This window comes from Coenobita brevimanus, chromosome 23 (genome assembly GCF_032717465.1).
Source record: "Coenobita brevimanus isolate Jiangsu-jjx chromosome 23, ASM3271746v2, whole genome shotgun sequence".
NCBI lineage: Eukaryota > Metazoa > Arthropoda > Malacostraca > Decapoda > Coenobitidae > Coenobita > Coenobita brevimanus.
The window spans coordinates 419,991-492,079 of NC_136976.1; the positions used below are offsets into that span (position 1 = coordinate 419,991).

Consider the following 72,089-nt stretch of genomic DNA (forward strand, 5'->3'; position numbering starts at 1 on the left):
CTGGGCCTTGCTTAAGGAGGCTGGGATGAAGGGATGTACTTTTTTGTTGACGCTGTGCTGAGTGGCGCTGTGAGTGTGGGTGTGGGTGTGGGTACAGATGAGGAGGCTAGGAGTGGGTGTGGGTGTAAGCGGGTGGGTGGGGGGATATGTTTTGGTGTGGGTGGCTGTGACTGGATGTGGTTAGTGTGGGTGTTGTTTTGGGGGATGGGGTTGGATGTGGGTGGTGCCGTTAGTGTGGGTGTGGGTACAGATGAGGCGGCTAGGTGTGAGTGGGGATAGATGCGTGGGTGTTTGTGGGAATGATGTGGGTGAAGACGTGAGTGTAGAAATAGAAGTGAAGGTGTGTCTGTAATTGTTAACGTGGATGTAATTTTAGATACAGGTTGTTGTTATCGTAAATATAACTGTGATGACGAATGTAGATGTTGAAGCCAGTGAAAGGGAATTAGAGGAAGTTAGGGATGTGATGTAGTGTGGTTGCCATTGTAAGTTTAGGCTCGAAAGGTTAACTGGGGGATGTAGTGTGGGTTTGGCATTGTTATCAGTGTACTAGTGAACTGCAGTTGTAGTTGGAGATGTGTTGCAAGTCTGGGTAGTACCTATAAACATATTTTCTTAAGGTATAAATGATAAATCAGTAGAGATGTAATCCATTTTCGCTGGTTACTGATAATGGCTGTTTACACTTTTGTTTTTCCAATTTCCGGATTCCGCCTATCCCATTTGTAAATAATACGGCTGATAATTATGATAAAGAAAATGGTGTAGTGATGACGATAAGGATGATGATGATGATGATAATGATGAAGATGATGATGATGATTGGGTTAAAGTGTGGAGCTGAGATGAAGAGCTAATTATGGATGCTGCATTATGTGCACTGGTTTTGAAAGAGATATATTTTGTGGTGGCTCATTTGACTAGCGATGTCGTTAGGTAGATGAATATTCAGTCTGTGTGTGTGTGTGTGTGTGTGTGTGTGTGTGTGTGTGTGTGTGTGTGTGTGTGTGTGTGTGTGTGCTCGGGAGCTTGTGCTTAACCTCTTCAACCCAATGACATATTTATTTCAATGCCTCAACTTCTAAATGATTTTAATCATTTTAAGGATTTTTTTTTTTTTGTGCTGGGGGAGAGGAAGTATGCATAATTCATCCAAAAATGTCTCTTGTAAGATGAATAAAATCATCTGGAGGTAGCAAAATATACCAACAGGATACGTCACCTGATGAAAGGATTAATTCACTCTGCTGATCATTCTAAAACACGGGAGAGGGGAGGGTACAGGCCTAGTTACTGTACCTAAGGCTTACAGGTATTTACGTTTTATATCTCACTAAGTTATGCCCGTGAAGGAGAGTCAGAATTCCAGGGGCTTGGATGATGAGTGAGTGTGCCTCAGTTAATTTGGCCATGCTGCGGATTAGTTTTCAGTGTATCTGGTTTGGTTTTGTATTCTAGACCCTGCCTCCCCCCATCCTTGGATGGAAAAAACAAAAAAAAACAAGATGACGACGACGATGATCATGATCATGATGATGTTCCCTGCCTCAGACGGGATCCGAAAATGAGTTCAGTGGAGCAGCGGACAGCTTCTCTACCCAGTCGGCTAGTTTATCGAGGCGTGACTGTTAACGACAACCCAGCGAAATACAGGACTAAAGACTATTTAAAAAAATGTGTTCCCCTGCGCTTATATGGAGTGACAGAGACCAGACCGACTGAATTACTATCCCACAAAGCCAAAGCGATAATAAAATGGAATGAATAGAGCTTATTAATACTGCATACACCGATTCCTAATTATACAGATCGGATGGGCAGGGAGGGAGCTGTTTGTACCGCTGCAAAATTAAACCTTTATCATTTATCCCTTTCTCTCTTTTGTCCTGCCTCACGTTCCTACCACAGCTCACATCCTACCCTGTCTCACATCCCGGCCACAGCTCAGCCTACCACAACTCTCACTTCCTATCTCATATCCCAGCCATACTCCTCTCTCTACTAAAGTTATCCCTTTCTTCCTCTGTCTTACTTTACGTTCCTGCCACAGCTTTTTCCTACCACAGCTCTCACATACTGCCCCATCTCAAATCCCTGCCACAGTCTTTCCTTTCTTCTCCTCCTTTAAAGTCTGCCATTGCCTTAACTCTTTCCCTCTTTCACATGCTGCTACCACAGCTCTCCATTTTTTGTCCTACCACACTTCCCTACCACAGCTATCCTTTCTGTCCTACATCACATCTCTATCACAGCTCACTTTCTCTTCTGTCTCACATTCCTACCACAGCTTCCCTGTACCACAGCTGTCCACTTGGGTCTTACCATACACCTCGTTCCTACCACAACGATCTTTTGTCCCCCGTATCCTCTCTTTACCACAGCTCTCCCTCTTTCCCGAATTCTGTATCAGTAAGGTACCACAGTTTGTACTGTCCACTCCCCCATCTCTCTCTCTCTCTCTCTCTCTCTCTCTCTCTCTCTCTCTCTCTCTCACACACACACACACACACACACACACACACACACACACACACCTGTCCCCCACCACCCATACTCACACCCCGTAATGACGTCCCTGTCCACTTTTGCCGCTTTTATCATGATTTATCTCGGAACATAATTAGCATAATCGTCTCGTCCAGTATGCTAATGAGCTATAATAGCCCCTCTCTGCTAATGACACTATATTGCACCACCGGCATTTACCCCTCTCATGGTCGGATCAGCTCTAGTAATCTATCCCACCAGACGATTTTATTCAGCCGAGTTTTAATCCTGTCTCTATCAAACTCTTCACTCCGATGACGAAAATCCTCCATCTTGTTCTTGTTCTCTTCTGGCAATATTTTTTTTAGTTTAGGATGGACGTCTCGAGGAAGAAATTAAAGTTAGAATTTGTCTTGCAGGATGGACAAAGAAAAATAGCATCGAATCTTCCCATGCCTCTAGTTCCTCCTGCAAAAAGAAATCCTACTTACGACAGGATAGTAATCGTAAGTCTGTTTGTGAATCCGTGCCTTTGTTTCCCATGGCTCCCTAACACCTCTTCCTAAGCGATTTATTTTGTTTACTACCCTTACTATCCATTTTACTTTGCTTATTACTCTTTTACTATCCTCTTCTGTGTCATTTAAATCATTCAAATACCACCCTACTCCGAATAAATAATGAGCAAAAAGATATTAACCAGCCGTATCCAAAAATGAATCGCTAAGGAAGAGGTGCTAGGGAGCTCCCTTTATCGATAAGAGGAACTCATGACACACAACACTTCCTCATAGACAATGCAGTTTTCTCTCTCTCTCTCTCTCTCTCTCTCTCTCTCTCTCTCAAATACACCCCGTGGCTCTGAAGCAAGGTGATGGAGGGGGGAGTCATCGGTTCTGCATTACGGCGCTTGGGTCCCTCGTAAACAAGGTCTTAATGGCTTTGGAGAGAGTCGGGTGTCATTCATTTCCCCTCAGTTACCCCTTCAACTTTACCTCATTTTCTGTAGGTCGTTGCCCCCCCCCCTCTCTCTCTCTCTCTCTCTCTCTCTCTCTCTCTCATTTCCGTAATGCTCTTTGCAAAATAATACCTAAGAGACAATTACACTTCTCTTGTGGTTTTCAACAGCTGAGAGAGAGAGAGAGAGAGAGAAGGAGAGAGAGAGAGAGGGAGAGATAATAAACCTTCCTTTTTAGCTCTCTGACTTCATTCCCTACCAGCAAATTAACACGAAAGCCCAAAGTCGCATTTAACATATATATAAAAATGAGTAAATATAAATCTATGTACACAAGGATATACACGTGTTTACATCTGAATTTATTATGCTTATTACGCTATTTATTCCCGTGTTTTATGTGTGCTATTAATTTGAGTGAGGTGTGTTAAATACTAGGGACTTGCGCTTCTGGCGAAACTGGCTTAAGCTCTACCCTGTGGCTTTCTAGTCTTGTCTAAATTCAGTGGTTGGTGTGGCAGTCTGGCGATGCGTGTGTCCCAGGGGCGGTATTCTGATGCGGGTAGGAAGCTCACTAACACCCCTTCCTCAGCGGTTTATTTCTGATTCTGCTTCTTTATTGTTTCATATGTGTTAGTCATGCCATGTGTCGACATTAAAAACTATAAGAAGCAAATAAGAGGATGTTGATGAGTAGCCTGGAAAGTAAATCGCTATGGAAGATGTGTTAGGGAGTCTCCTTACCCGACGAGATTACGGCCTTTAGTTACATTTTCTAGTATGTGCATCAACAACATACAAAAAGATACTGAGGTGTAATGTGTAAAATAAGTCGCTCAGTAGGATGTTTTACGAAATCCCCAAATCCACTTATACCTATAATTTTTTGCTTACCCTTTAACTCTGAAGGAAGAGCGTCGATGATGATGATGATAGCAGGGGCGTGGCAACCTATATACATAGCTCCACCCTCTCGCCCCCTTGCCCACAGCCATATCATCCACCAACCCACCTACCCCCACCCACCCACACTCGCAGCCCCGCTCTTTCGCCCATGCAACCACTCACATGTCCAGTCATATCACACACACACACACACACACACACACACACACACACACACACACACACACACACACACACACACAAAACCTTCTCCCGCCATCCATCCTCACCCCCCCAAATATCCATCTGTCCATCCACCATCTCACCTCTCCCATCAACCACACATATTTCCCCACCCTTTTTCCTCATCCCCACTCACCCACTTTACCACCCCTACCCATCCACCCACCCACAACTCGACCTTCTCAAATACCCACCATCACCACCGACAATAACCTCCCCCATACCCACCCACTCTCACCTACTCTTCCACCCATCCATAACCACACCCCACCAACCCAACCTTCTCACCTCCACCTACCCACAGCCACAGCCCTACCCTCTCTACCTTTCACCCACCCATCCACGCCCACGCACCCACCTGCTCAGCCCATTTCCCACCCACTCACTTTACTACCCTGCCTGAAAAAGTGCTCTGACGCCTAAGACTGCATTTAATCTTCCTTTTATTGATGTGGCGGGACAGGCAACACAAACCTTTTCAATATACTGTACAGGGGGGGGTCCAGAGACAGCCTCCACTTCCACTCCGCCTGTCTAGGTTCTCGTGTGTTGCTGGGACGGCTGTCAGCGTTATCAATGTTTACCCTGCATCATTTATCGATCCGTTACTCTCACTGCCACATCAGCACAATAAAGCGTCCCTGCAACACACAATATACCGCCAAGTGAGCATCTAGTCGAGCGCTATTCATAGACACCCTGTACATAGCGCTGGGGTGGTTCAGGAAATTTATCGCTCCACCTCGTGTTAATTTTACGAGGCTTTCAACACGGTCGTTATTGAGAATAGATTACCTACCTGGAATCCATTCGGGTTTATACACACGACTTGTCCGCTCATAACCCATTCCTTCTCCAGTCCCCTGACGTCTATTATGCTTTTTTCTTGCCATCTTAAAACGATTCTTTTCACCTTGAGAGAGACTTTTTGAACTCGAGGGCTTAGATATAGCCTTCAGTAACCCTTTCAGTACTAGATAACTCTCCAAGCTGAATATATATATAAAACCCGTTCAGTGCGACGACACCTTAACTCATCTTCCACCCGGCAAGTATTTTTGGAAAGGCCACTGGTAACGAAGGGGCTTTATAAAAGTGCATTAACCCATTCAGGTGTAATGTTAATCTTGATCATTCTATTCTAGTTCATTCCAGAAATTTTTATTCATCTTGTAGAAATTAAATTATAGTCCTCAAAGATCAAATTGAACTCGAATAACCCATCCAGGAGTGGTGTCATTTAATCGTACTTTGAATAAAATTAGACACTACAAAAGGCCTTCCCTAAATTGCATAAAATCATCTGGAGGGAAAAAGAATAAAAGAAGGTACTGAAGTTTAAGAAGCTATAGGTGGAATCCAGAACACATGCTCCCCTGTATGAATAAGGGTCCATAAGACGGTGTAGGTTCCAAGGTTCTACAGGGCTTTACAAAGCTCTCCAGGGGAGAGACTCCGGGCCCCACCTGGCCAAATATCAGCAGTACATGAGCCTCACCTCCCTTCCTGCCCTCATAAAAACGCCCCAGCCGACGTTCTTGGGCCGGGATGGTTCGTTAGGCCATTCCTCAAAAATCCTACCATGATGAAAAATCCTAAACTTGTCTTGGAGAAAAACGTGAACCGTGACGTTCTCTCTCTCTCTCTCTCTCTCTCTCTCTCTCTCTCTCACACACACACACACACACACACACACACACACACACATATACACACACACACACATTTAATCCATGGGTAGACACATGAGGCCGCACGAGCTACCCTTTCAGATCTCTCTTCATGCGTATAATTTACTGGGTTCATCTGCATATCTTCATCTTTTTGCTTGTTATTTCTGCATCATCCATCACTAAACATAATGCTTGGGCGGATTCGTTTTTATACCTCACGAAAAGGAAGGATTACAAACGAATATGTCGAATAATACTGAGTTTATGTCAAAGGAGAATCATATCACGACCCTCTCAGTAATGTAAGATCCAGGGGACTGCGTGCAATAAAGGTGAATAAACATGAGCTTCAAATGCGTGGCGTGCAGAGGATGCTGTGATTCTGCCCATCCCATTTATAACAATGATGATGATGATGATGATGCTGTAAAAGACGACGATTATGCTGACGACGATGACGATGGTGATAATAATGATGATATATTACAACAAGACACACACAGGCGCTTCGATGACTGCTGATTTCGCTTTTATAATTCACGGGAACTGTCTGGAAACATTTCATATCTGGCATTTTATAAGTACAGCAGTTTTAACATCGACATTTAACTCACACCCTAAAGAGGAAGCACATAAAAACGAGAAAGATTCAGATATAAGACACAGGAGGGTCTGAGTTATTTGAGGGGGTGAGATGCCGGAAATTTCGTCAGAGAGGCTTGAGGCAATCACACCCCCACCCTCCCACCTCACCCAACCCACACACCTTCACCACACACACACACACACACACACACACACACACACACACACACACACACACACACACACACACAAATCTACATCACATCATACACTTCCAAAACACCCACATCATCGCCATCCTCACCTCCACCCCCACCCGCCCTCACCATCTATCCCCACGCCATCGCACGCCCACAAACACCCATTCCTCCCATACATCCACACCCATTTACTCCCACCAATACCCACACCAAGACCTCCCCCACTATCACACACTCCCACCCGCATACACACTCCCCTCAAACCCCTATCCAACTCACTCCCTCTCCACACCTCCCCCACCCTCATACACCAACAGCAGTAAATGTCGGCCGCCACCCACATTGTGTGTGTGTGTGTGTGTGTGTGTGTGTGTGTGTCTAATAAAGTAGTTACAAGGAAGAGGAGTTTTTGTCCTGAGATATACAATGGCGATATAGAAAATAAATCTACGCTGTACAGCTGTTTATTGTAGGTTATATGATGTTAATTTGAGAGGGTAGTGTTCTTTTGTTCCCTGTGTGTGTGTGTGTGTGTGTGTGTGTGTGTGTGTGTGTGTGTGTGTTTGTTTGTTCTCCAGGCCACACGTTCCCAGTCTAACCACTGCCCCTCCTCTCTTTCCCCTCCTCTCCTGCCCCCTCCTTCCTATCCCTCTTTCCCTCCTTCACTCATACCTCCTCCTCCCCTCCCAACCAATTCCCCCTTGGCTTTCCCCTCCCCCCTTCAACCACATATCTCCCATCCCTCCCCCCCTCCTTCCCTTCACTCCCTCCCTCCTCCCCTTTCCCCCTCCCTTCTCTCCTTTCTTTTCTCCTCTTCCTTCCTCCCTCCTCACCCCCCACAAACCTCCCACAACACCGAGATTGCAGGTTTCAGTACCATTGACAGAGGGTGAGTCAGGAGCGAGAGATGAAGTGAGAGATAATAGATGATCTTGCCTTAACATAAGAACATAAGAAGAGAGGATAACTGCAGTAGGCCGGTTGGCCCATGCTAGGCAGCTCCTAGAAGAGTAACTGAACTACTAGAATGAGATAAGGATAGCAAAGAAGAAGGCTCTCCCCCGCCCTCCAAACCCTCCAGCCGAAGCCGGCAGGAAAAAGTCAGAAAGAACACCACGCCGTATAGAAAAACTGGCGTGGACATTTTACAGGAAAGTGTGAAAGGAGAATAGAGACTATCATAGTGTAACCTGAAAAGAAAATTTTTTTTTGAATTAGTATTGGTTATAAGATTTTCTTTATTCTATATCCACCCCTTATTTGTCATATGCTTATCTAGCCTATGCTTGAAACTCTCAATGGAAGAGGCAGCAACTACTTTACTAGGTAGCTTATTCCATTCGTCTACTACTCTATTACCAAACCAATTTCTACCTATTTCCTTTCTGAAACGGAATTTTTCTAGTTTGAAACCATTATTTCTAGTTCTATCCTGTATGCTCACTTTAAGTACCTTGCTAATATCTCCCTTATTTATACCATTCATCCACTTAAAAACCTCAATTAAGTCTCCCCTTACTCTACGCCTCTCTAGCGAATGCAGATTTAGTCTTTTCAGTCTGTCTTCATATGACAGGTTCCGGACGTCATGTATCATTTTAGTCATTCTTCTCTGTACATTTTCTAACGAATTAATATCCATTCTATAGTAAGGACACCAAAATTGTACTGCGTAGTCTAAATGTGGCCTTACTAATGCTAGATAAAGTTTCAGTATTACTTTAGATGATCTATTGCTCACGCTTCTCGAAATAAATCCTAGGACCCTATTTGCTTTATTTCTCGCATTAATGCACTGTTGCCTAGGTTTAAGGTCGTTACTAATCATAACTCCTAGATCTCTCTCGCATTCCGATTTGCTAATTTCTTTGTTATCTAAGCTGTATTTAGTATCTCCAATGGTCTTGCCCACGTTAAGTACTTTACATTTTTCAACGTTAAATTCCATTTGCCAAGTTTTAGACCATTTGGACAATGTATCGAGGTCTTTTGTAAGTAATGGCAATCGTCAGTCGAGTTAATGATACGCCCTATTTTTGTATCGTCGGCAAATTTGCTGATTCTGCTATTGACTCCTAAGTCTAGATCATTTATATATATGATAAATAATAAGGGACCGAGTACTGAACCCTGTGGTACACCGCTAGTTACTAATCCCCAGTCCGACTTAGTTCCATTTATTAATACTCTCTGCTTTCGTCCTTTCAGCCAGGATTCTATCCATTTTAAGATATCGCCGTCTATACCGTGTGCTCGAACCTTTCTAACTAACCTTTCGTGTGGGACTCTATCAAAAGCTTTACTAAAGTCCAGATAAATAACATCGTAAGCTTTATCGCTATCTACTGCCTCATAGACCTCCGAGTAGAATGACAACAAATTTGTGAGGCAGGATCGTCCTTGCCTGAATCCGTGCTGACTTTCGTTTATAAGATTAAATCTTTCTAAGTGTTCTCTAATCTTATTTGCCAAAATTGACTCTAACATTTTTCCTACTATTGACGTTAGACTTATCGGACGATAATTCGACGCAGCTGATTTATCACCCTTTTTAAAGATGGGCACTACGTTTGCGGTTTTCCACGCCTCTGGAACTTCTCCTGAACTTAAAGAGTCATTAAATAACGTTAAAAGTGGCTGACATAATTCTTCTTTGGTTTCTTTTATAATTTTTGCATATATATCGTCCGGACCTGGCATCAATATTAGCCTCAAAAATAGATCTGTACACACACGCACGCACTGGCACACACACACACACACACACACACACACACACACACACACACACACACACACATTTGCAGATCTTAAACACATATAATTTAGTACGCTACACCACAACAACCCTTTATCTCACACACGGACACAAAACTAACTCTCTCTCTCTCTCTCTCTCTCTCTCTCTCTCTCAAAATGTCTGTCCAAGCCACCAATCCCACTTACTCCTGCCCACCCGTGAACTCACACTGGATGACACATGACTCCAATATCCCAGCCTGGTACCGTATGTCAATCTCATTTTCTCCTTTTTAACACTATTTCAATAAATGTGATCAGTTTAACATGGCTTGACCGACGATGGTGTTAAATTATGTGTGTTCTGTGCCGTGATATTAGCTTATCGGTGCCCTTTAAGCACGCCGGGGCTGGCTTTTCCATAGTTCATAAATGCCAAAATGGGACATCCCGGGGTACCGTACCTACCGTATGAGCTTTCCGACTGAGCTGAGAGGTGGAGGACGGTACACTAAGCAGGCTGGGCTTCCTTTAATTCGTACACCTTTGCCAAACCCCAGACGATTTTCTTGCTGCTAAGAAATCTCCCCCTAATCGAAGAGTGGATCATTTCTTACACTACCCAGCCTGACTTACTTCAGATAAATATAATGTAGCTTTAGCGGTACTGGTTTTAGATTATAGGTAGCGCGATTCCAAACAGCAGGTATCGTTTACAATTCTCAGTTACTTTAATGCATCCCAGCATTACCCACCCTGACCTATTGATTTAATGCAACTTGAGCAATGCTAATGCTAAAAATATATTTGAGTGATAGCATGACTTTGAACAGAAGGACTCGTTTAGAATTTCAGCTTTTGTGCAAACCTACTTTGGTCTCTTCAGTACGATGATACCTTTTGCGTTACAGTATAAGTTAACACCAGGCTTTTTTTTTTTTTAAATATCATTTTATTTTAGTGTAGTGGTGAGGGGAATAACTAAAACTGTATCTAACACCTGCAGCTTGAGACCCTCTGAAAACAAGTCTCGTGGCAAGAAGAGAAAAATGTAATAAAACGTCCTTGTACTGAATGTGTTATTTTTGTTGTTACTGTTAATCTATTTATCTATACCCAGACGCCATAATCCCGAATGGAGTGGCCACAAAAAATCGCCTCCATGTCTCCATGTCCCCTGCCATTTCGATGTCCTCCCCCCAGCTTACACCCTCCCCTCTCTCTCGTATATATATACCTCTTCACACTATCCCTCCATCTGTTATTACACAGACTAATAATTTCTTGTTTTATACAATCTAACTACCTTCAAATTAACGTAATGCAGCTTAAGCAATACCTTAGCTAAAAATACACGTGTGTGGTGGGGTGTTATAGGAGTGGCGAAAAGTGGAGTTTCCTCACCGCCGATGGAGGGCGTGCGTAACCTCAAAACAAGTGAGCGGCACCAGACTGATGGGTGAGTCATTGTTTACACTGCTGCGGAGGTATTTGTGAAATTTCTTGAGGCTGTGAATGTAATATTGCTTGTTTATAATTTTACTTAAACGCACACCAATGTCACATAAATCACAGTTAAACTTGAGATAATATTAATTTGAAAAATAGCCAACAAAAATATTCAGAGGTATTTGTGAAATTTCTTTACCTTATGAGTGTAATGGTTGATGGAAACAATGAAGATATGCGAGTAAGAGGCAAGGGAATGATGAAGAACAAAGAAAATGAGTGAATAAGAGTGAACGGTATGCAAGAGAATTCAAGTAGAGAGCACTAACAGAGCGCATACCTCCTCCAAAGCCTATACCACACAATTCAGATTACCATCAACATTTAATCAACTCCTCCTTTGTCCCATGACCCACATATTAACAAGTTCATTGAAATCCACCAATAAAATTTAAAGATATCTTGTGGACAAACAAAAAGACAAACAAGGGTCAATACGCAACCTCCTCCCAACTTCGCTGGCGGAGATAATGATGAAAAAATAAGAAAATTTGTGAATTAAAGTGGATAAGAGGCAAGCGAAGGATGAAAAACTAAGCATATGAACGAACAAGAGTGACAGGAATGACGGGGAACAAAGAATAAGCGTTTAATACTCGGCTGTTTGGATGATGAAGACAAGCAGCACATAGGGAGATTAAAAAAACATCTGTGGCCTGTCTGATAAAGGACAAATGATGTTCAATAAACTTTAGGGTCGAGGCATACACACACACACACACACACACACTCGCTGGTGCAGTGGTAACGTTCCCGCTTGCCAACTGGTGGACGGGAGTTCGCGCCTCGCTCAGGTTGCGAAAAGTTTCACTGACGAAGTGGGGGGTTACTGTCCCCCTCGAGCAAAGGGACGGGTGTGTGCGTGTGTGAAGGTCACAGCCTTGCCCTTAGATCGGACTATATATGAGCTCTCAGCTCCCTTCCGGGAGGGTAAAAGCTGACGATCACGACCATCAAGTGATCCTGACCGACCCGGTGAATTACACACACACACTCTCTCTCTCTCTCTCTCTCTGACCTCCAAGCACGGCGATTTCCTGCGTGAATCATGGCCGCATCAATCATCATCTGTGCGCATATGAGATTCATCCCTGGTATTTCTTTACCCCACTGACCTTCCACTGTTATTGTCGGACTCTCCCAGCGGCCAGCCTATGAAAGCCTTTGCCTTTTATGTCACTCATATTAAGCAGAAGTGTTATTCGTTTTAACTTGCATCCGCCAGCTCCGTGCTTCACCACAAATGCAGTGTAAGCTGTTGCTACTGATGTACTGTAATACTAGATCTGTCATGTGAACTTCGTGCTTAGAGCCTCCAGATATATAAAATATATAAAGAATGTGTACATGTCACAAAAAGTACAGCTAAAAACACAAGTATTGTATCTCGTTGACCGAGAACAATAACCAGAAAATTCTTTAGGTTTTAGGTACTCTGAAGCAAGGTTTCACACTGTTCAGCTGAGCCAGATAGATGATCATTGGTGTTCCTTATAGTTACAGAGCAACAGTATTATACATCTTTTTGCTTGATATATGCTTACAATAAAAAGATGGTCTTAAAGAAGTCGAGGTAGGGAACATGTATATTTTTGGTGAAAAAAAAGTGGGGGGGGGGAAGTGGTGTGGGCGAGGGAAGGGTAGTAGGTGTGAGTAGGGGTGTGAGGAGGAAAAATAAAAGGGCTGGAGAAATGCCAGTGAGGGTGATAAAGAGGTGAGGGAGGAATTAGGAAGGAATGGAAAAATAAGAAAGTAGGCAAAAGGCTTTGACAAATGAGAAAATAGGAGACACAATAGAGGGTCGTGGGAAAGTGAAGGCCTGATGCATAGAAATACAGTAATGGAAGTCTTTTGGAAGAAGAAACAAGAAAGGGTGAGAGGCAGGTGATGGAGAGATGGGACAGAGGTAAAGGGGAAGAGGAAAAGAGAAATGATTTAAGAATAGTAGCAGCACAGAAGTAGTGGAGAGATTAGGGAAGAAAGAAGCTATGAAGGAGAGAAGTGACGAAAGGTTTTGGGAAAAGGGAAGGAGTGATGGAGATGAACTGAAAAACTGCGTTAGCTTTTTTTTTTTTTTTTAATCTTTTTTTCTTTTTTTTGCTCCTGTCCATCGTGTTCAAGCTGCAACCCCGTCTACCATCACGCATCCACGCCCCAGCTGACATGTTGAGAGTTGAGGTGCACGAACAAACTAACGTCAAAGCTCCTCTCGTAACTTGGAGAGAAAATTGCCGATTCTTTCCATGTCGCTATCATCCTACAAAAATTAACCTTGAGTTACCAGAGGGAATTGATCTTTGTTTGTGAATCCCAGGTCAGACACAGGATAAATCATAAGAGTGAAAGAAATAGCCATATAAGTTTCCATAGGTAGATTTGAGATAATGGACCTCAACATCCATTATAGCTTTTTATTTTCACCCTCTTCCGGTGACCCTGTCCCCAGTCTTTGACCTGGAGCCCTAGCAGTGGTGTGTGTGTGTGTGTGTGAGAGAGAGAGAGAGAGAGACAAATTTACGTGAATAAGGCAAGGTTAACAGCGAAGAAATCTAAGGGTTAATGGACCGTGCCCCCACTTTTTTTTTCTTTCATTGGAACCACACCACTGCGCCCTACACCTTTGCCTAGTGGGCCTAATAGGAAATCTGTCCCTGCTTAGATAGTAAAGTCACCTAGCTTACACGAATAGGGAGGTGAGAAGAAGTCTGAGGGTAGAAGGAGGCGTGGATGGTAAAAAGGAACCGTGAGATGTGAATTAGTAAACAAGCGAACTGTAGTGGAGGTTGAGGAAGAAAACTTATGACATGAAAAATTGTGTAGTATAAATGAAGTATATATATATATATGTATATATATATATATAGATAGATAGATAGATATATTATTTTTTTTTCCCAGCAGTTCCTCCTCGCCTTTGCTCTCAAGCTTCACACAGTCCTCCCTCCTCCCTTTAAGAAGGTTTTTAAAATATGCACCTACCGTACTTACATTCACCACGAGCAATGCACAGGTAAAGCTCAAAGGGGTTATACCTGCCCCTTTGTCCCTCCTGCCGGTTACAAAGTGCTCTCTTTATCTGGTTTCTCTCTCTCTCTCTCTCTCTCTCTCTACCTTTTCATTTTCATTTTCATACTCCCCACTCACTCCAGTCAATCCCTGTCAGTTTTTCTTGCTCTCATTTGCATCTCCTACCCTTTTCGTTTTTCTCCGTCTTGCATTTTTTTTCACCTGCGTCATAAAGCGCTAGGAATATGAGAGCGTCGCGTGCTTACTTTCTTGTCATTGTTCTTGGAGTTCGACTGAGAAAGATTTATGCTTTCGCCACGCCTATGCTGTTCAACCTATGGCTTCAACCTTCACTTTCTCACCCTATTCCCGCTCTGTCAGTCTGTCTGTCTGTCTCACACACACACACACCGACCCTATTGATGCCGACTATGACAACGACGAGTCTTTCAACATCGACTCTGCCAGTTCCATAACTATCCACGCCGACTATCAGCATCAACTCTGCTACTTAATGCCTTAGCCATTTTCCGGAATGGTGCTAATTCATTATTATTCCTTCCTGTTTCGTAACCAGGACTAAATGAATGTCTTGCAGCCACAGTTTAGTGTTCAAGTTGTAGAAGTGGCCCAGTTCTGTTAGGTGAAAACAGACTACAATGATTTAGAACAACCATGAATTTAAGTTCACTGAGTCTTCTATCGGCTGCGGCAAGGCAAGGTGTTATAATGTGATAATTATATCAAGGAAGGATACTCGTTGTTTTGGGAGGTATGAGTACATAATACTGGCAGAGATCTGTCAGCGAACTTTTGCTTATGGTTGCAACCTCGGTGCAAAAATCGAAAGAAAAAAAAAAAAAAAAAGGTAGAATAGAGGCTCAAGGAAGAAAGGTGGTACGAGGAATAAGGAGCAAAGGATATAGTAATGGGAAAAAGCCAGATGATAACAGTATTTGCTATAGCACCAACTTGTTCCACCCTACTTGCTTGACAAATAACGCTGTACTTCATTTCCATCTCATTAGAGATGATAATCGTGTGTTCAGGTATCGTGTGGGAATTTTTCACCCCCTAAGAATGCCGATTTGTATGACAAATTAAAGTCAATATAAAATATCCGAAAAACCCAGCAATAACAAATTAAAAAAACGTTTGAAGGAATTATGTGACTAGATGAATCCGGATTGCATGTTGGCCGCCGCGAACACAAAGTATCATGCGAACACCGGCCTCGCCTCGCAAACGTCACTCGGATGTTTACATTCGAAAGATGGGGATGCAGATACCGGTTGATGTGAGCTGATGCAGTTTACTGATAGCTCTTTAGACCCGTATGAGAGCCAGGTGTATGTGTGCTATAGCCAGGAATAGGGCTTCATCATGTGCATCAGGTGAGAAAGACGAAATGGCAGAAAAACGAGTGTTTTCAGGGCGATCAACAACTCGAGGCGTCTGCTAAGGATTAAAGTGAACGTAACAAGTCACTTATTTAGACCGAAATAAAGAAGGAGATAATTGGTACATTGTGTGTGTGTTGTGCATTAGAAAATCACGTACTGTTGTGACAGAACGGAGTCTCATTGTTTACTAGAGCTTAGTGTTACTAGGATGCATATTGAACCTGAAGGTTTGAATTGGAAAATTTGGACAAATCTCGATGGATAAATTTAGAATCAGCTCGTTCAGATATTCAAGACTGTTAAAAATATGAATCAGAGTTCATGGTCATGTTCAAGAAATTAGATTATTTACCATATATGAAATTGCAATGTGTTTATTTTGCATTAGCTTAGTATTTTGAAAAATATAATAATGAATATGAACCATTTTTTTTTTTTTCCTTAAACCAAGCTTTAGCTCCCAAGTTCATGGGGAAAAAGCTATCTCGATCAATTGGCAGACACCTTAATGCTGGAAGGGGTGTCATAGCATTATGGTAGTCATTGTCTTGTGGGCTTGAAAAACATCAATGACTTGTACACACAGCATCAGGTATATTTCCTGTTTTCTAACAATGTGCATTAATCTTAAGGAGACATTGGACCATCTTAGTTTGCAGTTTTCCAATTTTGGTATGGTAGCACTTCATGAGATCCTGTAAGTATTTTCTGACTGCATTTCCAAGTTTCAGTGTGTTTATTCTTGTAAAAGTGATGAAAACTGTTTTAAAAAGCAGTGTTTGTGCATAGATGGTCGTCACCTAGTGGTACACGAGGACAGATGGCCACCGTCTTAGAGTGCCATATTTTTTATGATATTCTCCTTATCAGTGCCTATTTATTCAAACTCAAACAATATTTTTTTTTTGTAAGGATGGAAGTTTAGAGGATGAATGCTGGAAAAGGTACACCAGGTAAGAAAGGTTGCTAGTTCACTGAAAATACTGTACGGTAGGTTAGTGTTACAGAATTGGGATGTGAGTGTGGAAGTAAAGATGTCACTGCATGAAAATACAGTAGTGTGATCCCTGCTCTTAACATAAGGAAGCAAATCTTGGACATGGTTGCATGTGTCTGCCATGGTCACCAAATGGTGGTTTTCCACAGTGCTCGATCTCTGGCAGCCTCCAGTATTCAGGCTTTTATCCCTGAGGTCATGCTGTATGACATTGTCCCAGGTCTTTTTTGATCTGCCTTTCACAACCATACCCCTGACATTTATGGAATGGAAATGTGAAATAAATCTTAGCCAGGTTTTATACAGCAGTGGTTCCCAACCTTTTCATGACCATGGCACAGTGACACTGAAAGTATTCATGGTACATATTGCTTCCCCAAACTGAAATATTTACTCATAAGCAGTGTTTATGCTGGTAAGTTAGATATTTCTGCAATTAAAAATGTCACCAAGAGTACAGGTATAACATGTTATACGACCCCGCTTTATGCCATACCGTTCCTTAGCAATGTAGAAAACACCCATCTCCACCTAAAAATGGCTATTCCCCGGTTATCCGATGGTCTTTATTTTTTTTAAAACTGATTTTGATGATATTTTAGACTTATGGTTTGTATTTATGTTGATTTATAAACTGTTTTTAGACTTAGATCAATGTATTTTAGTCATAGTTGGGGGGAACACTGTCATTTGTTGGTAGTTTACCAAGTTTGACTTTTTCCAGACTTATTTTTGATGATTTCCAGATTTTATTCTTGGCTTTAGATGAGTTATAAATTGCATTTAGGCTTAGTTTGGCTTGTTTTAAAGCTATTTTGGGGTTTGGGTAGCCAGAAATTTGTTAATGGACTCATTGAGTGGGTTTTGGACTTGGTTGGAGGGGGGAATTCCAAGGCTCCCAAACACATCCGTATACTTTCTGTGTTATAACGTCTCCATTTAATGATACCGGTACCCCAGCTCGATGATGAGCTTTCCCAAACGCATCTCCTTGTTATAGCGGGGACAACCTGTATTTCAATCTTATTTTTATTTATTTGTTTATTTCTTTATATACAGTAATTGTTTTAGAAAAAAAGCTGCTTTAATATCTTATTACAGTAAAATTTTATTAGCCAGAGAGTTGGTTTACCTAGAAGTTTCCATATTTGATTACTGTAATTCATCATCATTATCATCATTGTCATCATTATTTTCAGTTATATGTCCATTTTCCAGGTATAGGTTGGTGAACCAACTGGAATCAGGTGTAAAGCTTTGTGATGTGGTGATCAGAATGTGTGTATCAGTTTAAATGGGTAGCTGCTAGTAGTCACTAACAGACCACTTTCTTAGGCAGTTTTGCAATTCACATATCCATATTCCATGACAAAAAAAATCTTAAACAAAAACCATAGCCACCACATTCAATACCAGATGTAATTTTCCATGTCTATTGCCAGAAGCTTTAATGTAATTTTAAAATCAGTTAATTACACACAGACCCTTTCCATACATGAGTTTGAGAAATCATTTGTTTCTTTTGTAGCTGTGCAAAGTACAGTAAAACCTCATTAAAATAGACTAAATGGGGCCCAACCAATCCAATAAAAGTAACATCCGGACTTCCCCCTGCTAACCCGGATCTTTTCCAATATACCATACCAGACAATAGTCTGGATCACACCAACGGTGTTTAAACTGTTTTCACTATCATTGCAGTACTGTACTGTATTATACATTCACTACAATAATCAAATGGTATAATATATATACTGTATACAATAATACTGTACAGTACACTGATAAACATTACTTTTATTTACCTTATTGTGGTGAACATAGCTGAAGTGGTCAGGTAGTCCAGACTTCTTCTGGCTTTATCGGACTTTTTCCGATATATAAGAATTTAGTCCAGTAGCTCCTCGATTCTGATAAAAGCTAATTCTGGTCTATTGAAGTCCATTATACCAAGGTTTTACTGCATATCTTAAAAACAGTAAAATCACTGAAGTGAATTTTTAAGATATTAGATATCTGAAGCCTTTGGTCACATGTCCAAAGTAAGGAGCTTTGCTCTGCAGCTCACCATTTAGGAACCACTGTAATTACAGTGCCTGTACTGTACTATATATCAAAGTCTTCACAAACCTAACAGTGAAAGCACATCACTTGGTCCTAGCCTTGGCATTCTTTGGTAGTAATTAGCATTCATTGGTTTTAATCTTGGTAAAACTCCGGTCTCTTTATTTGTAGGTTCACTGTTCCTTCACCCCTTCAGTCTCCCTGTCCCCATACATATTGTGGAAGTCTAATAAATTTAAGTACAGTAATTGGACCACCTTTGTTCATGAAAGTGTACACAAACTGTATGCTTATGGTAAGAGCCCAACCTGTAAATTACACTCCTGATGATTTTCATGTTCAGTATGTGGAATACACTGGCATTTGACAGTTGGCAAAGAAACTGAACTTAGTTAATGTATGTGAATTTCATTTTGAAAGGATGCACAACCTGAGCCCTCATTATTTTTATTTAAATTATTCATGTTGCAGTGACTTTTGTGATATGTTTGCTATACTGATTTAAACTAAGTACTGTACAGTATTGTACATAAACAAAACCTGAAGAAAAAATTGGTGAAATAACCACAGTTCAGTATATTCTTGGTAATATATAGCACTGTATTTTTATTTCAGGGCCCAAGAATGATAGACCACTGGTGCCACACATGGAGGGTTTAGTGAGACGATTGCATATGGACTTCCAGTTGTGGTCTTCTTTAAGTAGAGTCATATCACATGACTGTGAAATGTACAGATATCTTTATAAAGGTAAACTTTTGTTCAGGAAGAGGTGTATGCTTCTGTTCATTCAGACATAAATATCCATATTTTTTTCACTAAAAGCAATGATGATAATTATATGTATGCTTTCTTGTATTCTAAAGTTAATGACAGAATATTGTTAAAATATAATGTAGAATTAGCCAGTTAAAAGAAGTACCTTAGCATGCTGTCAGTTTGTTAATTTACAGGGATTTCACACAATGGCAGTAAGAAAGAAGAAGTACTTTACTCCACACCCTAGATAACACATCATAACTGTCATGGAGGGCAGGCATAACAGCCCGGTAAGTGGATGATAATTTGCTCTGCATACTCTTCTTCTTTGGAGTGCAGATGTTAACTAAGTAGTCTCTTGCTTGACACCCTGCAGTCCTCCCATGTACCTACAGATGGTATAGTCACCATCTTATTACCACCCTGACAGTAATACCAACCATCTACACTGTTGGTCATTAGCTTAAAAGATTTTTTGTAGCATTTTAGCCCATGGTAGTTTAGTACAGTACTTTATGCTGTATAGCATTTTTTTTTTTTTTTTGGTTTGGAAAAGATTATGAAATTCTTTCTCTTCACATTTTTTCCTTTCAATTTTGACATGTAGTGATTGCACAGATGTCACATCCAGCTAGTGAGGATTCCACAGATTGTATATGCATATCATCTAGTATCAAGTCCATCTCGAGGCCCTGGTATTTTTAAGATACAACTGTATCTGTATCTGTCAGTCTGTATGAGGTCAGCTGCAGGACCAAACCATCTCCCTGGATGGAAAGAAATGTACGAGGGGTACTTTATTGAAGAGTGGTACGATGGAATTTGTGTGGCTGATAATTATGATGGTATTAGTGTGATGTTTGGCTGTGATATGTTGGTGGATCTTATGGAAGATTATTGAAGGCTAATTAAGTTCGGATTTTCAAACTTTTCCCTGTCACAGTTTAGATAAGTTTTGCATATTTGCTGCTACATTGTTAGACTTGCAGCATAAAAATTTGCTGTTGCATTGTTAGACTTGCAGCATAAAAGTAATTTCAACTACTGCACTGTACTTGGTTTTAATTTGCTTTAAAACAAATTTGTCATATCATTAGTGCTGTAAGATAAAATTTGAGTTAACTATTGTGTAGTAACACCCTCATTTACGGGGATGGTATTGAATGCTCATTTAGGTAACTACATTGCAGTCATTGTTTAAAACATTAATGTTATATAATACTATGTTTTTATTTCACTTAAAATGATTATTTGCCATGATTTCATTTTGCTTGAATGCTTACCTGTTTCACATAGTACTGTAACCGGAGTCCTGTCTTTTGTATGTACTGAATTTAAAAAGTTTATCTCTTACCATATCATTAAGGACAGAGAAGAATAATATCGTCCACATACAGCATTCCCTGCACGTGGTTAAAAGTGTGGATATAGGAAAGTAAAAATCACCCTCCTTGAGTTGATATGGTAGCGGTGACTACAGTGCTCAAAGCCATGGTCACACAGGACATTTTCGAGCAATTCTTGCCTCCAGAATTGCTGTTTTCTTTGATAAGGTTTTTATATATAATTTAGAGATAGTTATTTAGGAGGGATTCTCAGTTGATCTTATTTGTCTGAACATGAAAGATTTCCAGCAATACATGGGGTCAAATGCATGCTGATATATGCCCTTTAACTTGAAGTTGTTTATGATATCCATGCATTCAGTACAAAAGACAGTTGAAAATTAAGCAAGGTGCATTGATGATACTTGTATGAATGTTGTATAATCTTTTCAGAATTAAGCAAGATGCATTGGTGATACTTGTATGAATGTTGTATAATCTTTTCAAGTCCCTAATTATTTGCACTGTCACACTCATGTAGAAGGAGCACCCAGATGCGGCCAGTCCAACGGCCACTGTGATAGCCTATTTGGAGAGCCTACAGCAAGAATACAATCAGCTCTCTGCTCGTCTTATGGCTCAGACACACCACAAAGGTCAGTCAATGATAGCATTTTAAAATTAGTCATTTGAGGTAATTTCTGTTGCAGAGGTGGGTAATTATTCACCCCTGAAGTCTGAAAATAGTATACACCATATACATCAGTTATTTACATTCACACTAGCAGTGAAAAAACACCAACATACAGTACTCACTTCATGCACAGGGCAATACAACACCTTGATCAAAACACTATTTTACAAACTCTCCATCCTGACATACACCCATTAGAGGTGTTCGTTAAAGAGATATGATCAAGTTCATATAGCTTGTCTTAGAGCAGAACATCACCCAGCCCTCCTCAGCTACCAGCCTAGATTTAGGTTGCATGGATTCACAGATGATGGGCACAGCTTTTAGAGTACACCCACACAACATAACACCCATAATGAAGTATTGCACAGCACATCACACAAAGATGCAGACAAGATGTCAGTGGTGTAGTAAGCCTATGGGACAACCCCAGAGAGACAGTTGCTTATGTGCATTCAACAGGCCTGCTTGATTAGATGGACCGGGATTAAGCAACAGCAGCAACTCTTCATGTGTTACAAACCTGCTGAGTATTTCTACAGCAGAGTGGTGGATATCATACAGAACAGAAAAGGCTGGGTAGATTGTGTCTCCCTGGATTTGAAGAAGGCATTTGATAGAATGCTGCACAAAGAATTTTGGACACCTGGCACCTCATTATCTAACTTCTATTTTTTAGTTTAATCATATTTGACACATTCAGAGATACTCTATGGAGCTTCTCATAAATTATATGGTAGGTTGATTGTTGACAGAGTTAAGGAGAGAACAGAGAGATTGGTTGGACAGGATCAAGGGGGCAGGAGGGGGGGGTACACCAGATACTCCCTCTTAGACAGAAAAATATACAGAGAGAGATGAAAGAAGGTTTATACTCCCTTTGTGGATTTGGAGAAAGCATATTATTGTATAGACAGATGAGAAATGTGGAAGGTGCTGACAGTATATGGAGTAGACGGAAAATGTTTAAATGCTTTAAAGGTTATGTATGAGGGTGCAAGGACAGCAGTAGTTCTGCGTTATTGATTTACTGAAACAGGGATATATAATTTCTCATTGGTTCTAAATTTTATTTGAGTGGAGAGTGTTATAAAAATTGGTGATCACATCTCAGATGACATATCATGAGTTTTCTATGATGATGATGGAAGTAGAGTCCTTACTGTTTCTGATGCATCTATTAGATTTTTTTTTTTTTTTTTAATGATGTATTTTTTTTTTGATGTTGTTTGAATCTTATCTAAATTCTGATTCTGTTCTTATAATCTTGAAATTGTAGAATCAAATACTGTATATGCGTCAGCATCATATATATACTGTATTACAATTGGCCTGTACAGCACAGTTCTTTGTTGTACGGTACGGTACCATAATACCTGTTTACTTAATAGTTTTGTTCAGCAGGGTCAATGAAAATCTTATCAGGGTAGCAGTTTTGCTGCTGACTGGCCTAATTAAAAAAAAAAAAAATGAAAAATTTAATATTTGTTAAGTCAAGTCAGTGCCTATACTGTTATTCCAGGTGCTGCATATCAACCTCTCAGCAGCCCGGCAGAATGCACTGTTGAAGTTTTAAGCAAAAGGGTAAAATTTCTGACCCAGCAGTTGAAGGTTATGACACAAGACAAGGCATCATTAGAGAAAGCTTTGCAGGAACAACGAATTGAACACAATAAGCAGGTAGAGCGACTCAAACAGGAAGCGCAAGAATGGAAAGAGGATGTGGGTGCCCTTAAAGATATTCTCAAGAGACTGAATGAGCAGTTGAACAGGTAAGAGAGTGCATTATTGTTTTATTTACTGTATATTCCATTCCTGAGGGAGTAAGAGGAAAAATATTTATAGTACTCATCATTTATCATCTTCCTGTCCCATTTGTCCACCAAAAGATGAGGTGAGGTAAGCTCCAGGCATAACGTACAGAACTGGAAGAACTGTGAACAGCATTATCATACAGTAATTTGGATACTAGTTTTTATTTTCAGTTTAATCATGCACACATTTAGTCATGCTTTCCAGAATACACCAAAGAAACTGGCTGCACTGCCTCAAAATACACTGGCTAGGAGCGGTTTGTTTCATTTGCAACATACTCCATACTCTTGGCTCCATTTCTGTGTGGTGACATCTGGCTTCTGTCCTTGCTTGCTTCAAGCGAATGCTGTGTTAAGCATAACTCAGTCACCCATTATCTGAGCTATGGTGTACCTTTGCAGATTTCACTCTTAGCCAGAACCCATGGGTATTACATCCTCCCTTATTTGATGTTATTGTGTGCACTGTAGTGATTAGATGTGGGTGTTACTGATATAACTAAAGAGGAAATGCTTGTATTGTCACCTGGAAGTAGGAGAACAGCCCTACCAAAGAAAAAATACCAATGAACCAGATGGTCAGTGAGGAGAGTGCCCTTGGGCCTCCCACCAAGAAAACGTCATTCAGGACAACAGTGCAAGACAGTGAAGGCTACAGACTGTCTCCTAAGGCATGAGGTGCTTAAAACTCTTGATATTATGGCTGCACATTTCAAATTTAATCTTCTCAAGCTCCTACAAGTTGTCTCTATCCACTCCATCCAGCACCACCAGCAGCAAGACCTGAATCTCCCATCACTCCTGCCAGCCAAGAAACCACTTCTGACCAAACACATGTGCCGGAAATGTCTTGACTTTGCAAGAAAATGCAAAGGTTGGATCTCATGAGACTGGAGGAAGGTGATGTTCTCAGATGAGAACACCTTTGTGTGTTTTTGTCCTTGTATTAGGTGGGGTAATTAGGACTTACAGCGTCAGTCAAGTGCAGCGATAGCGTAATAGTGTAAAGTTGTTTTAGTGAGGAAGCCGATGCCACGCTAGGATGCAGACACAACATTAACGATGTAAGATACCTGTGGAATAGCTCCAGAGGAGCAGTTGCATACCCGCATTTGACAGGTCTACTCTGTCAGACGAATCGGGGTTGAGGAACAACATCCGTACAGTGCCTGTATAGAGTTTGGTAAGGTAAATGACCAGTTACTGGTGAAAATCTTATCAGGTTTTAATCATCATTAAAACTTATACTTTTTTTTTTTTTTTTTTTTTTTTTTTTTTTTTGATGTCCCACACATGGGGTTTTGAGATATATGAAGATATTGTTTTGATGAAATATTCCACACCAAAAAATAGACTATAATTTCCTGAGTAAAATGATGTCTTTAAAAAATAATAATAATAAAAAAAAAAATAATAATAATAATAATAATTACCTGTGTGGTGAGCTGTCAAAACCTGTGGTGTTGGCTCTCCACCTCTGCCAGACCTATGCTATTTGGTACAACATAATTTGAGTCATCAGACATGGTTTTGATCAGATCCAAGTAAGCTGCCATGGCGCAAAACATCTCGTACTGCTTACCTTGACATACTTATCGTACGTGACGAAAATAATAGACAATAAAATAGTCCTCCGGCGATGGTAACTCTTCAGTCTTGCCACCTCCTGATACTGAACCATTATTGGGTCCCCAGTACCTGCATGCAAATATAAAAAGTCCAGAACACGTATACATGCCACCCAATGGCTGCAGACATTTTATTAGTGGCACGTTGATGCGTCACCCGATGTGAAAGGGTTTAGACAACTAAATTTTGATGCTTGTTTGTTCACCAGGTACCACCTGCAACATGGAAGACTGCCAGAGGAAGTGCGTCCGTTACAGCATGAGACTAAACTCTCAGAGCATGACATCAGCCGCTCCAGCATTCACAAACTCTCCGCTGTTCTCATGGCATACGATGAGCTGCTGCTGGAACGAGACACCACTATTAAGTGAGTTTTAAATCACCATATTGAACAAGAAGCATTAATTAATACATGATAATATTGTTGATGCAGTTATATTTTTGGAGCATCATAATGCATGTAGAAAATTACTACTAAACACATCTTGGCTCTGTCATTTAGGTATGATATTAAAAAATTTTCACATCTCCATTTCTCCACTGCACCATTATAACCTTATTTTCATTTTTCATGAAATAAATTGGGTGGGTAGGAACTGAAAATGGCAGGAACTCATAAGTATAGGAAACTATTAACAAGATGCCCAGAGAACTGGACCACACAGATTCATTTATCATTCAGGTCATTGAATCCTTAACGCCACCTCCCAGGCAAACTTTTATTATTAGATTCTTCATATAACATCTAGGTTAGAAACTGTTTTGTTGACAGACAGGTTTTATATTTCCAGGAATGATACAAAAAGCTTTTATTCATACTGTCTTTGGTAGTTAAATATTGTTTGTAGGATCCTTGAAAGTGGTATCAGTGGGATTGAAGTAAAGTGAAATGATGAACATTCTCACAGATTGTACTATCTCATTCTCCTGCAGAGTAACTTGCATATCGGAAAAATTTGTATCCATACATCAGAAGGCCTAGTGAGTGATGAACAGGGTGGTTTTAGTAGTGGCAGAGGATGTGTGGATCAAATATTTACAGTGAGACAGATAGTGGAGAAGGCTTGTGAGAAGGACTATAAGGTGTTTATAGCATTCATAGATCTGGAAAAAGCATACGACAAAGTAGACAGAGAAAAGTTGTGGAAGGTTTTGCCCATGTACGGTGTAGATGACAAGCTGCTAGATGCTGTCAAGAGTTTTTATGGTGGTAGTGAGGCATGTGTAAGGGTAAATGGGCAACTAAGTGAATGATTCAGGATCAGTGTGGACATGTGACAAGTTTGTGTGATGTCCCCATGGTTGTTCAATATATATATGGATGGGCTGATGAGAGAAGTAGAAACACGAGTAATGGAGAGAGGGATGGCGTTGGCAGTGAATGGTGTTGGATGGAATATCTCAAATTTGTTGTATGCTGATGATGCAGTGCTACTTGCAAATACCGGACAAGAACTTGGTAGATTAGTCCAGAGTTTTGCTGATGTCTGTGAGTGTTGTGCCTTGAGAGTACAGTATATGTAGAAAAGAGTAAAGCAATGGTAATTGAGAAAGAAGGTGACTCCAAATGCGATGTTACAGTGAATGGAGGGAGACTGGAATTGGTGAGAGAGTTCAGATAGTTGGGTGCAGTGATAGAAAAGAGGAAAATGTGCAAAAGAAGTAGAAAGTAGTGTGACACAAGGAAAGGAAAGTAGCTGGTGCTATGAAGGCCTTGATAAGAAACAGAGGCATGAGTGTTGCAGCTGTACAAGGCATACATGAAGGAATGTTAGTGCTAACTTTAACATCTGGATGTGAGACAATGGTGTGGCATGAGAATGAAAAGAGTAAGAGCAGTGGAGATGGAACTGCTGAGGAATTTTTGTGGAGTACAGAGAGTGGATGGGATACAAATAATGTGATTCATGAAAGACACAGAGTGAGGAAGTCTGGACTCCAGAATCAAAGAGAATGTACGTAGATGGAATGATCATGTGGAGAGAATGGATAACAATAATTTGGCGAAAAAGGTATATCTTTGTGAAGTTGAAGGGGGGGAGGAGGCAAGGTAGGCCAAGGAGAAGGTGGAGGCATGTGGTGGATGAATGTGTGAGGAAGAGAGGTAGTCAGCGAGGCTAGGGACCTGACAAGAGATCGAGCTGGCTGGATGAATGTTGTGAGAAGAAGCACATGATCAGGGATTTGACACCCCTTTTTAATGTCACAGCGTCTGGATTGACTCTATTGGATACGTTTATGTGAAGGTACAGAATGTGGTGAAAGTTTTTGGTGTATCAGATAGAACCAGAATTCCGGGGGCTTGAATGATGAGTGAATGGATGCGTGGTCCATGGGATTGGGCAAACTTGGGCTGTCTGGACATTGCTACTCCTCATCCTGCCCTAGAGTGGGAAAGGAGGTCCAAATGATGATGAAGATGTTGATGATAATGTCAACTTCTGCTTTTAATACCCTTGCAAATATGTGGCATTAAGTGTGCTTCTGTATTCATGAGTTAGCTACATCTTTCCCTTTAATAGTTATTGCTCAGCTCTAATCTGATTTCATTGTTGGATATTGTTTTACATTTAATATACTACATATCCACAGAAGTCTGAAATAGCCCAGAAATCTTTCCTTCTGTACAGTACAGGTTGTAATAAACCTGTGGCAACACAACATTATATGTGTTTATCATATTTGAAGAGAGACTATTTTTTGCCAATCATGGAATTTCACTCCCTGTTATGTCTCATCTTTGCCTCTCATTAACTTCTCCAAGTAAACATTGAACAGTTGTAGGAACATACTGTTACATTTTATTGCTCAACCCAAAACAGAACGTAGCCTTTGTCTTCATTAGCACTCATCATCCACTCACTCGATGTAGTGCTGCTCTCGGGTGACTGCCTGTTTCTGTCTTCTTCTTTCTTTCCCTCCTGCCTCTTCTGCCTTTCTCTCCTTCCTCCTTTCCTTCCTTCCTCCTCTGTCTTTCTTTCCTTCATTATTTCCTCTTCCTTCTGTCTACGTGTGACTCTACATTGAGTGACAAGCCAAAACATTTCCTGTACACTAGGAAACCATGTACTGTGGTGGATGGTAACCATGTATCCAGTTTATGGCACATGGTGGTTGAGTGGGTAATTAAGGCTCTCCAATCAGATTGAGCCTGTGTAAGTTTATATCCAAGGGGTGATTGAGGTTTATTGCTCACATAATGCCACTCAGGGATGTGTGAGGCTGGGCACTCTCATCTTAAATGTCAGGATCAACTTGCTTAGCCCGGGGCTTCTACGCTCCTCATGGGACAACACAGGATTAGATGATGATGATTTGTGTATCTGTCTATTGCCAGACACCATAGTCCCATAAGGAGTGCCCACAAACATATCGCCTCCATGTCACACTGTCCCCCACCATTTCACTGCCCTGCTCCCAGCTCACACCTCCCTCATTCATATACTTCTCCATTCCATCCCTCCATCTCATCCTTGGCCTCCACCTCACTCACATACACTCTCCTCGTTAGTCTCTTGCTCTCCCTCCTCTCCACATGGCCAAACCACCTCGGTGTATTTCTCCTAATGCTTTCTGTCATCCATGATGATGATGATGATAATAATTATTACCAACCCAAGATGTTACAGATGATTTTTAAAGCCAGATTTGTAGACATCCAGGAAAAATCCTAAAGTTATTCAAGTATGTTAAGCAAAAAACTCAAAGAAGAGATCTGTCTATCTATCTATCTATTGCCAGACGCCTCAATCTTGTTCGGGGTGGCCACAAACACGTCGCCTCCATGTTGCCCTGTACCCTGCCATTCCACTGCCCTGCTCCCAACTCACACCCCCCTCTCTCCTATACCTCTCCACCCCATCCCTCCATCTCATCCTTGGCCTACCCCTCCCTCTCCCCACCTCCACCTCACTCACATACACTCTCCTCGTCAGTCTTTCACCCTCCATCCTCTCCACATGGCCAAACCACCTGAGTGTATTCCTCCTAACGCTTCCTATCACATCCACACCCACACCACAGTGCTCCTTTATGTCCTTATTTGTCAGTCTGTCTCTCCATGTGACTCCACAGACTCCTGTCTGTCATGCAGTAACTTTTTCACTTCCGTGCTCACTTCCCTGTTTTTTATCACTGTTTTCAAGGAGAGATCAAATTATTTTATCAACGTTTATGTCTTCAGGAATTCAGGTGCAAAGCTTGAGAATTTGATGGTGAGAGTAGAGGCTGTTACATCTGAGAATGAAGAACTCCATGCTCGCCTAGAGAAGTTGCAAGCACAGGTAAGCAGGAACTGGGATTGCTCCATTCCTCAAGCATTTTAGTGAAATGGGTGTATCAGAAGTTGCCAGTTTATTTGTGTTTAACATTCATCCCAGTCTCACCCATAACAGAGGTTGATACAGTATATTCAGAATGGCAGAGTGAATGGTACAAGTGATAGGTGATCGTCTGTTCTGGAATGATGCAGGAATATTAATTGTTGCAAATGAAGATTTAAAGAGAAGGTGGTGTGTAAACACTACTGTTGTTTGCTGGTGCTGAATGAAGACTATAACTGGGACTGAGAGCGTCTTAGTAGTGCTGAACCAGTGCAGGGCCCACGACCTGAGATTAAAGAGGAAGCAGTTAGAAGTGCAGTCAGAAGGATGGATTGTGCCTGCCATGTCTGAAATATGGTACAGTAGTGCCTGAGATGCTCCAGACTGTGGGTAAGTTATGTGTAAAAATGGTTACTGATTTGAATGCAGTTGTAATGGAAGAAACAACACCTGAAAACTAGTTAAGAGTATGATTGTGAATGTGTAGTCTTTAAATGAAAAGGTGATGCAGTGGAGAGGGGTAGTTACAGAGGGTTGAAGCTGATGGCTCAAACAGTAAAGGTTAGGGAATGGGTCACTGAGAGCACAGTAAGGGGGAAAGTTAATATAAATAAAATGCAGTTAGGTTTTAAGCCAGAAAAAGGCACAACTGATGCAGTGTTTGTTTCCAATATTTGGAAGAGGGATACCACAGGCGGAGTAGACAGTTGTTTTACTTGTTTATGGATTTAGAGGTGTGTGATTGAATTCTCATGTTTGTGGTAAAATGAGGTATGATAAAGCTATATTAATGAATGGATTGTCAGATTGGTGAGGAAAAAAGAAGGAGCAATTATGTTTATGGGAATTGGTGGAGAGTTACATGAGGAATTTCTTGTTAGGATTCAGTGCTGAAACCTAAAATCTAAAAAACAAAAACATACCCATTGAGGCTGTATTTCACACACAAAAGAGTTATCACTTCACTTTAAATTGCACACGCACTATTTATTTTGCACTTGCTTAGTTATTTGGCAATAGCAGTGTTGTTTCAATAGTCTTTAATGCACAAAATGCAATGAACAGCAGATCAGAGCAAATGTAAACACTGGGTGGCCATCTTGGCTCAGTCACCTGACTGGGAGGCACTGCAGTCAGTTGACAGGAAGGCAGTGTGTGCATGGTAGACACAATTTCCAAGCCATATGTTTCAGTTTTCACACACAGAAAGTTATCACTTCACATAATATGGCTCACTGCACTATTTGTTAAGCACTTGCACTGTTATTTGGCAATAGCAGTGGTGTTTCAGTGGCCTTTCATGCACAAAATGGAATGAAAGACAGACGATCACAGGAGATAAAAACACTGGGCAGTCAACGTGGCTCAGTCAGCTGACTGGAAGGCATCATTCTGGCAGATTCACAGTCATGTCACCATCATTATTTTGAAAATGGGTTTAACTTTTTGTTCATCATTATAGCATTTTATCACATGTCGAACAATCGTATAATGGGACCTTGCTGTATAGTCTAATTACTGTAATTATAATTTGTCATATCCAGTTACCACTGGGATCAGAAGAAGCAGACCTGGTTGCTTCAGATGCCAAATTGCTGTTGGAGGAACGAGAGCTGCTGCTGCAGGAACTCCAGACACTGCGTAGACAAAGGCAGCAAGAGGCATCTGACCACCAGCAAGAGTGTAAGTTAATTAGAGAGATATTGCAAAGGTAGTAACATACACAGAGATAGTGATTTTTCTCTCTGTATTGTACCCAAAATCTTGGAAAGATTTCATTTCTTATCTCTGTCATGATGGATGACTTGCTGTTATATTTCATATATTGAGACATTTGTGGGATGGTTTGAAAGTCTGCAAGGCTTTTGTTTGGACATTGCTATCTGGCAACTCTGGCATGACTGGGAGGCTTTAATGAATGCTTACTGTGTGGAAAACCTTCCAGCTGTCATCAAATGAAGTTGTACAGGTTGAACATCAGTATAACTGGATTGGGTTTACAGCAGTTCAGGATTCAATGGCACTCACAAGCAGTAGTGGCACTGTGTAGGTTTAATTTAATTTTTTACTATAATGAAGGGATTAGCAATATCAAAGCACTCACTGCAGTAAAAATGCCTAGAAAACTAAAGAAAAATTGGTGGGAAAAGTAAAAATCTTGTTTCATTAAATCCCCTCTGAGAACTAGTGTATAAACAAAACTAACAGCACATCAGGTCACTGAGACTTTGCATTTAGCACCCACAAAAATCAGGTTCCCATTAGTGTAGAACAACTGAAGCTGCTTATTCTTAGGTGCCAGAAGATAATTTATTTGGATAAAAAAGATAAATCATGATTTTGTACTTGTCATACTGTGATAGCATAGTCCTGACTTGTATGCTGCTGTCCCTGTGGCCCCATTCTCATCTTGATGGGAACATGGATGACAGCAAGCCGATGTTCTGCAGTTCCTCTTCCCTTCTGGGGGGATAGGACTGCATTAAGGGACTTTTGTATAGCCAGGTAGTGGTCTTGGTGTTATCTGCACAGTCATATGAAGGCATCCATCTCAAGCACCAGTCTTATCTGCCAGTGTGTAATAATTTAACTCTATATAATGGTAGTAAGGCGGGTGCAGCAGAAGCTGGACGAAAGTGAAGAACGTGGAAGCAGCCTGGTTGCTGAGGTGGAGTCATGGAAACAGGAGTGTGAAAGTTTGGAGGAGCAGTGTCAATCCCTGCAGGAACAGCTTCGTGGCTCCGTTACCAGAGATGAGCACCAGCTTGCAGTGGAGGAGTGTCAGAGGTTAGCATTATCTTATATTTCTATGGTAGCCTTCATATGTGTATTACAGGTTTATATTCCTTGTGTTGTGAAGTATTTATTTGTTTAGGACCAATGCATTTTATATAACACATATGTAGGGTGAATAATGTTGAAGGCCTCAGGGGATCTAGGGCCAAAATGTTGAAGGCCTCAGGAGATATAGGGGTGAGATTAGTCACTGACCTGATATATATGATTATATATGAATGTGTTGTCCCAGATGGTTGGTTGAAGAGTGTAAATGTGTACAAAGGGAAGGGTGATGCCCTGGAAAGTGGAAATTATAGTGGTATAAAGCTTTTCGATCAGATAATGAAGGTAATGGAGAGAGTTCTAGAAGGTATGATAAGAGAAAGAGTGAATATTGATGAGATACAGTTTGGGGTTATGCCAAGCAGGGGGACCACTGATGCCATATTCGTTGTTCGACAGCTTCAGGAAAAATATATCGGAAACAAAAGGTATCTGTATTTTGTTTTTGTTGATCTGGAAAAGGCCTTTGACAGTCCCTAGAGAGGTGATGAAATGGGCAATGAGAAAGCTTGGCTTGTAGGAGTGGCTGGTTAGGGTGGTTATGACCATGTATGTGGGTGCACGCACCCAGGTAAGAGTGAACGGAGATTTGAGTGATGAGTTTTCCGTGAATGTTGATGTGCATCAGGGGTCAGTTTTGAGTCCCATGTTGTTTATCATGGTACTTGAAGCCCTTTCACGTGACTTCAGAAATGGACTCCCGTGGGAGATGTATGCTGATGATTTGGTGTTGATTGCAGAGAATGAAAGGGAGGTTGAGGAAAGATTTAGAAAGTGGAGAGATGGTATGGGGCACAAGAGCATAAGGGTAAATGCAGATAAAAAACAGAAGTGATGATACCTAGGGTTGGTGGCAGTACAGTCAGAGAAGAGGGAGAGTGGCCATATGCAGTTTGTCACAAGGGCATAGGAAGTAATTCCATCTTGTGCAGTGTTTGTGATAAATGGGTGCACAAGAGATGTAGTGGTATTAGAGGTAGACTGCAAGATAATGCTGATTTTATGCGTGCAACATGTCAGGGAGAGCAGGTGGAGATTGTCAGGCGTGAAAGGATTGAACTTGCTGGTGAGTCTCTTGAGTGTTTAGAAAAGTTTTGTTATTTGGGAGACATGTTATGTGCTGGAGGTGGGGCTGGAGCTAGCTCTGTGGCTAGGGTGAGAAGTTGTTGGAAGAAGTTCAGGGAGCTGTTGCCTGTCCTGACACTGAGAGGACTCTCCCTATGTGCTAAAGGGTCTTTGTATGCACGTGTGTTAGGAGTGTGATGCTGTATGATAGTGAGACCTGGGCAGTTAAGGAAGAGGTTTGCACAGGCTCAAACATACGGAAATGACAATGATTAGTTGGAAGTGCAGTGCTTCCCTGTGTGCAAGGCATGGGGGGGGCTGGGTTTACGATGGAAGAGTTGAGAGGTAGGATGGGACTGGAATGTACTGGTGTTGTGATGAGGAGAGGTAGAGTGAGATGGTTTGGGCATGTGGAGAGGATGAGGGATGATAATTGGGTGCAGAAGGTGAGAAGTGTTAATATTGGGGATGGGGTTGCGAAGGGTAGACCGAGAAAGACGTGGGACGAGGTCATTAAGTGTGACCTCAGGATTAAGGGACTGAACAGGGAGGCAGCCATAGATCGAGCAGCATGGAGAGCCGCCATTAGATGACCAAGGCCAACGCGTGCAAGCATGTTGGAGCCAATGAAAACGAATAAAGAGAAGCTTAAACCTGTCAGAACTGCAGATGTGCCCTTGAAGTGTGTAGAAAAATTTTGTTAAACAAGGTTATACGATCCAAAAGGGAAAGGGGGGAACTGAAGCTAGCTCCATAGGAGTAGATCAGATAAGTTTTGGGAGCTGATACCTGTCAATATTGAAAGGGCATTCCCTTTGCACTAAGGGAAAGTTGTATGCAGCATAAGTGAAAAGTGTAATGCATTACTGTAGTAAAACTTGCACAGTAGATGAGAGTGACTGTATGTAGGTTTTAGCATTCAGAGACAGGGGAAACTGGATGGATGTTCGTGCTTCCTTGAATGACAGTCACAAATAGCAGAACTGTGCATGAGTCGCAGAAACATCAAGTGGGAACTGAAGGCAAGGATGATATAATGAGAAGAGGAAGACTGAGGCAGTTTTGACATTGCATAAAAAGATCACTGAGTTTGAATGTGCAGAGTAGAGCACCAGGAGGTAGGCCTAAGAGGAATGAGGTCCTACAGAATGACCTTAGGGCTAAGGGACTGAGCAGAGAGCCCACCTCAAATCATATAATAAGCATGTAAAGCAGCCTTAAAGTGAACAAGGCTGAAACATACAAGCATATACAGAGCCATTGCATTTTGAGATGAAACCCCAAAAAAGCACGTCAGAGTTGCTTAAACGAGGTGATGTTGATCATCTTTTTTTTATTGGAAGGGCATCGTTCATTATAAGTTTGTTCCAAGCGGTCAGACAGTCAATAAAGAGTTTTACTTGGATGTCCTGAAGCATTTGAGGGAGGCAGGGCAAAGCAAGAGCCCTGAGGCATGGACATACAAAACCTGGCTGCTGCATCATGACAGTGCACCTGCTCACGTGTCGCTCCTTATCAGTAACTTTTGGCAAAGCATGAGACGATTATTGTCCCCTAAACACCCTACTCTCCGGATTTGGCCCTTGCAGACTCCCCCCACCCAAGTTGAAATTCATCCTGAAAGGTCTCCGATTTTGAATGATTGAAGAGACACAAGAAAATTCAGTATGAGAACTGCGCACCATCCCTGAAAACATGGTCCATGATGCATTTCAAAACTGGGAAAAAATGCTGGGAACAGTGTATGGTTGGTGGAGGGGAGTATGTTGAAAGAGACAAGTCTGGTTAAGTTGAAAGTTCATTCATTCATCATTCATTGCCAGACGCCATGTATCCCAAACGGGGTGGCCAACGGCTTAGAGTTAATTGTTTTTACAGGGAGGGGCACTAATCCTCCACCAACCCCACTTGACACGTAGGGATGCCAACAGCATCTGGTGTTCCCAGGCGGTCACCCATCCAAGTACTAACCAGACCCAACGTTGCTGTAAAGCAATAAATTTGTTTTTTTCAAAAGTTTGTTTTCTTTTTGGGCAGGCCTCATACATACCCAGCATAGTATGTCCCTATTTTCAGTGATGATGCATTTGGAAAAATCCATCGCATGATGATCTTTCCTATATTGCATCAGTTATAACATGGGTTCAATGGGGATATGTTTTTGGCTAAGGGTCACCCACCCAACAAAGTTTTAAAACAAGTTTCCAACTCACCTAAACTGGTAGCTGTTTCACTTCACGGCACTTCATTTGATGCTTAACACCAAAATTAAGTCTAAAACTTAAATTTCCAACTCATCTAAGCTTGTTGTTATTTCATGACTGCACTTCACTTGCTGCGTGAACTCTAACACCACATTACTGTTTCATCACTGACACTAGCACACCGAATAGTGATCAGTTTCATAGACCATCTTGGAACAAACAAACAACTGTAAGCTTATATGTTGGCAATTGTGTAAGTGTGAATAGTGATTGTTGGTAGAAAGAAAAGGTCCTAACTTTTTAATCATGAGTGATTCATCTCATACTGGTTCATGTAAAACGAGGGTCTGCTGTATCAAGAAAACAGCAAAAATTGTATTATGAGTACCTTACATTGGAAATACATCATAATACAGAGGAGCAACTGTATGAATATCAACTAGTTGGCTTGTTAATGTGAGCTGCAACTCTTCTGCCAGACTCTGACTAGAAAGATATCTTATGGAGCTAACCTAAACTAATAAAGAGAAAAATTTAATGGGAGTTGATGGAAATGCACTGAGGCAGCACCACCTCTTTTAGCAGTACGGTATGTTGGTAACCAGAACTGCGAAGTTTCACCTAGCCAATTCAAAACAAATGAGGTGTCTAGTCGAACAATGATGAACATGCCAAATATTTAAAATTGAGATTTATGTCGCAATACACTTGTCTACCATTTTTCTATCCAGTGGAAACGTTTTCACGGCATGTTCGTCTTTACGTCATGGTCGAAAGTCCATTACAGTAAAACAAGGTAGATTTTTGTCCCACCATGCAGCAGGTTGGTGCACATGGCCTATGTCTCTCCAAGAAAAGTGGAAGTGGAAGAAAGACAAATATGCCAGCAAGTACTCCCTCAGGCTGCCAGTGAGTGGTGGGTCTCATGATGATGTCACACTCACAGCCAATCAGCAGCAGTGTTTTATGGGTGTATTGGCAGGTGGGTGTGACCAGATCCTGCCCTTCCCAGTTTTGTTTACATTGTAAGCCACACAGATGTGCTTTTGGTTTATTACATTATTTTTACCTCAGATTTACAGTGATTTACATCACAGCATGAGTGACATACATAGTGATGACGACCAGGAGGTCCCTGAGCATACATGGAAGCGAAAACATGATTCATCTTCTTGGAAACATGCAGATGCCAATCAAAAATGAAATGCTGGGGAAGCATATGTGAGTAATAGCACAGAAAAGGAAGTACCAGCAGGGAAAGTCAGTCCTCCTTGTAAGTGTGGCTGCTTCAGCAATGTGGGCAATGATAAAGTGAGTGATCTATTTACAGCTTTTGGGGCAATGAGTGATTATAACAGACAGAACAGTTACATTGCCAGTCGTGTGAAAAGTGTTGCGGCTTTGTGTCAAAGGCCATAAATCACACAAGTCACGTATGATTAGTTATTGTGTTGAGTATGCCAATGTGACTTATGTTTGTTGATCATCACTTCTCAGCTTCACAGTTTAGGTGAGCGTAGAGTTCATTCTGTACTCGACAAAGTGATTGTAACCGGATAAGTAGAAACTGACAGGCGAGGCATTGGTCCTAATCCGAAATAAGTTAGTGAGAACGGAAGGCACTAGACCAATGATATACTGGACTGCTGTTAATCCTCACACTTCCCATAGCTCTTAAATCCATGCAGCACTGCTGTTCATAGGTTGGTGTTTGTCCTTTTCATTTTTGTGGCAATTTTCATTTTTTTTTTTTTTTTTCCATAGAGGTACTGTGGTATAGGGTTACTAACTGAAAAGCATTATAGCCTGATCTATCATATATTTTGTATTTTATTGTTGTGTGTCTTAAAAGTCTATTTTTTATGGCATTTTTTACTGAAATCGGGCTACTGGTTCATGAGTTACAACGAAACAGATTTTTAACTGTTTATCTCAAAACACTGATTTGGCACATTTGTCGTTACTTGACTAAACTCCTCAAGTGAGGTGTTCAGTGCAATAGGAGTGAATGTGTAGTACTAAAGCTTTGAGGAAAACTCATTTACTTTTCTTATGTTATGCTTTTGAGCGGGACATGAAAAAAGTCTGCTTGTATATTCTGTTTCTCTAAACTCAGGTTTTACACATTCACCGTAGTCATACTGACCACCTTATTTGCTTATGATGACAGTGTAATGTATTACATAAGGATAGAAAGAAAGAATACATAAATAACTGAATAATTACAGGTAGTTTTTGTGAGGCTAAAACCTAATTTTTCGCCCATAGTAAATCCTTTTGAGGCATCCTTTTGGAAGAGGTTCCAAACCACTTTTGACACCACACAAGCATTAAAAATGGTGGTGAGAGGAAATAGTTCCAGACTGAGAGAGCTGAGGAAAGGATGCTTTGCATTTTGTCTCAAATTTTAATGTCACATGAGGCTTGATGATCCTTCTCCCAGTGCAATATTGGCTCATCCACTTGGTTGAGCAAGCTGCTCTGCATAAAAGTAACCAGGCAGCGTAACAGGTCATCTTGAAAAAGCACAGACACAGAGAAGAACCAGTGACAAAAAATAGAGGTGACACAATGCAACCTTGCAAAAAAATGATATTCCCTTGCATCTCAGACAAGAGGAGAGGATGAACTTTTTCATACAGTGCTCTGTTTGAATAATTAGACAATACTTCAATGCCTGGGGGAAAAATAACATTATGTAATGTGTGACAGTCTGACTTTTAGTTTCCTCCTGCAAGTACACCTCACCATGTGCTTCAGTTTTTCCCATACAGCAAGTCCCATGATGTTAACAGACTTTATAGTGTTATAATCTTGTTTAAGAGTGGTTCAACACAGTATTCTTGCTGTCCAGTGTTGGTAAACCACTGGTATGGAAATGCATTCCTTGGGAACTAATAATGTTGAGGAGTCACATCCCAGGGATATCAACCCACTGATTCACAATCCATCAATAATAAGCAACCGTATTGGAACAGTGAAGACCTCCTCAAGAGTGTTCTTAATGTGTACTGATAACTTCTTGTTTTCTGACCACAGGGACTAAAAGAACGGAATGAGTACTAGTGCCTGGAGCATCACAGCTCATGGGGTAGTTCTTGTCAGCACTTAATTTTCATACACTGTCAAGATAAGAAATATACAGTATATATGGTTCATCCCTTTAAGGCCAAAGTATCAGAAGGATATACTTTTCTATACCTTGTCCTTGGTCTGCAGGGGTAATTTAAAGAACCCAGTAGAGTAAAGGGTTAGGCCCTTATGTGTTGCTTTTTGACAGTCATCCTTGTATACAAACAGCCAGTTATTGAAACAGAAAATAGATTTTGTATGCTCCAAATGAGCCCATATATCCTGACACAAGAGGATGTGGAGGCACCAGCCTTAGACTTGTACCTGAGGGGGTCATAAGAATTGGTCTCCCCCCCGCCCCTCGTGGCACTCCCTTGCAGGGCTTAACCCATTCATCAGAAAGAGGCTTTTATTTATTTATTTTTTAAATCATGCTATCCTTAGACAATTGTATTTTTAAGATTTTTTCTTTTTTACTTCAGGGATAGATGTAGCCTTCGTTAACCTTTCAGTACAAGAGATCTTCCCAGTGCTGAATAAAATCATTTGGAGATAGCAAGACTAAATTAAAAGATATTCCACCGTACTAAAGGAGCTAACTAGGATTTGAAGATGGTTTGGATGCCAGAGAGGTGATTTAGTGTGAAGTAGCCTAGGCTTCATGGCAAATTAGTGTCTGGTGTCTCTGCTGCAGTTGCTTTTGTATATGGACCTAATGAATTCTTGAGGCAGTTTTGTTTACATGTTCTCTACAATATTGTATCTGGTCAAGATGGTCTTGTTATTGCTACCATTCTTATACTTGTATGTTCTAGTTCAAGGCACCTGAATCGGCACCTACTTAGCCCATGAATCTGAGGACACACATTGTAGTTTAATGTAGTTAATACCAGATGATTTGCCCAGCTGAAGAGAACCCTCACAAACCAAAGGGGTTAAGTGCCTCCACACCCATTTAATGAAGGAAAAACTTACGTCTGGCAGCATAACGTGCTATTTCATATACAATTATTTCACACAGGGTGCACATACAGTTATCAGAACCATTTCATTGGATCAAATGAAAGCTTTACTGACATTTACCTTGAAATAATAGTCTGTAATTCTTTCATTTATTGTTGATTAACAGTCCAACTTGCACCCAAATCACTTTGTGTATCACATCTTGTGAACCCTCCGTTTCATGCACATCATGCACTTTTTCATATCACACAATACCTTCATGTCTCTTTCATTGCATACTTTTACTATTTCACGACTTTTTCTTTTCTTCATTTGCACCTCTTTATTTCCCACAGCCATACGTGCTTGCCCAGCTTTACTGGGCCCTGTGCAGGGATGGAATCCAGTTCTGAGGATTCGTTTGGGTAGGTGCTTCTGGGTAAATGAAATTTCAAATCCCGTAACCTCCTCCAGTATTGTAGGAATTGCATAACTGATTGTGCCATGATTGGTGCATAGGTATAGCTATGTGAGGTGGAGCTGAGAATCTGAAGGCTTAAATGATGAGTGAATGGATTTTTGGCCCACTTTTACCACTTTTGACAGTTTTCCTACTTTGTTTTCCTTTTTTTTGTGCTTGGATCTTATTTCCCTTTTTAACAGTGCATTCATATTAGGCAGGTTCACTGTTAAGGATCAGATAAAAATTATTCACCTGATAGTAATTGCCTAAGTCAGCCCTGTGAGGTACTGGCTCAGCCCTCCTGAATTATTATGACAGATCCAATTGTCCATTGCCCTTAGTCTCCAGCAGTGATGAGTCAGCTGACCATAATGCTAAAGAGAGATGCTCCAGAGCATGTGGTGTGCGTTTAACAGTATGACTTGGTTGCCTTTGGAAACTGTGCCTGGGAACACAGTGTTGCATCTGATTAGAAAAGCATACTCAGTTTTTCATAAAGATCTAAGAAATGCAAATGGGATATGAGGCATCATGGACAATGAGCCTTATTTACATGTTTCTAATAAAAATGTCACAACTATGGTACTTTATTTAGTAACTCCCAAATTTGTATATCCTAATTAATTGTCATAACTCATGCACAGTAATTACTTTTCAGTGACAATAATGAAAATGCAGTTGTAGAAAATACAGTATAGTGAAACTTTCACTGATAATTATTGATATGCAGTTAATAAGTAGTGAATAGTTATTATACCATAATTAGTATGATCTTATCTAATTATTATACAATATTAGATTTTTTTCACCAACAGGTGATGAAAATATAATAAAATTTGCTCAGACATCCATTAATTGTGTACAAATTATGTAATTGCTACACAATGAATAGTGTATCCTAATTAACAGTTGTGAGAGGGTTTTGAGCCTGGAAACACCACATATGTAACCCTTCAAACTACACATTGTAAGATCCCTTTTTCTCATGCTGCAGTGTACCCCATAATAGAAAACATTTGTTTGAGAAAAATTATAGTAAACCACTTACCACATTTTGGTGGCAGTCACATAACCAAACCCCTATACAGTAACCCTGCCAGTTGCATGGGTTTTCTTATGTGATAAATGTCATTGGAGCAGACAGATAAATCGTACTCATAATAGATAAACCCAACGAAAAAAATTGATATGTGTGGGAAAATTTTAGAAATCAGCTCCAAAAACACGGGCTGCCAGTTGCTGATGTTTGAATGTCCTGTGTGGTGACATATGTCAACATGGCTGCCATGCATGTGTACTCTGCATCCTCTTCCCTCCCCCTTTCTCCGCTTCTGTCACCTGACTTTGACCCATAATGTGCCACATGAATATCCCATCCGATCCCAGTCCCATGTTGCCCTGACAGTGCTAATTGATGGGCAGTGGCTTCCATCCATTGTGCACCAGCTACTAGTGGAGGTAAAGATAGGCCATGGCAGGTTTTCATGTCACAAGAACAGAAAAAAAAAGATACTGCAGAGGTTCAGCACCGGAGAATGTGTGATTGACATTGCTAAGAGGTACAGCATTAACAAATCTAATGTCTCCACTGTCAGTAAGAATAGAGACTAAATCGAACGAGCTGTGCAACTAGCAGGTGGCCAAGATGTTGGGAAGTACTTGTATGTGAAGAATCAAGTGTAATCTTCATTTGTATACCACTTTGTACATTCCATTAACTTTTTTTTTTTTTATAATGTCCAGTGATGCTCCTAGCAGTTGTATGTTTACCACATTGAATGTTACGTGTGAATCAGGGAAGGCCAAAATTTTTCAAGAGGGCCAGAAGGATTACGTAGGGAAAGTTTATGGGTTTCACCCTGCTAATTAGCCATATAAGGGGTTTGATCCATCCGTCATCCAATCCTACGTTGCCCCATGAGGAGCGTAGAAGCCTAGGCTAGGCATTTGGTCCTGACATTTAAGTTTAGAGTGACCATCCTCACACATCCCTGAGTGGCATTACGTGAGCAATAAACCCCAACCACCTGTTGGATATAAACTTTCACCGGCTCGATCCGATTGGGGTGCAGTAATTACCCACTAAACCACCAGGTGCCAAAAATTTGGTTATATGGTTACCACCCAGCACAGTAAATGGTTTCCTGGTGTACAGGAAACCATTTACCATGTCACTCAGTGTAGAGTCACCCACAGGTAGAAGGAAGAGGAAAGAATGAAGGAATAAAAGACAGAAGTTGGAGTGTAAAGTCACCCACAGGCAGGACAAGGGAAGACTGAAGGAAAGAAAGACAGAAGAGGATGGAAGGAAAGAAGGATGGAGGAGAGGAAAGGGCAGACACCCGAGAGCAGCACTAAAACAAGCGAGTGGATGGTGAGTGCCCCACCAACCACAAAGGGGTTTGAATGGTGATATATACACAGTAAAATTCAACAATATATTAGCCATGCAAAAGGAAGGGTTATTTTAGTGAGTAACAGTAGCATATGGCTGTAAAAATATGCCTCTGCAGCCAATAGCTAATAAGCTGAGATGATGATGATGGTGGTATTATTACCATACCACTCTTGAATTAAGCCAAGGCTGGAGCCCTACCTGCATCAGAAAACACAGGGTATTGCAGTTCCCCAAGCTGCTGCCTCTGCCTGATAGTAGGGACCCTAACCTGACAGTAGTGCCCTAGGAGGCTGCCCCTTCATCATCTCAGGAGGGGTGCCTTGAGGCCAGTGGCAGTGCCACTGGTACAGTCCATTAGGTTATGGGCCATAGTTTTTGACTGCTGTGGGTGGTGTGGCTGATGTCCTTGTTTCAGTAGTGCCCACATTGCAGATTTAAAGTGACGGGTCCTGGCTAAAGAGAAAACCTGGCTCAAAAGACCCAAACTATCCCATGGGCTTAGGTTAGCTACCTCTGATATGGTCATGTGAAAAGAATAGCAGGAAAGTTGACTAAGGCAGTCGGTAGGAGGGTGGTGGTTGTGTGCTGTATGCAAGAGACATGCTGGAGAGGAGGATCAGCTAGGATGATCAGTGGCAGGAATAATTGGTGTAGGGTTTACTGAAACGTTGGGAATGATGGGTTTAAGAAAGTGGAGATCTTGGCTGAGAGCAGTGTTAAAAATGCAGTAGATGTGACTAGGTTGAGTGATAGAATTCAGTAGCTCTGAAAGTCATGGTTAGGAAGAAAGTACAATACTTCAGTGATATCTACATAGGCCCCACAAGTAGGACTAGATAACAAGGTTCAAGATAACTTTTGGGATGATATAATGCATATTATTGAGTTATTGTTCTTAGCAAGACTGGTTCAGTAGTAGATAGTGATTTGAACTGAAATGTGGGGGCATAAGTGTAAAGATATGAAGAGATACATAAGGGTGGGGTTGTGATACTAGAAATGTGGAGAAGGAAATAACCTGAGTTTTTTTGGAAGCTTAAAACATTGTAATTTGTAATTCATGTGAAAAGAGAGAATAGACTGGCAAGATGCATTTCTGAAGATTTCTATAGCCATATTTGCTATTTGGTTACAAAATTAGGTAAGGGATTAATTAAGGATGTTTAAGTCATTGCTGGTGATGAGCATGCTTAGCAGCACTGATTACATGTACGTACTTGTATGTGGTATGTTGCTGAGAAAAGTGTGAGGGAAAGAAAAAGACTGATGTTTGTTGTTGTTGGTGGTGGTGGTGGTGGTGCTTTATCCCAGTCTGTCTGGCCATGCAGACTCATCAACCACAAACAAGCAGCTGCCATCCTATGGCATACTGCACCTTGCTAGGGTTGGAACAGGGTCCTTCCATATGGCAAGGTGCAAGGAAAAAGAAGGCATAGTCCCCTGGAGGACAGCAAATACAAAATGATGGTGAGAATTCAGATAGAAATATATATTGAGCAGGCAGTTCAGATACAGTAGTTCCAGTTCTTGACAACAAAACAAGCAGAGAACAGGAGTGCGGTGGGGGGACTTTTGGTAAACAAAGCAACGATATGGAAGATAATAAATTGCATCTGTAAAAGAAAAAAAAAGGGAGCGGGTGGAGTTCTTAATAAGTGTATCCTTCCTGTTCTAACCTAGAAAGTTTCTCAGATAGGTGAACAAACAAGAGTAGGGGATACAATTATCACAGTTAAAAAGAAGAAATGGATATAAGCTGGTCACAGTTTTCATAAACCAGATAACTGGTTGACAGCCTAGAAATGGACTTGAGAAGAAAAGACTGACAAAGAACATGATGGAGATGAAACTTGCAGATTTGCTGATTGGGTGGAACAATAAGTGAAAGTGACAAAAGATCGGCGAGGCATTCATCCTGCAGTGGACTGTATCATCTTGATGATGATGATGGTGGTGCTGATGATGACATGCTGTACATTGACACAGCGCGTGCTTCATTTGCAAGGAAATTGCAGGTGTTCCTCACCTGTAACTTTTTTGCTTCGGAATCCCTCTTCTTTTCGATGTTCCTGGCTTTAGCTGTCACTGTACCCTTCCCAAATATAAACAGACCAGCCATAATGGCATAAATTAACCCTGTTTCAGTTAAACATTTATCCCCTTCAACCTGATGGGCCTCTTCAAAGTGGAATAAAATTGTCTGACTTTAGCCAGAGTACTTACACGGTATAATGCAAAATGTATGTGCGGGCAGAAGTGGTTAATGATGGATGTTTGTAATACCTTCAGTCTGAGGGGTCTGTTCTGAGCTGAATAAAATTGCCTGGAATTAGCTAGAATAAAATGCAAACTGTGTCCTTAGTAGAAGAGGTCACTATAAATTTCCTGTTGCCTCACGTACTGTTACTGTAGGTACTGTAGTACAGTATTTGTTCTGTTATGGAACTGTGAATGCCCTTCAGTAATGTACAGTACTTTTCAGTCCAAGCACATGTCAAAGTGCATTTTTATAACAAAGGATATGGTAGGGTACTGTAGCACTTTAACCCCTAAAGAATGGTTGGAACAGTTCCTGATGTGCCTTAGCTAACCTATAGAGGCTAAACAAGTTTTATTAAAATATTCTGCTTTCTTAATGTGATTCAGACCTGAACATCATTGCACCCGTAATTGATGCTACCAGGCATTAACTCCTGAAAGGCAGCTAGGACACTTGAAAATTTATTCTAGCTGGACTGCTGTTCAGCTGAGGAAAGTACAGTACCCTGCCCCTATAGGGTTATTTAGTAAACATCCCTGGGGAAAGGGGAGAAAGAAAATCACCTGTGTATTACATGAGTGTCATAAAAGGTGACCAGAGTGTAGAACTTAACTTTCCCCAGTGTATTGACATAGGACATGTTCACCAGCGGTCTCATACCTCTTCTGGAACAGGAACGGGAGAAGACTGTACTCCTGCAGCTTCCTTTTTCATCTGACCTATATAAACCCAAAGAGATATCAGATCTTTTCTGTAGATACTCTTACCATGTATGGATGTGGAAAATTAGGTTTGGATGTTGGGTATGACTAACAAATGAACCAGTCTTAACTGAAATAAGTGAAGCGAACAACTGTCTCACCAGATGAAAAATATATTTCCATATTGTTAGATTGTTTGAGGAGCTGCGTAGGAATTACAACCATGAGTCTGGGACCCTCAAGTCTAAAGTTCAAGCAGCACGACATGAAAAGCGTGATTTGGCTGAGAAGCTTACCGATACATCCACTCAGGCTCAGCACCTCAGTGTCCAGGTGTCAGGCCTCAAAGGGTCGCTCAGGTATGTTATAAACACTATTATTATGTGGATTACTGTATATTTGAAATATCTACAACTGTTTAAAAGTACTTTTTGTCTCGAATAATGTGGGCACAGTGTATCACATCATGATGGGTCCGTAGTGGCAATGCCTGGCATTCTACCCCCATCCCCCCAAATCACTTACTTCATCATTCAGTGATGCCAACTTAATTATAGGAAATTACTAACCTCATCGCACAGTGATCAGTTTTGATTGATGTCTGGTTTTTCGCACTTCGCAAGGGACATACAGGTATTTTTGTACTTAATTAAAACTAGATGAAATGTACTGTACAGTCGACTGACAAGGAATATTAAAAGTTTTCAGAATTCTTCATAGGGTAGATAGGATACTGCGAAGTGGGTATGAAGGTGCAGCAATGCCAGTAGAAAATGAACTGAGTTCTGTGAATGTTGGCTTGAAACAGTGATATGTTTTGCAGCCATGATTATTAACAACATTGCACTGTATATATATCTGGATGCTTTTATAAAGGAAATAATAGGATTTGGCAGTGGATAATGGAATGTCCCTAGTTAGAGAAGGATGAGTGTGAAAATTGCCAGTACAGTACTGTACTTTTGTTCTGCTGCAGATACATTTTTCCAAAGTGATGATGAGTGGGAGTTACAAGGCTTGTTGAATGAGTTCAGAAATGAATGTAAGAAACATAATTCAAAAGTGAATACAGTACAACAAAGATTAATTATATGATAATGGGAGGAAGTGTAGTGAGGCTGAATGGCCAGGAAATTAAGAACATGAGCACTTTCAGGTCTGTGATGAGCAAGGATGGGAGTTAGAGAGTGAAGTGCAAGATAAAGATAAAGGAAGGTTGCAGGTACATTTAGGGCATTGGCAAGGAATAGGGAGGTGGATGGGGAAGTAAAGATTTCAATACAGTATTGTTATGATCCCCTCACTATTGTATGAAAGTTTGGACTTATTGGAATGATATGTGTCAAGAGTTAGAGAGATGGAAATGAGTTACCTAAGAGAAGCAACTAATGTGGAAAAACAGATAGACCTGTGAGAAAGTTTTGAAGCATTGTGGTGTTGATGTGGATGTGCTGGAAGGTGTGAGGTGGAGCACCGTGAGATTATTTGGTCATATGAAGTGACTTGGGAGTGATAGATTAACAAAGAGTGTATGTGAGGGAGGCTGAGGACAAAATGGAAGGATGGAATTGAGAGGTATGATATTATGAATGAGAGTTCTGTGGGATGAAGAGAAGACCATCTGATGGTGGAAGGCAGGGTGGCATGGAAGCAGTTTGTATGTGGCCACTGTCTGGCATTTGCTCTAGTAAAATACTTAAATGATCACCTGCCTGACATAGGATTGATATTATTAGGTGTCTATGAAATTGACTGGCTTAGTGCTATGCTTTTAATATATTTTTACCCAAATTCCCACCACTTATTTATTTTCTTCATTCTTTACCCTGCTTAACCCTTGTCAGAAGTTCAGACTCTTATTTCTTTTTATTTTATATAATTTTTATTTTGTCAGAAGTGCAGACTTTTCTTTTTATTTTATATTATGATGATGATGATTATTAGTGGTAGGTGGGGATGCTCACCATCCACTCACTCAATGTAGTGCTGCTCAGGTGTCTGCCCTTTCCTTTCCTCCCTCTTCCTTCCTTCCTCTACTGTCGTTCTTTACTTCATGCTTTCCTAATCCTTCTGCCCACAGGTAACTTTACACTCCCTCTTTTGTCTTTCTTTCCTTCATTCTTTTCTGTTCCTTCTGCCTATGGGTGACTCAACACTGAGTGACAAGCCAAATGGTTTCCTGTTCACCAGGAAACCATTTACTACACTGGGTGGTAACCATATAACCAAATTATGGTGCCTGGTGGTTTAGTTGGTAACTGCATGCTCCAATCGGATTAAGCCAGTGAAAATTTACATCCAAGGGGTGGTTGGGGTTATTGCTCACATAATGCCACTCAGGGATGAGTGAGGCTGGTCACTCTCATCTTAAAGGTCAGGACCAACTTGCCTAGCCCCGGGCTTTTACGCTTCTTATGGGACAACGTAGGATTGGATGATGGATTATTATTATTATTATTATTATTATTATTAATTATTATTTTGTTTTATATTTTTTATTATTTTATTTTATTATGCCCTCTAGAAATCTTCCCATCAACATCTTACCAAACCCAGTTAGTGTCTCTGACCACCTCAGCATACCCCAGCAAATGAGCTCTGACACTGCTGTATGTGGTTCTGTCCATCATTGCCTTGCTTCATGAACATTTTTGTTATTGGCTCAACTTTGCCTTGCGTGACATTATCAGCCTATTAATCTCAATTACCTTGCCTTACTCTATCACCCTCGTAAGTGACAACTTAACGTATATTCATGGTTTATCGTAGATACAGTTAATTTAGGATTTACATCAGTTAATTTAGGATTTACATTAGGATTTTTGTGGTAGGTGGGGGCGCTCACCATCCACTCACTCAGTGTAGTGCTGCTCTCGGGTGTCTGCCCTGTCCTCTCCTTAATCCTTCTTTCCTTCCATCTTCATCTATCTTTCTTTCCTTCATTCTCTCCTCATCCTTCTGCCTACGGGTGACTTTACACTCCCTCTTCTGTCTTTCATTCCTTCATTCTTTCCTCTTCCTTCTACCTGTGGGTGACTCTACACTGAGTGACAAGCCAAATGGTTTCCTGTACACCAGGAAACCATTTACTATGCTGGGTGGTAACCATATAACCAAATTTTGGCGCCTGGTGGTTTAGTGGGTAATTATTGTGCTCCAATCGGACTGAGCCGGTGAAGGTTTATATCCATGGGGTGGTTGGTGTTTATTGCTCACGTAATGCCACTCAGGGATGAGTGAGGTTGGTCACTTTCATCTTAAATGTCAGGACCAACTGCCTAACCCCGGCCTCCTACGCTTCTCATGGGGCAACGTAGGATTGGATGATGGATGGACATTAGGATTTTGAGAGCAGAAACACAATACAGTATATCTAACCAATAACCATAAGTAAGGCTGAGTTCCATACCTGCCACTGTATAGAGTGCTTAGTAACCATACTTATGACTGCTGTATAACTGTATTCCAGCAACAGAGCATAGTAATATTAGCTGTGAGTCTGATTCAAGCATCATCACCATCATCATCATTTACACCTTCCTTCCCACCCCAAAGTGGGGGAGACTGGGGCTAGAGGGCCAGAAGAAACAATGATAGAAGGAGACACAAACCAAAGTTTACCCAGTTGAAAGAGCCACACTCCCATTCACTCACTGTTTAAGCCCCCAGAGTCCTAGCTCCACCTGGTAGGTTAACAACATTCTACATGTGGCATCGCGCTCACCTATCTGGCAGTCAGTCCAACAACTGTCAAGTTAAGGGGTGCCAAATCCTGGTCGTAACTCCTCCGTGCAAAATTCATTCAGCCAGTTTGATCATTTAAGTCAGTTCCCTAGTCTCATTCTATCCTGTATGTCATTCTCACACTCTTTTACCATATCCATCCACCTTCTTCAAGGCCTGCTTTGTATAACTTTTCTAATAATCTTCCTTTGAGATTACCTTACTCTAATTTAGGACACTTTTTTTTTTTTTTTTTTCAAGTGACCGTGATAATCATTGCACTGTATTATGCTGGGAGAGATTAAACAGACATTGGCTGTGGTGAGAACTTTATCAGTAGATTTAAAAGGAGGAAGGTCTGATTAATTGAAAAAGTAACATTTTAGAAATTCTCAGCACCATTCAGAGTGGATAATGATCATTTTTCTGTACTTATCCTTGCCTCATACAAGTTTATTAGGTTACATCAAATTATGCATGGCATTTCCTCATATCTCACTTTATTATTCTCGTCATCTCTCACTCGGTTTCTTTTCATGTTGTTAAGTTGTAATTTGTGTCATACAGTAAGTGTTGCAGGGTAGGGGTTTTATGTCAGTTTCTTTCTTTCTTTCTTTTTGATGTAGAGTGAATGGTCACATAGATATCTTGTTCATATATTAGTCAGGATTTCATTTCCTCTGTAATTCACAGCAATGCATCATCATGCAAAAACAGACATGTTTAGAATGTGAATGAGTAGCAGTTGACATAGATTAATAATAATAATAGCAATAATAATAATAATTATAATACATTTTGGTTTATTTATTCATTACAGCCAGTGGCTGAATATATATAAGGCCTTCATCTAGTATGCTAACCTGAAGGGGTCAACAGGCTGACCCTGGCTGATCCTGAGGAATGCTGACACACTACCAAGCCTCACTGAGGCTGGAGTGGGGTATAGACACAAGGGGAAAGACTGCCTCATCATTACCCTGCTGAGTTTTGAAACCCTGTGGGTCTTCTGCCGTAGCATACCAAGAGCTGCACTTACCAGGGGAGAGCTCACCTCTCCAACGCTAGCAGTGTGTATACCCAGAGCAGGGTTCAAACTCCGGTCACTTGATTTGATAATCAAGTGTTCTATTGACCACCCCATCAGGCTGATACTGTATGAATCGTGAGGAAGAGCAGGCTTACCTACTGCTCAGAAATCATGTGATAATGCCTTTGGACCACATAGGTCTGTCTACCTGCACTCAAATAGTAGTTACAAACAAACAGTACTGTATATATATATATGTACAGATAAGGAGATGTATTAGTTTCAGAAGTGATATACTGTATATTGTTATTACAGGAGAAGTGAAAGCAAGATACAACGGAGGGAGAGGTCACTGAAGGCATTGCAGGCAGCCACCCGTCTAGCTCAATCTCGCCTCAAGTCTCTCACACAAGTCTGCAGGTAAATATGTCTTTTAGTGAGAAATTCTGTACAGCCAGAATTACTACATTCTGCAAACCTTAGGGTGGTTTGTACCATTATGTGAGAGGTTTTTCTGGTCAACTTATATTTTTGCAAATGAAGAACAAAACATTGAGATAAAATGTAGCATGTTAACATCCCATTCATGAAACAGTAATGTAAATCTGAAGTGGAGGAGGTCTTAATGGGATTCTTAGCTATTCAGCAGAAACAAACCAGAATTTGAACATCTGTCACATAATAAGTACCTGATTATGACTGCACCATTGATGTCACATGTCTGTGGCACTCATATGAAAACTGATAAGGTTACATTAACTAAAGTACTGTGGAGTATTACAGTGATGCCCTTGAGAGCACTGACTTTTCATATATTCATAACAACATTTATACATGGTGGTATCATCTTTCATGCCAACTTCCTAGTTCATACTAAAAATGAAAACAAAATGGTAATCACTTTCCATGTTTTCCATATTACCACAGGTATTGTAGTTAGCTGCAGGCATCCCCTGCTATCCAGTGGGTTTGTATAAAGTGTTGATGGATAGTGAATCATCTGTTGGCAGTTACATTGGAGGTTAAAATTATGCAACAAGCCCCTACCTTAAATACATATCCACTCACAATAATAATCCCTCAGTCTGCAGAGGGGTTATGTTCTATAATAACTTTAAAATTAAGTATTGATTTCCTTATTTTTAGTAAAAATTTTCCCATACATCTGTTATAAAAGTAGAGTTTACGGTGATAGCCATCTCACCTGTAATATGGCTAATCGGTCGACATTAGAAACAGTGGCATGGCAGATACAGAGCCTATGAGAAAAGTGGCATATGGTCAACACCCATCTCAGAGTTACCCCTAATGATATCACAAGCCTCCCCTAACCACCTGAAGCTGGCCTAATGTACCCTGTTACAGTAAAAACACACAGTACTGTAAATAACCTAAAGTGGACCACACCATCACCCAAACCACACAATCACTCCACACAGTCACTCAAACCATACAATCAATCCACACTATCACCTAGGCCACACCATCACCCAAACCACACCATCACCCAAACCACATACCGGGTAATCACCCTAAACTAACAAGCCTCTGAGCAGTCATGTGGCCCTTGTTGTGGCAGATACATTCATGCAGTGACCGTTATGCCATGTTTGAGCCTATGTTTGGGCTTATGTCTTATGTTGTGGTGGATATAACTGCATGGTGGTAACTCTTAGAACCTAACCAAGAAGCTTACTAATGACGATCATCACTATGGTAGAGTGCGTTGCAGGTTAGCTGACTGTATGTAATTTCATAGTGGAATGAACACTGACCTATTAGGATGTTCATTTGTGCTGTGTAGGAGTGGTTGTTATTGTTGAGGAATCTATAAAAATATATTTCATTTTATTTATAGAAACTTAAGAAAATAAATATTTTGTGGTTTAGAGTTACACAAATATTGTAAATAGTTATAATAAGTTAAGAATGCTGCTAAATGTTATGTAGGGGGAGTAAATACATTGATTCAAATCTTATAACAACATTGCTAAATTAGCAGGTTGAAAAGGTAAGGCATGAAACAGCTGGATACAAAAAGTGAAAGATGAAGAACATGTAAGTTACAGTAATGGATTGACAGCTAATGACCATGATGTGCTGTCTGCAGATGACAGACGTTGCTGAAGTGGTCAGTTTGGTATTTTTTTCAAGCCAGTCATATTGGATGTAGGAGAACTCTAATGTCTGTACAGGGTTTAAAGCTGTTTATGGCATTTATGAATCTAGAAAAAGCATACAACAAAGTAGAGAGAGAAGGGTTGTGGAAGGCTTATCTTATGTATTATGGAGGAAAGTGGAACAGTATATTGGTGAGAGAAAGGGAACAGGAAGGGGAATGTGTGAATAATTGAGAGATGTATGCGAGGACAAGGTAGCTTAGAGGTTGTTTTGTTCATGGCTATCTCCAGTCCAGGGGTTCCCAGGAGGGAGCGAGGCATCATTTATGATGATGATGACTGTAGTGAATGAAGTTTGCTGTAAAGATTCCATGGACCCCCAGAAGGAGCTAGTTAAAAGGCAAATTGATTTATATGTATTTTAAAGTTTTTCTTTCTTTTCAGTGAACTTCTTGAAGATCGAGAGAAACTTCTGAAGGCGTTTGTTGCTCAACGTAATGAAACTGAAGAATTATCAAAAGAAGTTACCCTTCGCAGTGCAGCAGTTGGAGCCTTGTCACAGAAACTGAAGGTAATAACTAATATTGTATATTTATCATTAAATTCACTAGTATGCAAAGGATGGAATAAAAGATGTAGATAATATGCTTTCATTTCATAGTGTCATTAAGTTATTAGTAGCAGTGACAGGTATTTGAACATATTACTGTAGACCAAAATCATCTTCCTCCTTCTAAACCCTATAGCTACTTGTGTAGTGAGGGGGGTCACTATGTTAAATAGATACTAGATGATGATATGTCTGAGTGATAAAAATGTATTTATATAACAGTTTTATTCTCTTGGGAATTTTGCTTTACCAAGTTTGCCCTGTATATTCTTGTTATACAATATTCCCTGACTCCATCCTGCAGGAGGAGAGGCAGATGTGGAGTGAGCGTATGGCGGAGAGTGAGGGAGCCTTGAAAGCAGCACAGTCTGCCTGGAAGAGATCAAGCAGAGAAGCATCACACTTGCGCACTCTGGTCACAACAAAGGATGACACCATTGCCTCACTTATAGCTGACTACAAGTAAGATGTGTATAACGGATATTTGTTTAGGAGCATGGATAAGGCAGTGGAGAAAAGCCCTTAGACTGAAGGAATTGAATAGGCTTCATCAGAATGGTGAGTCTGATAGATTGTTGCTCTGGCTACTGCTAGACAATTTATTCAGTACAATAGAGACTCCTCAGACTGAAGATGATTAAAATATTATTGTAGGAACTCCAAGAGGCTTTTCAGGGATTTTAGAACTCACTGTATGTGATTAAAATCTGACAATTATATTTATTATTTCAGGTCACTTGGTTTGGAACACAGTGAGGCTAAGCAGGGCTTGAGGCAACAGTTTCTGAAGCATCAAAAATTTCCGAAAGATTATAATTGATGTGGCATATAATGACATGTCTGTACTGGGTATATGGTCCTGCCTAAATGTTTGCTTTCTGCATGTAGTTCATCCCAGAGAACAGCCATATGTAATATGGAATGTACCAACAGTCACTTTCACTTCATTTAAAGACAGTCTTCTTATGTCTTATTCGCGAAAATGTCAAACTGGATGTGCTACTTCTGAGGTGATGATCAGTGAGTTCTTTTATCTTATTCTTGTTGACGTCAAACTGAGTGTGCTAGTTCTTAGATGATGATTACAGAGGTGATGTTACGTGTTTATTTTAAAAGTAATTTTTGTTTGCAGCCACACTCAATCAAGGCCTGCAGATACAAAAGAAAGAGTAAGAATAGCCCTGTTAGTGTATGACCTTCGGTCCTGTTATAACTTTAAAACGGTGGTAAAAAAAAAAAAAATTCTGTATACAGTATTGTAATATCAGTATTCATAGGTCTTATAATAGCTACCTGAAATACCAATTCGAGCTTTTTACTAGGCGTTAGTTACCATTTCTTATGTTTGAAATATAGTGGATGATTGTAATCTTATAAAATATTGTTACATGTTAATGTTACACTTGAGTCAGATGGTGTACATGAGATTACTAGTCAGTTCTGTGCTGCATATGGCTGTCTCCTGCATGTAGTTATGGTGTAAAGAAATGCCAATAATCAAAATATAATTGTTAATAGAAAAGGATTAACATAAAAGGGAAAAATAATTTTCTCCCCATTGTACTGAGATAGCCTGCAAAATATCAGAGTTATCTAATACCTTCCCAGCAATATGTACATCCTTCAGTGTACTTCTGCTAATTGTATGTACATTATGGCTTTTAGGTTGGCTCAAATATATAATTAAAAACTGACTGAACACTTCACTGGAGCTACAGCTAGTCACTTGCAATAAATTTGTCATGAAAATTTGGTACATTTTCCCAAAAGTAGTAGTGAAGTGCTTGTTGTTTAGCAATCCTGTATAAAAAGAATTGAAGAGAACTCTAGAACCTTCCTGTATAATTGACTGAATTTGAAGTTTTGTAATTCAACTGGGAATAGCAGGGCTCACAATAACGAAGTATGGATGAGTGTGAGGAAGGTATTACATTTTATAAGCTGTACATATTTTTATATGATCTGTGAGGCTGGATGTTACAGTATCCTGCATTTTTCTATCTAGTGTCCTTACCCCCCTGCTCAACTGAATTGTAAATACAGCATACAAATTTACAGGTATATTTGATATAATCAATTTGTTTCGTGAAATAAATAAAGTGATGGCATGTGCATATATATTCATCATTCATTGCCAGATGCCATGTATCCCAACCGGGGTGGCCAAGGGCTTAGAGTTAATTGTTTTACAGGGAGGGGCATTAATCCTCCACCAACCCCACCTGACACGTAGGGATGCCAACAGCATCTGGTGTTCCCAGGCGGTCACCCATCCAAGTACTAACCAGACCCAACGTTGCTTAATATATATATATATATATATATATATATATATATATATATATACATACATACATACATACATACATACACACACAGTGGGCTTGCACAGTACACGAGTGGATGAGTGGTCCACGACTTCGCACACTGTGATTTCACATCTGTAAATACATAATCTTATGGGGAAAGTAACATATGGGCAAGACCCCCTTAAACCTTGATATTTTTTTAACTTTAGAGATGTAATAAAGGGAAATTTTAAAACCATATACTACAGATATAGTTAAAATAAAAATATGGTCAGTCACCTTTGTAGACAACAGGCCTGATGGACCTAAGTAGCAGGGGATCCGAGGCGCAGCAACACACTTAGAGTGCCCCCACCGCACCAACACTTTCCTCCTCATAACTACTCCTCTTGAGCACCTCCATGAGCCTCTAACTCAGTCACTTCAGCCAAAAACCCCTTGAAGTCCATTGATGTCACAACTGACATTGCATCCTCTTCTTCCTGTACAGAACTGGATCAGATGATATAGCTGGTTCCTCACTTTCACTTTCTTGAGGCCGCCGTGTGTAACTTGTTATGAGCATCTGCTTCCTCCTGTTAATTTCTTGTCTGTGCAGAAGCAGAAGGCTTTGTAGATATTAATGAGAACTTCCTCCATTCTTTGCTGGTAGATGGGAGCATCGGGTGGGTGGGGGGGAAAGGGGGGGTCACGTAATATGGGAAAAATAGCAGTTATGGGCCACTCTCTGCCTCTGCCTCCTGTGTGGTGGGCTAAACTTGTGCATTCAAAGTGTTATGGTTACGATTTTGGTCACTTGTGTACTATGCAATTCGCACACTGTGATCACGCATTCTGTGCAAGCCCTCTGTATATGTATGTATGTATATATATATATATATATTTACAGTATATATACACACACATTTATGTACATATACAGTATATATTCAGGGTGATCCATAAAAAGTGCTTCACTAGAAATTCACCTGACAGTGTTTTGTTGTGAGGATGGCTCTCTTGGTTGGTGTGGCGATGGGAGGAGGAAGTAAATAAGTAATGCAAGGTAGGCACTGATAACATTGATTGAGCTGTCATCAAAACAAAAAATTCCCCAGCATGGTGGAAGAGGAGCATTGCATGGACCCTCCTGTCATATACAGTATACTATATAGAGAGAGACCAAAATTTGAAAATCCAGTTTCCAAAAACTTCCACTTTCCAAAATAATTTTTCATTATGTATATGGGTGTTTATATGTGCTTACACATTCAGTGCATATTTGGCAACAAAGTTCTTCTGTAAACATATGAGAATAGATAACTTACTAATGCATGGTGCATCATTACCTTTATGGTACTGTTCATTGTGCCCTAGACTATTTATTACATGATTTTCACATCATTATGATTCTGTATATTTATTGCCAGAAGCCTCAATCCCATGAGGGGTGGCTACAAGCAGATCACCTTCACGTTGCCCTTTCCTCCGCCATGTGGCTGCCCTCCCTCTAACTCACCCGCCTTCTCATATGTCTCCAGTCCATCTCTTCAGCTCATCCTTGGACTCCCTGGTTTTGATTCCACTGTCCAAAATATTTCATTTTCAGCGAAACCTTTGGAACCAAGCATTTTGGATCTGAGAGTTTGTACTGTGTGTATATACTAATAGCATTAATGTCTTTTCATGGAAAAGAATATATGTAGTTAGAGTAATGATTATTAACAAGTATATTTGTCTCACTGATATGCTGTATGAAATCTGGAATTTTTAATACATGTTGAGCATTTATGCAGGGATAGCTTTGTATCTTTAACTTGCCTCGCTTTTCCCATTTTCAAATTGTAGCCTGAACGTAACATTGGCCCTAACACAATTGTAACAAAATAGTTGGTGAAGTGTTTGGCAAAAACAAAAACTAGCAAACTGAAGCTAGAATTCCAGTTAAAGTGTCCAAGCAGTTGAATCCTAAGTGGCATAATGTATATACAAATGGCTATTTCTACAAAAGCTGTTACAGCTAGTATGTTGTGTTAAATAGTTTAAGAGAAAAACAAGCAAATAGACATTCCTTATTACAGTATAAGTGATTGTCTCATTGGACTTGTTAATGTCTCTAACACTGCCCCTCCACCCCACCCCAACCCCAGGTTAGCAGTAAGTCTTTACCAGAAAATAAGTGTTTCAGAATCATAAACAGTTTGGCAGTGCTTCTGAAGGTGAATGATATACAGTACTGTACTTCTTATCACAAGAAAAATAGTATTGAGTCTAGTCAGTAACACCAAAGAGTAATTAAGTGAGCTGTTTATGTATACAAGCAATATGTAGGATCCTAGACCTCGTGATTCTTTCAATTATGGGTATGGGTTGTGATGAACCATACACTCGACTACAGTGTTCACTGTTTGATGGCCCAGTTATCTTCTTGTTACCTGCTGTGCCACACTAATCATTCCTACCAGTCACACCATCCTATGATTGTTGTCACACACACACACACACACACACACACACACACACACACACACACACACACACACACACACACACACACACACACACACACACACACACACACACACACACACACACACACACACACACACACACACACACACACACACACACACACACACACACACACACACACACACACACACACACACACACACACACACACACACACACACACACACACACACACACACACACACACACACACACACACACACACACACACACACACACACACACACACACACACACACACACACACACACACACACACACACACACACACACACACACACACACACACACACACACACACACACACACACACACACACACACACACACACACACACACACACACACACACACACACACACACACACACACACACACACACACACACACACACACACACACACACACACACACACACACACACACACACACACACACACACACACACACACACACACACACACACACACACACACACACACACACACACACACACACACACACACACACACACACACACACACACACACACACACACACACACACACACACACACACACACACACACACACACAACACACACACACACACACACAATGGAATGCACTACCGAATGAAATAGTGTGTGCCAAAACAATTCACAAATTTAAGGATATGTACGATAAATATGGTTTAAGACACGGGACAGTACGAGCTTGACTCATTCCTGTAAAGATACAATTAGGTAGGTAAGGTAAGAACACACACACACACACACACACACACACACACATACACACATACACACACACCTTATAGACATGACACTGCCATTATTCTCATTTTGTGTACAACTGTACTTTTTTGTCATGGTCTTGCATTTTCTATAAGTGTACAATAAAGTGTTACTGTATAGTGCCAAAGATGTATGCATTTTCCTTATCAGTGATAAAATATAAGTTAGCACAGTTATCCCACCCATCCCTTGACATTTCGAGAGCAAAATTGTTACAGCACATCATCACCATAATTTCTGAAACATTTTTCCCTACCGGGAACCCCTCAGCAGGGGATGGCTATAAGAGTACTACCTACTGACTACATATTCTCTGGGAGTACGGTTAAACTGTAGCACCAAACATGACAGTCATGAAGCCACCAGCCATTATAACAGTATTGGTACTTTTTCTAATGAGCTTATAAGGATGCTACATGTGGAATCAGTCAGAATGTCAGATGCCAGGTTGATAAGTTTAGGCATCTTTCAGAATATGCATGCATCCAAGATGGTTGCATGCAATGAGGGTTAAAGGGAAAATTGATTTAACAGGATCACTTGGCATGTCCAATGTGTATTTTTTCCTCTATATGCATATGGTAGCTTACCAAGTGAAATGGTCTGATTTTGAGAGGTGAAAAAATGTAACTATATCGTAGCAGTATGCACATGTTGATGTCATTTCTCAGATGAAAATTAGATCTAGAAGTGCTTTTGGGAGCATCCCACCATAATAAATGGTGAGAATTAGCCAAGGTCACTGCACACCTCGAGAACATGTTTATCATCTTATTGAAAGACTGCCTCAATAGAAGACATCTTTTAACTGAAGAGCTTGTGGCAAACCTAGAGCAGGAATTCCACAATGGGGGATATTCACCCTCCCCCCAAAGAGAAAATTTGGACATACGGGTATGTTGGTCAACAGTGTTTTAGTTTTAATTTCTGCTCCTTACTGGTAAGCTCAAAATTTTGCTCCTCAAATAATTATCATGCTACATGAAAGTATAAAATCTGTAATATATTCCTAAACTTTGTAAAAATACTGTATCCATAATTCCACTAGACTACTTGCCATTACACATCAAACAGTACGACTAAATGGAGGCAAATAAGTTAAGAATCTAAAGTCATTTAAATTAGCTCACCAAGAGGAGAGGGGAGGGAGGAATCATCAAAGATTTTCTCTTCAAAGTGGAATAAGACCAGGAAAAGTTTTGGAACCTCTGACCCAAAAGATATTTTACTGCTTGGTTGTGGGTGGATTTCGTAAGCCGAAAATCATCACCCATCAGGGAGTAGACTTCGATGCCAGCTGAACAGGACGATACTCAAGAGGCGGATGGGTGACAGGGAGTCAGAACTCCCGTTTCATCAGTAGAGGGATACCCTCATGTGATAGCAGCAATAAAACCAACCGGATTAACCACTTAGTTACACAAATGCAGGGGACAGGATTTTGTAATGGGAAGGGGGGCTGGATTTTGGCTATTACTCTGAGATATGGCTGCCTGGAAAGCATTATAAAAGTATCTAGATTAATTTCAAAATATATCTAGTGTTAAAACAAAAAAGAAAAGAATCCAGGAAACAATCTTTGATAGTGTATAACTAAGAAAAATTACGTAAATGACAACATAACGACAATTTGTTAATCTAGAAAGGGGGAGGCTTGAATTCCTAGGTCCATCCCCTGGCTAAACTTGTCATTGTATAGCCTACCATAGTGTACTTGGACTGAGGTGAACCTAAGCAAAGTATGCACATATTTAACCACTGTCCAGGTTCCCAGAATTCTGCATCTTCAATTAAGGAAGCTCCCCAACACCTCTTCCTTTGGAATTAATTTTGCTTATTACTCCTTACTATCCTCATTTGTGTCATTCATGTCAATTTAATACCACCATACTCAACATTAAAAAAACATACAAATTGATATCAACCAGCCTTATCCAAAAATAAATCGCAGTATAGTATCCCGGTTCAACTCATCCCAGATATTCATTCTGCTACGACTGAGAACAATGCTGTGTTCCTTCAATTCCACAGATGTCGAGCCTAATACCAAGTGTTCCCTTATCCGGATGATGATAGGGGGATGAAATAATAGAATAGATCAAGGGTCAATAACGTTCTTATTACGGCACTACCGTTTTCACAGATGTACGGCGTAACGTATAACACCACAGCCTGGCGTAGCTGTGTGATCATACCCTCGGTGGGTAGTAGAATTTACAACCATGTATTAGGTCTCTAGGCATGTGTGTGTGTGTGTGTGTGTGTGTGTGTGTGTGTGTGTCCCTTTTCTCTCTCTCAGTACTGCGATCCAGTTAGCCCTTTGAATCTATCTGTCTGTCTATAGCCAGACGATGTAATCCCGTAATGGTGGCCGTTTGTCTTTGAGTAAGTTTTTTACAGGGAGGGGCACCGCGAACCCACTTGCTGGACACGTTGGGAGCACGTATGGGTTGGCTATATGGTTACCACCCAGCATTGTAAATTACTTCCTGACCTACAGGAAACCATTAGGCTTTGCACTCGCTGTAAAGCCACCTGAAAAGGAAAGAGGAGCGATAGAAAGTGACAGGAAACATGGGAGAAATAGGAAGAAAGAGGGACAGACATAGAAAAAGAACTATAAAGATGAAAGAAGTAGGCAGCACTACATCAAGTGAGTGGATGATGGTCGCCATCACCCAACAAACTTTGAATCCAGTGACTTTTTTTTAATGTTTTGATTAATATTGCTATTTCCAGATGATTTTATTAAACTTTGGGAAAAGTTTCAAACTGGAGGGGTTAGACAGCCCTAATTAACTTCTTCCCTACTAGATATCAGTTCTAAACTGAATAAAATCATTCGGTGATTGCAAGAGTGGAATTTTAAAATAAGTCTGTGGACAAAAGTAGGTCAGTACTTTGACACATATGAGTTCTAATACTCCACCAGATACAGAGCTAACTCGTAAAAGCTAAACTCGTAAAAGCTATACTCGTAAAAGTGAAGCCCTTGAACCCCACACTCGCATGTAAACTTATGCAAACACCAAAACGTGGCCATAAGACTAGGGACTTCGTATCACTTCTTTCTAAGCGATTTATTTTGCATATTACACTTAATGTCCTCTTGTATACTATTTACATCTTTCAGATATCGACACAGTTTGTATCAGAACATGACAAAGGGCAAACAGACTGTCATAAGTTTTGGGCAAAAAAAAAATTCACATGAAAGCCTGACCAGGGTGTCCTTTTTAACTATGATAAACTGCAAAATGATTGTCATGAGTAGTATTCAGCACAAATTCCATCAAACACATGGCTTTGATAAAAAGCAAACAGACTGTCCTAAGTGGTGGCAGAGACAATTGACACTTTACAACACAGTCCAAACACACTGTCCTAAGAGACAGTAGCAAAGAATTTACATCAAGAACTTGGCTTGAACGAAGGCCAAATAGATTGTCCTACCTGACAGCCAGCAGGGACTTATATCCTTCAGCCAAAGGACGATTACACACACACACACACACACACACACACACACACACACACACATGGATGCAACACAAGAGTTTACTGAAGTGAAAATAACCTTAAGCAAAGTAGGCCACTCATATGGAAAAGTAGTTTGGTGAAGATGTCTATCTCTGCTCGGATGGGACGTGTCAGGGTGTGGGTTGCGTGTGAGTGTTAGGGTGTGCGTGTGAATGTTAGTTTTAATGTGGGTGTGCGTGTGAGTGTTAATGTGTATGGGGGTGTGAATGTTAGTGTTAATGTAGGTGTGCGTGAGACCGCGGAGTACTTTAAGTCTTATGAGGGTCATTGTGAGATGATATGAGGCTGTGTGGGCGGCTGGGGCAGGTTTATGTACTGACAGACACAAATATCTTCACATGCTTGATGAATACATGGCTGAAAAATCGAACCATCTGAAGCGCCCACTGACAGGGTTTTCGTTGTATTTCGCTAGTTGTAATTTTGTTTTCAGACGGAACTGGGACGAGAGTTGATTCTTTGACTGTACAACTGGCAACAAAAAATATTCCCTCTCTTCCTGCTCTCTCCATGGAATTACACAATCAGACCCATCCATGAATCCACAGTAATCACCATCATATTATTTTAACCCTTGATCATTGTCATCAGTATCATAAGTGCCATTTGCTTCGGATTCACCCAATTAGTTCGCAGAGCCCATGGCGAAGGGAGGAGGAGAGGAGACGACTTTTGTTGCTTATAGTACAGTTCTGTCTAAGTGTCTGCTGCATCTAAAGCTAGACGTCTTTATCATGGAAGGTGTGGCTATGAACAAATCGTCTCCATGCACCCCCGTCCGCCGTCATCAGGCTGCTCGTCCTCCAATTGCATGCACAGCTGCGGGTATGAATAATGATTTACCTCATTACGATAAACAACGGAGCTTCCAGTGGTCGGGTTGGTAGCGTCTGAGTCTACCAAGCATGATGATCTGGGTTTAATCCCACTTGGTGACAGACATTTAAGAAGGTGTAACAATATGTCCTTTCACGTGTTCTCGAAATCCCTTCATCTCACTTATACTCACAACACAGCCATGCCAACGCAGTTTGTACTTGCACTTCTTACCCTTCATTCTAAAAGCCTTCGACACCTTCACCCCTGCGTGGAGCATCAGGTGGGGACGAATTATAACTTCAACGACAGAAAGTGTTCATTGACCCCGTTGTTCATTTCTCCCCTCAGAATCCTTACAACATGGCTTGGACATGTCTAATACAGCTGTCCATCCATGTCAACCAAGTGCATGCTAATTGTTACATTACAGAGAGTGCAACACCCGCGCCAGGCAACTGGTCTAAGGGTCGAACATTTGACTGTGCCCTGTGGCCTTGATCTTCGACCGATTGTTCTCAATATTAAATTACAAACTTGTCTAACCCTAGGTTGTCTCACCAAGTTTGGTTCAAATTGAAATCATACTTTTTTTTATGTAAGGAAGAAGGAACCAAAGGCCACAAGCCAGCAAGATTGTTCCTTCAGACTGCTTAATATGACCTCAATCTATGGCCCTGACCTTTGACCTAATGTTTTCAAAACAGTAGGTTCATCCTCCCTTGACCCTCAACCCTTCCACTGAGTATGCTCCACATCGAGGTAAAACTGAGTTAAAGGATCGAACTTTCGCCGTTGCCCTATGACCTTGACCTCTGACCGATTATTCTTAACGCTATAACATAAAAAAAAACTGCTCATGATGAGCGATCCAGCCATCAGTTTTTACAGTTAGGTTTAGCCCTCTCTTGTTTGACGATTTCCAGCTAACTGTTTATCTTCTTGGTAACAAGTCAAATGAACCCCCCAACTACACATCATGGGGTAGCGAGGCTGGAGTAAACACGCAATGCCATAAAAACTGCCCTTAATGACCGATTCAGCTATCAGTTTGTAGGGTTAAGATTAGCCTTCTCTTGCTTTACGATTACTATTTCATTGTTTATCACCGTACCTCTGTCTGACTACAGGTGTCTGAGCTGATAAGAGTTAGGCATCTTTGCGGGGGTGCTGTGTCATAAACTGTTTTGTAATGGGCGATTCTGATACCAGTTTTTATAGTTTAGAACGCGTGTTTCACAGTTGTCATTTATATGTATGTGTAGAATATACAGGTATGCTTTGATTCTGATATTCTCTTTTTTGTTTTACGATTATCATTTATATGTACCAGTATGTGTATAATATAGTGTTTGATTAAATAAATCAATAAATATGTAAATTAGATAAATGGCTGACAGTTTGCATGTGAGGTGGAGCCAGGATTCCAAACGCTTGAAAGATGAGTGAATGAATGTGTGGCCCATTTCGCGAGGCATCCTGCTGATAGTTCTCTAGTTCACTTCCTGGGAGTTGCTTCCCACAAACATTTAATCGACTTTTATTTAAATCCAGTTGTAATAAGTATGTTATGAATGGACGATGCCTTTAGGCACATGAACTTTTGTCTTATTTCCTTTGTTTTTCCTCCCTCCAATCACTGTCTCTATGTAAGAAAAAAAGAAAAAAAGAAAAAAGAAAGTTGTAGATGATCTATTACGGCAACTGAAATTGGGTGGGAGAGAGACACAGATTCGAGCTTGAATTCTTTATGTTCTCCAACGTTTCAGGCAACACAGAACTCACTGAAGATGGGTTCAGCGTAGGCCAGAACGTTAGAGAAAATATAAAGCTGAAGATGGGTTCTGTGTAGGCCAGAACGTTAGAGAAAATAGAGTTCAGGCTTTGATCTGTGTCTCCCTCCCACCCAGCATTTCCAGTTTTTCCATTTTGGTGCTCGCATTTTCTCTGACGTTGGGTTCTGTCTTATCCCACACGTTTAGACTGGAATAAGGGTTGGGAGAGTGAGGTTAATGATGATGATAATGAGGAGGAGGAGGAAGAAGAAGAAGATGATGATGATGATAAGGATAATGATGAGGACGAGGAGGAGGAAGAAGATGAAGAAGAAGAAGCTGAGGAGGAGGACGAGAAGGAGGAGGAGGAGGAGGAGGAGGAAGAGAAAGAGCAGGAGCAGGAGAAACAAGGTCTAATTCTGCAGTTGGAACCAAGCTGAGTTATTCGTGTTGGAAAGAAAGTTTACATTAATGTGTGTCGACTGCACAAGAGTAATTAAGGCAGACAGTCTATTTTTGCTAAGACTCAAAGTTCTTCTAGAATACTACCCACAACAGGTATTGTTAGATCCAGATCCCCATTTGTACTGCTGGGTGAACAGGGACTAGGGGAAAAAATAACTATGTCCAAGAGTCTAATGGGCCCAAGAACTGAACTCTGGCTTGCATAGTTGCGGGGCAGATGTGCTAACCAATGCAGAACCGGTTCCTCTTGTATGTGTATGGATTTATTTCTATTTCCCATGTGTATAGGTTTATTCTTATTTCCCAGGCGTAGGGGTTCGTTTCCATTTCCAATACGATGGGTCTTCTTTGCATTTCATTCGTCACTTCAGTACTGTTTCATCCAAACCTTTAAGAAATTTCAGCCGTTTTCAAATCTAGGGTTACACATCCAATCGGGTACTTTGTAACTCCTCTCCCTTACCAGCTTATTTGTGCATGTGACTCTTTAAAATTCCTTTGTCTTTTTTTTTCTTTTTTTATTGTCTATGTCTGTATTAACCCCTTCAGTCTGATGGCGTATTATGTATCTCAACCTTGCCACCTCAAGACGCCTGTGTTAACATTGAGGAAATTATCTGCAGCCTCGTGGTTAGAAAAGGCCTCCATTAACCCTTTCACAATCTGATTTCTCGTTCTGAGCTGAGGAAAATCGTCTGAAGATACCAAAAAATGAAAGCAAAATACGTCATTGAACAGAGGAGATTAAAATCATATACGAAGCATACAAAAAAATACTGAATGTAATGCTCAAAATAAAACGCTGAGGAAAAAGTGCTAGAAAGCGTCCCTCGCTCACATTTATTTAGACAGGGTTTCGTTGGGCTCTTGGTTCTATTTTACATATTGGCTCTATATTTTTAAGTAACTGACAGCAGCGTGTTGTAGCTGATGGTAATTTTAGTCCCTTTAATACAGATAACGTTGGTGTATTTTGGTGTTTCCTTTTCATCTCTGTTTACTAGGAACGTGATTTGAGACTTCTCTAAACTTCTGGCAGTTGCTAATATTACACCCTTATAGCATCCTATTTGTTTCTCTGCTGAGAGAATCAATGTGGCCAGTACTCTGAGAGATAATTTATTAGAAATTATTAATGCGTGTGTGATCAAGTGGGGAATGAAACTAAGCCTTGTAAAAATTCATAGCCTTAACGTCAGTAGATTTAGGATGCGCCTTCCTCTGCATCCTGGAACACTAATCAACAGCTCTGATCAACGAATGCACTTCATTTAAGTTGCTGGTTATCACTCTCTCTTTCCTACTGCCTATGATCTCCAGTCTTTTTACGCAATGTGTCCAGGCATCTGGAAATGAACGGATCTTTGATTTTGGTTCTCTGTTAATTTGTTTTTATTTTTTTCTTGGAAGGAAGAATTTTGCGAGCTTCTGACCTTTGGTTGCTTCTTCTCTGCATTTAAAAAAAAAAAAAAAAGAATTTCACTTTGAAGTTACACGTACGCTCAGTGGCTCATCAACATAACAGGTGGTTGACCTAGCAGGAAAACGTAGGGAATAAAAAAACAAACAAAAAAACTCAGTGGTGCTAGTGCTTGGAATTGTTTTTACTCGATTACTTTGCCCATCTTCGAGCACTTCTTTCTAGTTTCCTGCCACTGACTCTTACTTGATGGTTCTGGACCGTGTTATTAATCAGGCCTGAGTCTCCATCTTGAACATCGACGTTTTGCTGGGTCTCTGAATCCACATCTTAAAGCATTTTCTTATTGCTGGTCATCCTTTTCACACTAAACTTCGACCACATTTTTAACAAACCTCCTCTCGTGTTACATTTAATCACCAAAATCTCTGGGTGTCTTATTCCATCTTTTCTCAGGCGTACAAAACTGAGGTCGGTGTATTTTTACCTGTCAGCATTTACTTCTTGGCTGTTTGTATCCCCACTGGCACCCTTTCGATTTGTTGTTTGTTAATAAGTCCTTGGTTGTGCCTGTATTGAATAATAATAATAACAATAATAATAATAATAATAATAATAATAATAACAATAATAATAATAATAATAATAATAATAATAATAATAATAATAATAATGTTAACAATATTGATAGTAGTAGTAGTAGTAGTAGTAGCAGTACTACTACTACTATTACTACTACACCACTACTATTAAAATTAGTATCATTACAACAATAAGGATGTTTTCAGACAGTCTTTTCTTATTCGGTCGACCTCGTATTACACAAAGAGTCGTAATAAGATATTAAGGGTTTTTAATAGCGTCGGAGAGTGTGAGGAGAAAGAATTTGGGGAACAATTAATTTTTACAGTTGGTTATGAAGATGGTCCGGAGATAAGGTGGGGAGGTAATGATGTCTTAGAATGATTTATAAGGACGAACTGGGGGCTATTGTGTTCATCCGAGGAGCAGAAACAGAAGGGTAAACAACAGCCCCTTTACATCTTTGCAGCCATTTCCTCTTAACTAAGTGGCAGAATAAGAGAACACCGAGCCTCTACATCTCTTTCCTAACCGACACTTTATACTTGTTCATCCACTTTGACTTGGTGAATTTCTCGTTTTGCATTTTATTTCTCGTAGCTCTGTGGCTCTATATCCATGCCTTAACGTTTTTTCAGGGCCAAGACTTGTCCATCTGTACTTGGCAGGGTTTTTCTTGTGTGTGTTCTTACCTAATTGTCTTTCTTCGTAGCTTAGGTCCCTTAAGCTTGGTGCCCATCTTGTAGCGGCCCATTGTACCTTTTCAGTCTTATCTATGTGTTTTTTGAGATGTGGATTCCAGACTACTGATGTATACTCCAGTGTGTGTGTGTGTGTGTGTGTGTGTGTGTGTGTGTGTGTGTGTGTTTTAGTTCGTTTCCTGTAGCTCAGTGGCAGAATATGACAATACTACAACTCTACACCTTTTCCCTAACAATTTTTCGTTGACATAGGCCGTCCATGTTAGCTTCTCGTTGAGTTTCGTTAGTTTTCAGTTTATTTTCTATAGTTCACCAGCAGATAGAACGATACTATGACTCTGCATCCTTCCCATAGCACTTTTTTGTGACTATATTTCGTTCATGAGGAAATTTTCTTTTATTCAGATTTTTCCCCGTAGTTCGCAAACAGAATAAGGCAATACCACGGTTCCACATCCTTTCTATACTATTTTTTTTTAAGTTACTCCTCTTCCCCTTCCCTCCCTCCTCTCTCTCTCTCTCTCTCTCTCTCTCTAAACTTAAGCCTTGGAAAAATCTGCACCTTAATACTTCTCGTGTGGTCGATAGGTATTAATTCAAGCCCTCTTCTTCAGTGAGGAGGACTCTTGCTGCTGATGGTGATGATGGCCCGAATGAAGACGGTGGGCGCACTGCTCACCCTTTCCTTCCTTGTAGTCTCAGTCGCTCCTCAAGGTAAGGCGTTGATTCTTATTATTTGTACTCGTGAAATACTGGGCTTTTTTTTTTTTTTTTTTCATACAGGGCTGGTGGTAGTAGTAGTAGGAGTAGTAGTAGTAATAATGGTAGTAGTTGCAACCCCAGGCTCAGCTGAATGTGAACTCGGTATTGTGTAGTGTTTTGTGTGAAGAATCCTAAGGTAGGTTTTGTCGGGTTGAACGATGTAGGAGTAGAGATTTTAGGCATTAAGGACAAGTTTTCTTCTACCCTTGTAAAAAATAATTGCAAAGTCAAAAGCCATGTGTGGAGGAACAGCAAGGGAATCGTCCAGAGTATAGCGAGAAGCAAAGGAGCGAATAATTCAGGTTTACGGAGGAAGTAACAGCAACGAACACATCAGAGTGGAAAAGCGGGGGAAAAGAGAAAGAAGTAAAAGTTACAAGAAGGTTGATTTAGTAGGGTGCCAGGAAGAGCGAGAATATCTAAAGTGAGAGCTAATTGCATTGGAAATAAGTGTTGTTTTGGCAAGACTACCGATGGTCAATTTTCGTCAGGTCACAATCTTCCCCAAGAATACGTTGCGAAACAATCCCTGCCATCCCATATCGTCCATGTTCTATAGTCCTACCACCTTAACTTGTCCCAAATTTTTGCCCTATTGCAGCCCATTTCACGTAGCTCAGTGGTAGGAAGGGACAATACTGGGGTTCTGTATCCTGTTCATTTATCAATCCATCTTGACCAGCATCATGTTTCAATGGCAATCTGTCGTTACAACTCAGCTGTCATTCTTGTTTGATGATAATTTAAAGGTAAGTTGGAGTAAAAGGAATATTGATCGCATAATCCTTGACATCCTATATCATTTGTGTAGTAGATGGGATTTCTTACGACCTATATCCTTTCTTTCCTCGATGGTCTTAATGTGAAAACATTTCTTTAGAATTATCACAGAGGCAGCAATGGATTGAACTCGGTCAGAACGAACTGAAGGCCGCCCTGAACGTGAGAGACAACTGGAACGTGGCCAAGAACGTGATTATGTTCTTGGGTGACGGCATGGGAATCCCCGCCGTGACCGTCTCCAGAATCTACAAGGGACAGCAGCAGGGAAAGAACGGAGAGGAGGGGTACATGGCCTGGGAGAGGTTCCCTAACTCTGCACTTATCAAGGTTAGTTGGGTCAGGTTTGGGTGGGACAGGAGCGGGATGAAGGTGTACCTGGCCTGGTAACGGTTAAATTAGGCTAGGCTAGGGTAAGTTAGGGCAGGAGCGGGGAGGAGGTGGATTAGGTCAAATAAAGTCAGGTTTGTTAGGTCAGGTTAGGGTAGGAACGGGGAGGATGACTAGCTGGACTGAGTGGCTAAGTTAGGTTAGGTTAGGCTTGTATACGAACAACCAAATATGCTCAAGAGATCTCTACCCTTTCTATATGGCTGTCCTATCAGTCTCTGGCTAAGCATATCTGTGCTGTTTACTTCTCTCGTAATTCTACTTAGCACACAGACCTTTTCAACTATGTTACTTTTAAGGGAGAGAACATTCATTCCCTCGCTCCCTGCTATGAAATTTCCAGTTTGGGAGATTTTGTTCACCTCTCCATTCACTGATCCAGCCCAGGTTTTAACTCCTGATGTACAGTCATCTAAAAAAAAGTATCGGCCAGCTTACCGCACATATCCTGAAACATGGAGGAAGCAATGTGGTATATAATTATGAGGCACCCTGTAATTGTAAGTGCAAATATTGTCCTTGGTAATCATTAGAATTCAAAATCGCATAAATCTTAACATATTGGATGGTATTTTTTTTTTTTGGCAGAATGATAATAAATTCAAATGTGTCTGCAAAACTCGCCTATTTTCACAACCATCGATTCCCAGGTGTGCGATACTTTTTGAGTTGACACTCTAACAGGCTTTGGAGATTTCGTGACTCTTGTTCCTCAGCGATTTTGCCCGCACATAATTCATCTTGCCGTTTGATGATAGAAAATACATCGATAATAAAACCATATGATGATGCACAAAAAAAAAGGTTAAAGTGTAACATACAAAATAAATCGCCGAGGAAGAGATGCTACAAACAAGTAGTAAAAAGACGTAAATAATGCACGAGGGAGTCAAGGTGTAATATACAGAATAAATCTCTAAGGAAGATATACCAGGAGGAAATATAAATAATACACGAGAATATGTCAAGACATAATGTACATCAGATTAAATCACTAAGGAAAAGATGCTACGAAGCTTCCTATACAACTTGTCCCCTTCCCGCAGACGTACTGTGTGACCAACCAGGTGCCCGACAGCGCCGCTACCGCCACGGCCTTATTTACAGGTGTTAAGACCAGGTACGTGAGAGAGAGAGAGAGAGAGAGAGAGAGAGAGAGAGAGAGAGAGAGAGGACCTGGTACCGTATTTATGGTGTTTCCTAAAATTGTGTGTTTGGTGGGGGGGGTGCGTAGGTACCGTTTCACAAAGTTTTCTAAGCTTGGTCCTATAACCTACTCCTCCTTGACAATACAGGATCGTTAGCATTGCATTCATTTTTCTTCCATCTCCCCCTCCTCCTCCTCCTTACTCCAGGTCCAAGCCTCAAAAACCTTCTTTCTCTTCGTCTTCTTCTCATCTCAAGTTCAAGCCCTAAAACCATCTTCCTCGTCTTATTCTCCTTATTCATCTTCTCCTCCTCGTTCCCCCCACCCCAAGTCTAAGTGCCATATACCTTTTCCTTCCAAACAAAACAGGATCATGAACATTGGCGTGACAGCAGACGTACTGAAGGACGATTGTACAGGCACCCTGAACCCCGATTACCAGCTCGACTCCATCGCTAAGTGGGCACAGGACGTAGGAATGGCCACTGGTCAGTATTCGCTGGGTCTGGTTAGGTTGGTTTTGGTTGAGTTAGGATTGATTAGGTCAGGGCAGGGTAGTTTAGGTTGGTCTGGGTTGGGTTACATTAGGTTAGTCTGTCCAGTAGGTCAACCAGATGTGGGGTCTGTGTAGGGTTTTGCAAGCTAGGAAGCTGACGCCATTTTTTTCACCATATAGTGCAAACCTTTCCCTGTACAACCAAAGAAACAACTATCTTCCCAGTTTCGTCTGAAGAAAATTTGTTACTGGCGAAATACAATGAAAACCCCATCCCTACTAGTACATGTTTCATATTAATCGATTTTCCGTTATATATTCGTCAAACTTTGGGAAGATACTTGTGTCTGTACATTTTTCTTTTCCTTCAGTATTAATTTATGTATTTATCGGATGGTTTTTATTTATTTCAATGCACGTTTATATATTATTTTGCCAGGCATATTGAGCTATGGTATATGAAGATAACAGTGAAACAATTCTAGTAAAAAAAAAAAAAATCTCAGGCCAATAAAGTCTCTCTCTCTCTCTCTCTCTCTCTCTCTCTCTCCCTCTCTCTCTCTCTCAAAATTCTCACTACAACGGCATTTTCTGCGTACCGACTCCTCTTTCTATGCCATTGTTAACATTTGTTGGACAGATGGCTTTCATTTCCAGTCAGCAAGACCCGTATTCTAGTTCAATAAGGAAGCTCCCTAGCGCCTATTCCTCAGCGATTTATTTTTGAATACGGCTAGTTAATATCCTTGTGGACGTTATTTATGCTGAGTATAACGATATTGGAAGGATTCATGTAACTCAGAAGTGGACAGTAAGGTGTAATCAACAAACTAAATCGTTTAGGAAAAGGTGTTAGGGAGCTTCCTCAGCCAACGAGAACACGGACCATTTTTCATCGTG

General features: G+C 40.7%; 2 protein-coding genes across 2 annotated transcripts in view; both read left to right on the top strand.

The window, feature by feature from the left end:
* The first annotated feature begins 15,545 nt into the window (after positions 1-15,545).
* LOC145393045 (uncharacterized) lies at positions 15,546-53,541 on the top strand. The gene is made up of 14 exons (XM_080267383.1): positions 15,546-15,679; positions 19,365-19,499; positions 19,703-19,798; positions 21,375-21,489; positions 23,050-23,299; positions 25,179-25,337; positions 29,154-29,253; positions 30,837-30,975; positions 31,899-32,079; positions 45,430-45,597; positions 50,307-50,411; positions 52,556-52,682; positions 53,026-53,183; positions 53,454-53,541. Exons 3-14 carry the CDS (start codon positions 19,775-19,777, stop codon positions 53,539-53,541), a joined length of 1,614 nt encoding a protein of 537 aa, XP_080123509.1. The 5' UTR covers positions 15,546-15,679; positions 19,365-19,499; positions 19,703-19,774.
* An 8,955-nt stretch (positions 53,542-62,496) lies between these two features.
* Positions 62,497-72,089, top strand: part of LOC145393046 (alkaline phosphatase-like) — a 14,540-nt gene continuing 4,947 nt past the window's right edge. The window contains exons 1-5 of the mRNA XM_080267384.1: positions 62,497-62,680; positions 64,441-64,484; positions 69,268-69,486; positions 70,593-70,666; positions 71,063-71,181. Coding sequence (XP_080123510.1) covers positions 62,497-62,680; positions 64,441-64,484; positions 69,268-69,486; positions 70,593-70,666; positions 71,063-71,181 — 640 coding nt within the window. The remainder of the gene's footprint in view (positions 62,681-64,440; positions 64,485-69,267; positions 69,487-70,592; positions 70,667-71,062; positions 71,182-72,089) is intronic.

Coding starts and splice junctions, on each gene's coding strand:
- LOC145393045 (XM_080267383.1), top strand. CDS start 19,775: ATGGAGGGCAGGCATAACAGCCCG. Junction 23,300..25,178: donor CTGAATGAGCAGTTGAACAG/GTAAGAGAGTGC, acceptor TTTGTTCACCAG/GTACCACCTGCAACATGGAA. Junction 32,080..45,429: donor GCAGTGGAGGAGTGTCAGAG/GTTAGCATTATC, acceptor CCATATTGTTAG/ATTGTTTGAGGAGCTGCGTA.